Source organism: Haliotis rufescens, unplaced genomic scaffold (genome assembly GCF_023055435.1).
Source record: "Haliotis rufescens isolate VD_foot unplaced genomic scaffold, xgHalRufe1.0.p SCAF_29, whole genome shotgun sequence".
Lineage (NCBI taxonomy): Eukaryota > Metazoa > Mollusca > Gastropoda > Lepetellida > Haliotidae > Haliotis > Haliotis rufescens.
The window spans coordinates 418,378-490,466 of record NW_025963990.1 but is presented as its reverse complement, the minus strand read 5'-3'; the positions used below and the strand labels follow the sequence as shown (position 1 = coordinate 490,466).

At 42.5% G+C, this 72,089-nt stretch overlaps 1 protein-coding gene across 1 annotated transcript; it reads right to left on the bottom strand.

Annotated features, from left to right (window-relative positions):
* Positions 1-25,911: 25,911 nt before the first annotated feature.
* On the bottom strand, positions 25,912-58,839 carry LOC124137739 (calmodulin-binding transcription activator 2-like). Its single transcript, XM_048402711.1, has 22 exons — positions 58,343-58,839; positions 53,148-53,236; positions 52,755-52,768; positions 50,277-50,344; positions 49,127-49,262; positions 48,267-48,338; positions 47,535-47,673; positions 46,473-46,519; positions 43,985-45,145; positions 43,456-43,582; positions 42,671-42,805; positions 41,800-41,894; positions 39,867-40,051; positions 38,982-39,057; positions 37,448-38,168; positions 36,509-36,643; positions 35,785-36,022; positions 35,482-35,672; positions 34,772-34,920; positions 34,094-34,272; positions 33,807-33,869; positions 25,912-28,610 (listed from the first exon to the last, which is right to left on the bottom strand). The coding sequence occupies exons 1-22, from the start codon at positions 58,837-58,839 to the stop codon at positions 28,514-28,516; spliced, it is 4,614 nt and encodes a 1,537-aa protein (XP_048258668.1). The 3' UTR covers positions 25,912-28,513.
* Between the last annotated feature and the right edge of the window lie 13,250 nt (positions 58,840-72,089).

The following is a 72,089-nucleotide window of genomic DNA, read 5'->3' as shown; positions in this document are numbered from 1 at the left end:
CGATGTGTACGACTTGCCTTAAAATGGCGTAGAATTGTCTCGTTTGGTGATTTACGAAAGACGCGTAATAATAGACACACAATATTTGTACTTGGGATATCTCCTGAGAAGCCATCATACTATCATTTGGGTACGTATGTATAAGATACACTTATTTCCACTGGAGAAATAGCCTTTCACTTTATAGCGCTGTTGTGTATGCGCTGTGTACAACTTGCCTTGAAATGGCATAGAATTGTCTCGTTTGATGATTTACGAAAGACGCGTAATAATAGACACACAATATTCGTACTTGGAATACCACCTAAGAAGCCATTATACTTTCATTTGGGTAAGTATGTATACAATACACTTATTAACACAGGAGAAATAGCCTTTCACTTTATAGTGCTGTTGTGTATGCGCTGTGTACGACTTGCCTTGAAATGGCATATAATTGTCTCGTTTGGTGAGTTACGAAAGACGCGTAATAATAGACACACAATATTCGTACTTGGAATATCTCCTGAGAAACCACCATACTATCATTTGGATAAGTATGTATACGATACACTTATTTCCACGGGAGAAAAAGCCTTTCACGTTATAGTGCTGTTGCGTATGCGCTGTGTACGACTTGCCTTGAAAAGGCACAGAATTGTCTCGTTTGGTGATTTACAAAAGACGTGTAATAATAGACACACAATATTTGTACTTGGGATATCTCCTGAGAATCCATCATAATATCATTTGGGTAAGTATGTATACAATACACTTATTTCCACGGGAGAAAGCCTTTCGCGTTATAGTGCTGTTGCGTATGCGTTGTGTACGACTTGCCTTGAAAGGACACTGAATAATAGACACACAATATTCGTACTTGAAATATCTGGTTATGGGCTCTCAATTCCCTTTATTTACCTACCAGATTTTCTCCCCAGGGCCTAAAATGAAATCCACACATTTCATATTATTTCAAGTTTTGTATATACACAAAAGAATCCTAAACCACAAAGACAATTACGTTTGATAGATTCGAAAAAGTAAAGAGCATACCTATTCGTTGGATGGTATGTTATATTCATATAAACTCAACCAATTCTCAGCACACTATTTTAACTATCAATAAAAAATGGCTTTACATGGCGTACACTGTGTGCGAAATACGTTTTCGCTATATGTCGAAAAGCGCACGTTTATTCCCCAATTAACTAACATGAACTTAAATGAACGTAAATATGAACTTAAATGAACGTAAATATGAAACCGACATGAAAATGTCATTTCACATAATGTGAAAATTATGTAACACTAGTGGAGTATGATCTTTCTTACAGAGAAGTACAAGGTTGTTTCTCACTCACTGACGTTGAAAGTCCCCCATGGCCATAAACCTGTTTTAACAATTAATAGGTTACTTACAGATAATAAGAGACAAATTCAACACCTTCTGACAATGCAACAACATTGAAACAGGTTTTTCAAGTTTACAAGTTATATTTATGGTAGAGGTGAATAAAACTCATATCGTATGGGCTGGGAAGGACGAATTGACGTTTTGCTCTTGATAATGTTCGACAATGTTGAACATTACATACATGGTATCAAGATAACCATTGTTAGATATTACAGCTGGATGTTCTATATTGTAACACCCTTAGGGTGCTAGCTATATAGTGAAAGCACAAATAACACGAGCAAAGATGAAGTTTGGCAGTCCAAGTTTGTAATGGCGTTCACAAACTTTATGTTTAATTTTTGTTTTAAGTGTCAACAATGTGGACACAAATTATTAACAATGTGATAAAAAAATGATGCCAATAAATACCCCCAGTTTTGATCAGCTACTATTAAGTCTATTAGATTTTATTAACAGGGCTCAGTCTCCAAAGAAGTAATAATATTAAGTTATATTAGCTTTATTGTTTTGAGAAAATGTTATTTTAAGTAATAAAATGTCAAGAGATTTCTTCCAAATTTGGCCTAAAAATGTATCAAAATATGTATCTAGTGGTAGTGAATGATAAGTAGAAGTCCTACACCTTGACCCGTGATCGTATTTATAGGCATAATTAACATGTCATGTGACCTTTCTTAGCCAATCAGAACACAAGTTGGATGCCTTTCATATCACAAGCATGGCATAGGTAATGTTATTTCCAACACAAGTAAGTGATTACAAAATGTTCTTGTTTTGTCCTATTTGCCCAAATACAATTAGGACACAGTAGAAATAATCAGGACATGGAGACAATTTGTTATAATTAAATGGACAATATCTTTACGCCAACGTTGCGTCAGTGGCCGCCATCTTGGTTGGTGGTCATCTCCGTTACAAGTGACATTTACAAACAATCAGTTTCTTTTATCGATTGGTATTGTCCTTATACTGTACAAAGTGTTCGAATAGATCTAACATGTTGAACAAACAGAATTTGTGAAAATATCTGATACAATGATATTTAGGACAAGGATAGATTCAGACCAAGCGACTGGGAGGACAGTTTGACAGACGTCAAACGTACGCTAAGACCATTCACAAATATAGGCCTATAGGAGAAAATATGCCCTCTTTCCAAGTATTGATGTTGTCCTATAAGTCCTTTAATAATTCGAACAGTAACACGATTCATTTAAATACTTGGCAAATATTAACAGGGAAACAGACAAACAGATTGTCAATATTGCCTTGAACTGTCAGCAATGAAATGTCATAACACAGAACGACTGTCATATTGCAGGTACAAATGCAAGAAATATGGGAACGTATATGTTGTCCTCTATGTGTCTGAATATTGCAAATCTAGATTAGACTGCAGAAAAATACTTTATCAAGAATCTATGACTGTGAAAATTGTGAATGGACATTTGCAGATAGATCGTGATGTAACGAAAATAGGTGACACTTATGATGGACAAGGTTTACTTAATGTACTCTGATTACAATTACTGTTTATATTGGACTTCTATAACAATATTAAATCCCATAACAAAAGATGCCCATTGAGATCCTACTGATGGCTTTTATTCTATACACTCTCCAAAATAGTGTCATCTTTTCGGTTCTGTTAATTATGATGATATGATGAGTGGGACTGTTGTGAAAATGGATATGTGACCTGAATACAAGGATGGTCTGCAAGGATGGTCTGCTTATAATAAACATTCTTTCCAAACAAAGATTTACAAAATGTTGAAAGTGAGATCAAGGGATCATGTAGGGACTTTCCTCTTGTGAAAAACAAAGTGCATGATCTGGTAGATAATATGGCAAGTCTGCAGTTTACAGCTTCCATACAGTAAAGATACGAATATCATAAAATATACGAATAACCCCCATTAACTGGCTTTCCATAGACCAAGGAGCATAACATAGTTTTGTCGCAAATGTGTCAGTCAGTATGACAAATGACTGATTCGAGTTCGATTATTTTTTCTTTCATTGAAACTGTAATAATGGCACAATGACTGGTTTGCTGAAATTGTATTTTCCGTGAGTCTAATGTACAGGGTACATGCTGTGATTGTACAAGATAATAGATAACTATAATTATGTATGTCTATATAAATATTATCAAATACACATAATAAATCTCTTCAGAAATTGAAAGGATTATCATAACAGGATAGGTTTTGTATTTCCAACATTCTACAATAGATTTGAGATCTAATTAATTTTAGATTTATGTTTATTTATGTCTACGGTTGATAATGATAGTCAATCGCAAGTCTTTAACTTTTAATTGATATGTTATCTGTAATGTCAGCAATGAGTAAACACTTTGATTTTTCGTTCAACGATATTGCTCTCTGCAGTTATATTTGTGTAGGCTAACAGACGGTCGGTGATTCGGCTGGGCAGGTGCAAGTGGCTTGACCTCGAGTGTGGTGTTGTGGATGACGTCACGTGAAACAGCTGATGTAATGTTGTGGTCACATGATGGTCATACGCGGGTGTTTTCAGTTCCTTAATAATAATATTCTCTTTGACAGAACTGATCTGAACTAGAACGCAGATCTAGCACAGCACTGGGAAGATTTCCACAGCGACCATCGAGTAAATGTGACGCTTGACTAACACATCAGAATTTGGCGCAGTTTACTAATATTGGTATGTTGACATGTGCTTTTCACACCAAGGCGTGATATTCCAAAAACAATAATGAGCATATAATTGAAAACGGAACCGAGTCTTTTACAGAGAGAATGCTTTCAACATGGATCCAAGGTTAAACAGCCTTTTTAATATTTTATCCATACACAACACGAATGGTTGAATTAAGAAACAAACAGCTACAGTAATTACACAAAAGTTATAGATAATCTATTTCTGACTGACAAAATGTTGTAAATTGTAAATATGATTTCGTTTTGATGTTTGAAACAGTTTTCATTATATATTTTTTATCCTGCATTATCTAAATTATCAGATATACTTCCATCAATGCCATGTGATTTACATACGTTTTCTGTGATATTTAGTTACCCCCGCCACGAAGTCGGGTGGTGGATATTGGAACTGGGTTCGTTCTTTCACCCCTTCCCTCTAGGGACCAATTTTCTCTCAAACTATTTGAGTAAGAGAAATGACATTTTACACACTGGTTTTACTATTCACGATCTCAAATGAGTTCAAAACACGGTGTCCTAAATGAAGTTTCTACAGACATAGGGCCCTTGCATACAGCTAAGTGCATACTATGTCACATAGGAACACGTTTTCTCATAAAATACTGAGGTTACATGAATAGAAGCTTGCATGCTCCTGTAAGAGATACTTGTCAAGATTGAGTTCGAAAATTGGTACCATCAATTATTTTCCCAGAGAAGGGGTATTTGGTGTGTATTAATTTCACCTGTCATCATTTATTCTGACAACGTAAAGAGACCCCAGTTCCGATTTATAAGACTGGGTTTATTAGTTAACATTAACGTCCTTGTTGGTCACTACTATACCAACAAACCTCTGTGCCCCATGGTGTGGGATGGTGATAACGCTGTTTTCTTGTTTATTTTGTATCCTTAATACAAAAATGAATGTGTAAAAGAGACATCTTGCCTAGAAGCAAGATGCATTCTTGTGTTTTATTTAGATTGTTTTAGTTTAAATCATAATTCAAGTTTAAATCATATATGTTCCCTACTTGCTGTCGCTAGGGCAAAGGAAAAAGGGGAAAGATATAATTATCAAAAACGAGTTATATTAACGATGTTGCTAATTTTATTTTCGTAATTCAATTTCATATTCTGCTTTCCTTTTTATGACAAATAATTCAATTAGTTTCATTGATCAACGATCACTATTGATTTCAAACCTTTCCTTCTGTAGAATGGGATGAAATGGGAAACTTAAAATAAACTTAACATCTTTAAATGTACATGCATATAATTATCAATGTGTAAATTTACCAATATTAAACAAACAATAATATGAATTAATGAAAGAAAAAAATTAACAATAAATTAATCAAGGTAATTCATATTTCCATAATGTTCTCTTTTACTTAATCTAGATGTTACTTATAATTGTACTGTAAATACAATATTATTTCCTGCAAAGGTTAGTCTATCGTTTCCTTGTATTACTTCACAGTTCTTGAACTTTCAAATTTAAGTATTAAAACTTTCCAATTATATTAAGTTTCAAGTTTATTATAAATTAGGTTTAAACCAATAACAACACATCATAACAACCGAAGTATAAATAAGCGGTCTGCATGATTGCACAAGGAATTGATGCTTCTATGACATGGTGCCCGTGTTACGAGTGATCGAAAACAGGTTTATGAAAATATTTGCTGCCAGTGTAGTCTAATGAAAATGTTTCAACGATATTGATGAAATATACGTATACTTACTCGTGATAGTACATTAGTATAATCTTGTTAATTATTAAGAAATGATAATGATGTCTGATTTTGAGCAATGTCAATTTGAGGATTGTTTTAGCTGTTGAGCCACCTTTATGTTTTGTCCTTTGAAAATGTCTGATATTAACCCCGAAGTTGGTATTTTCACTGATTAAAGAACACTGACACTGAAACATATGTGGACGTAACTAGGATTTCTCCAAGATATATAATCCAACTGTTTGGATTGTAACATTGTCTTTGAAACAGCCTCATTTTTGTGCTTCAATATTACAGTATGTAATTTACACAGCAAACTTAGAATACCGGCACATTCATCGTTAGTTACACAGTGCATATGACTTTTGAATTTGGTGACTTCAGATAGTTTTGGAAGACAATCAACTCTAGTTGAATCTTATACAATTTGGTTACACTGTGTGCAGCAATAAGAACGTTGTAACACTTGTTATACTATGTATAACCGCGGTGTCATCGCACTGCGGCACTGAGCGGCATGCAAGGCCAGCTGACGGACAGGCGCCATGAGGGCATCGAGAGCCATATACGCTCGTGTAGAAGGTAAACGAGATCTGGGTATGCTTCCTGAGCAAATATCCAAAGATTATTGTGAAGATCAGCAATCTTCTGACCTGGATTATGAACACAGTGTAGCAGCTTTCCCCCACACACATCAGGACGTGCGGCACCATACCGTTTTTACAAAGTTTAATTGAGCCAAGCATAATTCACACGCTCCTATTGAGGCAGACTTGTATAACATTGCTGTGCAATGCCCTCCATGGCACAGCTTTTGGAGCTGATTGGTAATCACCCCAGTTTGACTGAGAAGCCATTATCTTAAACTGTGCTTCAAAAGAAGCAGAATCTCACTTGTCATTAAAATTACGCAACTGCAGAGAAATAAGCGCTCCAGAGGTTTTACTGTCTGACGGGTATAGAGTTAACTCTTTAGGACAGATTTGATACAGAATTAGACAGTTGTGTCAAAATATTTACTTCATATGGATCAGGAGAGTTGTCATTGGGTACATGATGGCTGGACCAGCGAGGCTGAGGTCCAGTAAGTGTACTTGGCTGCTTTTTAGGATCACCCAGTGTCCCTCGCTGAACGATAGGACAGGGTTCCTGTGATAGCCAACACTATCTACATTTCATTAATACTCTCAATAGGTCTGACATTCTCCATGGGGGTGCAGTGGGTACATGTGACCTGAGATTGTAAAGTGGACCTTCCTGGTAATACTTAGCCATTGAGTAGGATAAGAATTATAAACGCAATATTTCAGAAAAACAATACTCAACTATAATTAATAATATCCATGCACAGATATCCCACTTCTGACACCATCATTTTTCATTCTTGGCAAAGATATCCTGTTCTGTCTTTATTTCATGGAATTACAGACTGCGACACCATGTTGAGTCAATGGAACCCCGAGATCCGTCACACAATGCCATTAATGTTTGTTTCGTGCGTAGGTGTTGAGAACTAAACTCTAGGATTGGCGTGACCTTGTGACACGTCTGATAGATAGTGTTGTTCTTGTATTATGACCAGATGCTAGTACTGGGATTCACTAAATTGTGTCTTTAACGTATACCCCAAACTGCTGCTGATGTATGTGGTGTTCCTGTTGATGTATGTGGTGTTCCGGTTGATGTATGTGGTGTTCCAGCGGATGTATGTGGCGTTCCAGCTGATGTATGTGGTGTTCCTTCTGATGTATGTGGTGTTCCAGCTGATGTAGGTGGTGTTCCAGCTGATGTATGTGGTGTTCCAGCTGATGCAGGTGGTGTTCCCGCTGATGGATGTGGTGTTTCAGCTGATGTATGTGGTGTTCCTTCTGATGTATGTGGTGTTCCAGCTGATGCAGGTGGTGTTCCCGCTGATTATGTGGTGTTCCTGTTGATGTATGTGGTGTTTCAGCTGATGTATGTGGTGTTCCAGCTGATGCAGGTGGTGTTCCCGCTGATTATGTGGTGTTCCTGTTGATGTATGTGGTGTTCCGGTTGATGTATGTGGTGTTCCAGCTGATGTATGTGGTGTTCCTGCTGATGTATGTGGTGTTCCAGCTGATGTAGGTGGTGTTCCAGCTGATGTATGTGGTGTTCCAGCTGATGTATGTGGTGTTCCTTCTGATGTATGTAGTGTTCCTTCTGATGTATGTGGTGTTCCAGCTGATGCAGGTGGTGTTCCCGCTGATTATGTGGTGTTCCTGTTGATGTATGTGGTGTTCCGGTTGATGTATGTGGTGTTCCAGCTGATGTATGTGGTGTTCCTGCTGATGTATGTGGTGTTCCAGCTGATGTATGTGGTGTTCCAGCTGATGTATGTGGCGTTCCAGCTGATGTATGTGGTGTTCCAGCTGATGCAGGTGGTGTTCCTGCTGATGTATGTGGTGTTCCAGCTGATGTATGTGGTGCTCCTGCTGATGTATGTGGTGTTCCAGCTGATGTATGTGGTGTTCCTTCTGATGTATGTGGTGTTCCAGCTGATGCAGGTGGTGTTCCCGCTGATTATGTGGTGTTCCTGTTGATGTATGTGGTGTTCCAGCTGATGTATGTGGTGTTCCGGTTGATGTATGTGGTGTTCCTGCTGATGTATGTGGTGTTTCAGCTGATGTATGTGGTGTTCCAGCTGATGTAGGTGGTGTTCCAGCTGATGTAGGTGGTGTTCCAGCTCATGTATGTGGTGTTCCTGCTGATGTATGTGGTGTTCCAGCTGATGTATGTGGTGTGCCCGCGCTGATGTATGTGGTGTTCCAGCTGATGTATGAGGCTTTCCAGCTGATGTATGTGGTGTTCCAGCTGATGTATGTGGTGTTCCTTCTGATGTATGTGGTGTTCCAGCTGATGCAGGTGGTGTTCCCGCTGATTATGTGGTGTTCCTGCTGATGTATGTGGTGTTCTAGCTGATGTACGTGGTGTTCCTGCTGATGTATGTGGTGTTCCAGCTGATGTATGTGGTGTTCCAGCTGATGTAGGTGGTGTTCCAGCTGATGTAGGTGGTGTTCCAGCTGATGTATGTGGTGTTCCTGTTGATGTAGGTGGTGTTCCAGCTGATGTATGTGGTGTGCCCGTGCTGATGTATGTGGTGTTCCAGCTGATGTATGTGGTGTTCCTGCTGATGTATGTGGTGTTCCAGCTGATGTATGTGGCGTTCCAGCTGATGTATGTGGTGTTCCTGCTGATGTATGTGGTGTTCCAGCTGATGTATGAGGCTTTCCAGCTGATGTATGTGGTGTTCCAGCTGATGTATGTGGTGTTCCTTCTGATGTATGTGGTGTTCCAGCTGATGCAGGTGGTGTTCCCGCTGATTATGTGGTGTTCCTGCTGATGTATGTGGTGTTCTAGCTGATGTACGTGGTGTTCCTGCTGATGTATGTGGTGTTCCAGCTGATGTATGTGGTGTTCCAGCTGATGTAGGTGGTGTTCCAGCTGATGTAGGTGGTGTTCCAGCTGATGTATGTGGTGTCCCAGCTGATGTTTGTGGTGTTCCTGCTGATGTATGTCGTGTTCCAGCTGTTCACTTACATCACATGACACTTACATGACACTCACATCACATCACATCACATGACACTCGCATCATATGACAGTCATATGACACTCACATGAAACACACATGACATGATACTCACATGACACACATCATATGACACTCACATGACATCACATGACAGTCATATGACAGTCACATCACATGACACTCACATCACATTACAATCACATCAAATCACATGAGAATCACATCCCATGGCAATTACATGACATTCACATCACATCACATGACACTCATATGACATTCACATCACATGAGACTCACATCACATGACAAATACATGATATTCACATCATATGACACTCACATCACATGACAGTCATATGACACTCACATGAAACACACATGACATGATACTCACATGACACACATCACATGACACTCACATCACATGACACTCACATCACATGACAGTCATATCACATGACATTCACATCACATCACATGACATCCACATCACATGACACTCACATCACATGACACTCATATGACATTCACATCACATCACATCACATCCACACCACATGACACTCACATCAAATGACACTCACATCAAATGACACTCACATCACATAACATCACATCCACATGACATGACACTCACATCAAATGACACTCGCATCATATGACACTCACATCACATCACATCACATCACATCCACATGACATGACACTCACATCAAATGACACTCACATCACATCACATGACACTCACATGACATGACACTCACATGATATGACATTCACATCACATGACATCCACATCACATGACACTCGCATCATATGACAGTCATGTGACACTCACATGAAACAAACATGACATGATACTCACATGACACACATCACATGACACTCACATCACATCACATGACACTCACATCACATCACATCACATCCACATCACATGACACTCACATGACATATGACACTCACAACACATCACATCACATGACACTCACATGACATTCACATCACATCACATGACATCCACATCAAATGACACTTACATCACATGAAACTAACATCACATGACCCTCACACACTCACATGACACTCACATGACACATGCATGCTGTAAGTAGCGACTATGCTTGTCGTAAAAGGCGACTAACGGGATCGGGTGGTCAGGCTCGCTGACATGGTTGATGCATGTCATCGATCCCAATTGCGTGGATCGATGCTCATGATATTAATCACTGGATTGTCTGGTTCAGATTATTTTACAGACCGCCGTCATATAGCTGGAACATTGCTGAGTACGGCGTTAAACAACAAACAAACAAACAAACAAAACACTCACATCACATTACAATCACATGACACTCACATCACATCACATGACACTCGCATCACATGACACTCACATGACATGATACTCACATCACGTGACACTCAAATGTCGCAATGTTTTGCAGGGATAAGACTGTGCTGTGCAATGCTGTGCAATGCTGTGCTGTGCTGTGCTGTGTTGTGCATCCTGGTGGTATAGACTCATGCTATCGACCACCTGTTTGTCTTCCTTGACTGCACGCATTATGTACATGTAAATGATTGATTTGCTTGTTGGTTTGCTTGCTTTGCGTTGGGTTGGGCCGATGCTATTGCACATGGCGGGTGTATTAAATCATTGTCTCACTGACCCGTCGGTTAGAATAGGCCTTCGGCAACCATTGCTTGCTGTAAAAGGCGACTAACGGGATCGGGGGGTCAGGCTCGCTCACTTGGTTGATGCATATCATCATCGATGTTCATTATTTCAAACACTGGATTGTCTGGTCCAGGCTCGATTATTTACAGACCGCTGTCCCCCTTTACACAGGGCTGCGACCTTTGTGCCACCTAGCTGCGATCAAAAACTGGCCAGGACGCTCAATGGTCGCCTAAACCCAGAAAATCATGTTTCTGTGTAACTGCTTCAGCAGGTGTTCAGCAGCAACTGCTCGAGTTGTTCAGCGTTTTTAACCACAATGGAACACTGCAGGTACGTTAAGCCCTCCATTTAAGGCAGGCTGAGGAGGCACTACAGGTAGCTCAAAGGAGGCAGAAAAGAGGCAGAAGCATTGTCATGGTGTCTCAAGGGTCGCCATGGTCGCCGAATGGAGGCACGGCGGTCGCCACAGTCATCGTTCAATGCACGCTGTTGGTCGCCCAAAGGAGACACAAGGGAGGCAGAAGCATTGGGAACACGCGACCAACTGTGCCACAAACACACACGTGACGAAATATGTAATTTTCCTAGTCATGCCTAAACATTTTCAAGGACAGAGCCTGTGCTTGTCGTGAGAGGGGCTGTGTGGGGTGGCGAGGCGGGAAGTGAAGTGCAATGCAGTGCTCTAATGATGTCTTATACAATTTAACGCCACCTTAAAAGATTCATTCAGCTATGCATGTATATTATCAACAAAAGATAATGAAAAAAGAATCTTACACGCAAGGATTCCAACTCACAATCTCTGTTTAAAAAAAAAAATGACTCGCTATCGACTGCGCTACAAACACAAAATTGAAAGGAATTGAACATGCCAGATTTAACATGAATATGTACAGGAATTTATAAATTGTGACTCGATTGCTCATTCGTGATATTAGAGACGGGGCCCAGCTTACTCCACACTAGACTACCCACAGCCGACTTGAAACCTGTGACGTCAGAACTGGCGATGATGACGTCACACTCTGTACTTGAACCCTGTGACCTTGGTCCTGAGGCAGCTGACAATGACGCTTTATGTGGTCAAATTTCTGTTGAATTCGGCCAAATACCGGGTCAACTTCAGATGACGTTTGCTGCCCAGTGCGTCAGTGTATGAGGCCAGATTTTGATTTCAAGAAACGTCATAATTTCACTCCTAATTGATATGTATTTATAAAGCCACGGAATGCTTTTTAAAAAGAGTTAGAGTAAAAAAAGACATATTACGTTGATAAATTATCTATAACGTCACGTGACCACCGCCATACTGGTCGGAAGCTAGACCCAGAGGCGAGGCGAGGCGAGGCGAGGCCATAGTGACAAAAATATTATTAGGGGACCGTTTTAGGTTCTCTTCCAGTTTAGAAGATTGGCATGGGGTACAAAGTACGTTGTTATTGCCTTGTCTTTTATTTCAAGCATAAGCAATGAGCGGAAAAGTGCTCACACAAACACTATGTCAGGGGCGAATCCCGTGGGTGGGGATGGTGGGTGGCGGGCTGGCGTGGGGAGGTGGTTTGTTTGTTGTTTAACGCGGCAGTCAGCAGTATTCAGCTATATGGCGGCGATCTGAAAATATTCGAGTCTGGACTAGACAATCCAGTGACTGATATGATGAACATCGATCAACGCAATATTGAGATACAATGACAATACTTAGTGCTGGGACGAGTCCAAATTTACTACCCGGCCGGGTACCTACCCCCTATAACCCGAACCTACCCGGGTTCCCAATTTAAGTCTCAAGAGATAGGTACAAAATGTCCGATTGGGAATTTTTTTACCATAGCCCTGCCAAACGTATTTAGATACAAATATTAAACAATCTGGTCATACATTCACTGAAGTTGACTTAAGTTATATCTTTATTCAACCATGTGAAAAGACAGAAGGAATGGTTGCATAGTCAGAAAGAAATGCGAACATTAGTGACAACCATAGAGTTCTAAATAATTTTTGTCATTAAACAATAAATCACGTGACTAACCACGGGACCGGGTAGTCCTGTGGGTACCCGGGTCCTACTCAGTACCAACCCGACCCGGGTACCCGAGTTACCCGTCCCAGCCCTTAGTGACATGCATCAACCAAGTCAGCGAGCATTGCCACCGATACTCTCTCCTAGCGGAAAACGCACAGAGGATACGTCCAGCTGTGTGTAGGCTGTTTCTTAATTGCTTCACAGATCTCGTGCCTCTTCGATCGTTAGGGTTATTTATGTTGGGGCTATCTGGTTAGAGTATGTTACCCCAAACTCGATCCTTTGCCCTTGGATCCCTTTTCTAATCAACCACCTCCGTGGCCCAGTCGATAGAGGGTTAGCCTGGAGAGTGGAAGGTCGTGGGTTCGATCCCCGGTCGTGTCAAACCTAAAGATGTTAAAAGATGGTACTTGTTGTTACTCTGCCTCGTGCTCGGCACTAAGGGGCTAAAGCAAGGACTGGTTGGCTCGGAGTCAGTATACTGTGTCTGAGTGGGGTATTCCTCTTAAACTGCGGCATGGTAGCTCAGTGGGCTAGCACTATGTAAATCGGCATCAGTCCGGACTAGTACAAGCAGCCCCATACACGTCATGTGCCATGCACGTTGCTATATTAGTGCAATAATCTTGAACGCAATTTTAAACCCCATTTCACCTCACCTCACCGAACCCTTTCCGATCAAGCATCCTTTACGATCTTTGGGGTTTATACCCCTGTCCGATCAAACACCCACCTACGATCCTTAGGGTTCAGCACCATTCGGAATCAAACATCCACTTTTGTATCCTTGGGGTTCAGCATCACTTGCGAATCAAACACCCACTTACGATCCTTAGGGTTCAGCATCACTTGCGAATCAAACACCCACTTACGATCCTTAGGGTTCAGCATCACTTGCGAATCAAACACCCACTTACGATCCTTAGGGTTCAGCATCACTTGCGAATCAAACACCCACTTACGATCCTTAGGGTTCGGCACCATTCGGAATCAAACACCCACTTACGATCCTTAGGGTTCAGCATCATTCGGAATCAAACACCCCTTTGCGATCCTTAGGGTTAGTTGTTGGGTAGGGTATGGGATAGATATCACTTTTAACGAATTAATCCAGTGTAGTTTGAGGAAACACTGTACAATTTGTATGAAGTTTTGAGTTTTGCTGAGATAATTGGAGCTGAGCATGTGTGTAATGGTAAACACCCGGATGCTGATGACTTGGTCAACGAGCACTTCTCATTGGTCATAGCGCACATGGTCCCATGGTGCTGGCTGATGTGATGAACTCATTAGCCTAGCTTAGCTACAAGCTGGCTTTGTGAGTTTGATCCTCAGCCAGCTCTCATTGAAACCCCAAAAAGTGCCTGGTAAACTACACTTCTCCCAGTTAAACTGCTGCTACCTGTACAAGGGAACCTCTAGTATCAAGGAGCCCTCAATTAAGACTCTGACATTGGTCTGAGAATGATATGTTTTAGGTGGTCCAACAGTCGAGACATGCCCTACTTGGCCATCACCCCGCATATTGTCTTGGGATTTTGAAGTAATATGTCATGTGGGTTCGTGACTGAAAAGTGGATATCGCTGCACATAATACCTAATACATTTTCCCATTGATAGCCCTGTTTATCAAGGGTGGAAACTGGACTTTTACAGTCAGTTAACTCCCTTACCTCAAGAAGATGTTCTTTCATATTTTCCAGTATTTGTTGTGCAAGGGTTGTTGTATTGGGTTACGAGAATACAGTGCTTTTTCAGATCTACCTTTAAGATATTGACATGAACTAATGAAGCAAGCATAATGTGTGGGATGATATATATATTTATTTTAGGCCCATTATTTCATCAGGTGAAACTGTATCATCATCCCTGCCAATTCTCACATCGTTAAGTAACAAGTAAGAACAAACATTGACTCCAAGCTGTCCAGTTCTGGTTTGAACCCCTTAATGCTGAGCACCAGGCAGGGTAACAGCAAGTACCATATTTTAATGTCTTTTGATATGACGCAGCTGGGGATCAAATCCCTGACCTTCCGTTCTCCGGGTGGACGTTCTACCACTAGACCACGGAGGCGGTCTTTGCATTATTGACTGATGGTATCCTTCCGTCATGTAAATTGATATGACATTCACGACAAATATGACCCACGAAGATCCGGGTTACAATGGGTCTTCAGTAACCCATGCTTGTCATAAGAGGTGACTAACAGGATCGGGTGGTCAGGCTCGCTCACTTGGTAGATGCTTGTCATTGTATGCCAATTGTGTGGATCAATGCTCATGATATCAATCACTGGATTGTCTGGTCCAGACTCGATTATTTACAGACCACTGTCATACAGTTGGAATATTGTTGAGTGGTGGCTTCAAACAAACAAACAAAAGCAAATCTGTATTTTGCTTGTATCAGTTGCTTAGGAAACTGCAAACTCTAACAGTACACCCTAAGTTCCCATGAAAGACAATGTCAACTAGGACACACAACTGACAAAGTGATCGATGCTCATGTCAATCACTGGATTGTCTGGTCCAGACTAGACTATTCACAGACTGCAGTCACATGGCTGGAATATTGCTGAGTGTGGCGCTAAACAACAAACAAAAGTGACACACTCAAAGGCTCTGCCTGAGTCGCCTAACTTTGTTTTGCAATCTTGTTTCATGCACGAGAGAGTAAAATTAAAATCAAAATTAGAACTTAGTTCTCGCTCCTGCTAAACAAAGATCTGAGGACATCCCATTACGATCCATGAGTATCACCACCATCAACCACATCACCACCATGGACAACATTGCCACCATCGACCACATCCACACCATCCACCACATCACACCACCATCCACCATATCGCCATCATCAACCACATTGCCATCGAACACATCACCACCATCGACCACTTCGCCACCATCAACAACATCGCCACTATCGACCACATCGCCACCATCATCCACTTCGCCACCATCATACAAACATACCAAAAACAACATGTACAATTTTAACTGCAAACAGTTTATTACAAATAAAAAGATATCATAAATCGGAAATAATTTCAAAAGTAAACAACAGCTTATACATGATACATGATACTGTAACAAACGTACATTGAAAGAGAATGCAGATGTATCATTAACACAGGGAGTCTTACATGGTGTTGTGAATGAAAAGTGGTGGAAGTAAATTTAAATATGATTTCACTTGCCTCGAGTTAATTCAACAAATTGTCTTAATGTTAGAAAAAATGTATTGAAAAAATAATTAATAACTTATTAGACCATGATGAATGAAGCCGCTCAAATGACTGTGGCATGGAGCTTTGATAAAGATGAAAGGAGCTTAAAAATTGTTCGTAAAACTTCAATTTTGTAATATATCTAAAGGACATTTCACAACATGTAAAACTACTATCAAAAACTATGCAAAACACTCCTGAATAGCAATGGTGATTGAATTATACCAGGCAGAAGGATGTGCATAAATCAGGTTCAATATGGCTGGTGCTGTGTTGCCATGGCAACATTTGGGAAAAAATATGAAGGATGTATCACAAGGGTTACAAGAATAGGAAGTGACCACTGACGGCGTCAAAATGACCTCGAACAAATACCTGATAAAACATGACCTCGGAGATCATTGCAGTGACAATGACATCAAACCGACATTTGACAATGACCTTGACATTGCATTGACCCCTGACATGAAAGTGATCTTACAACTCACACGGACCTGACATCATTACGAATGATCCTTGTCTTCGGTTGACTTACCAGATGTGCATCAACCGTGAAACATGTTCAGTGTAACACGACATTAATGGTAGTTTCATCTTGAATGGATTGTGCAAGATTTGTTTCAAAGACAAACAATGTGGCTATATTGCACAATAAAAATAGAATTGAAGAACTGACAAATATATGTACAATGACAAGCACTAGCAAGGCAGTCATGCTTGCAATCCCAGGCAGTTCCACATCAGGGAGCATCTATTACAAGAATCTACCATGTCTGTGCAACACACAACCTCCCCCCGTCTCCATATACAAAACTTGAAAATGCAAACTTATTTTCAAAAATTAAAATGAAAGAAAGGTCAATATTTCATTTCATTGACTTGCTTGTAATTTGTAATGATTTCTTTTAAAACTGAACGTGAGACATTGAAATATCACTCATTTACCTACCAGTAGATAACTTAAACAAAAAATTTAAAAAACAAAATTGGGTAGCACCATGCATAATCAAATGCTAAAAATCATTAACCTGAAAAAACAAATGGACCGCAGACAATTATATTCTATCGGTTGTTATTTGAATATTTGAATAATGATTCAGATACAGAGAAGCTATATTAACCCAATGTATCTCTACCAATCACACGTCAACATCTTGACAGGCACAAGCTTACATTGCAGATCAATGCCATCAGAGCATGGCTACGAATGAGTCACGTAATCACATTTCATGGAATAGTGGGTAATCTTGTTTACCATCCTGACTGCGCCTCTGAAGCCCTATTTATAGGATAAGTGGATAAGTAAACAACAATTACAGGCAAACAATATAAAAAGTCAAATACAACCATATACAATTTCTTGCAGCTACCAGTCAACACTAAAGTATGCAGACATCACACAAGCACTAAGGGCAGTGGAGATGATGGATGGCTTGGACTTCTGGCAGATTGGACTGGATTTCCCGTCTTACTAGTAAACTGTCCTGAATTCAGTAGACAGACAAAGAATTCCTCCTTAAAAGTCATTAGGAAGGCAATTCTTTCATTCAAAAACAATACATATTACAATCCTCCCACACACTTAATCCAATGAAAATCAAGACAGGACCCTTTTTATTTGTCAATGACTACCTTTTTTCACAGCGAGTTGGATCTAATGCCGTTTGGACAGTATTCCAGTTATATCACAGCATGTCAGCTTGATGTGGGAAGAAAGGTCAAGGTAACGCAGGTCTTTGACCTTTATCACTCTGGTGCTGACGAACCCATCATCACAGGTTTCTGGCCACACAGCAGCACAATCGGTTCTATCAGAGCACTGGACAATTCAAATATAAGATGGATTGGTGAAGGGAACAGTGGCTTAACATAGAACTATTCATTCAGTTGAGGTGGCCTGTTTAGTCCGAGGGTTATTATTATTATTAACATATGCTGGCAATACCTGTATTATATCATCAATATGCACATGTTCGCCTATTTTCTAGGGTTATATTATCACAATATAATATTTTATGGTAACCTGTACATTTATTTATGTATTTCATGGATTCTACATTGCCAACTGAAGTTAGTGTCATATTGAAAGGGTTACATGAGAAGCCATTATTTATATTATGCGGCAACATGGCTTGCCTTCAAGTTTCCTCTATGGGTAAAATTCATAATTACTTAGTATATGTCTTCAGTTTGGTATAAAAACTATTCACTGTATTATAATACAGTTCAAGCCTATAGTCAAGCCCTGTTTAACACTAGATATGTGATATGGAACAGAATCTACTACATCATGCTCATTTTTCTATTTTTCTAAATTTTAAATTTCTGAAACGCCAACCAAAGATTTTTAGAACATTTTTTTCCAGTCATTCCCGATAAGGCCCCAAAATATATTATGTTTCTGTTTCCTGTCGTCATTTTCAACCCCTGCATCAGGCTTTTCTATTTTCAGGCTTATCAACAAAGGGCGAACTGATCGCTCTTGGGCCGTGTGTGGTGGTGTGGAGTGAGTGAGTGAGTGAATGAGTGAGTGAGTTGGGTTTTACGCCGCTTTTAGCAATATTCCAGCAATATCACGGCGTGGGACACCAGAAATGGGCTTCACACATTGTACCCATGTGGGGAATTGAACCAAGGTCTTTGCGTAACGAGCGAATGCTTCAACCACTCTTTCCAAAACATCATTATTACCCAATGTCCATTCTCTTCCGTAAATGTTTAGAAACATTTTGCTTAAATGTTGATCATTTTCTTCCATTCTGCCATATTAAGCACCCCTGAAAATTTTCAGAAACAAATCTGTGAGTAAGCTTCATAAGTGCAGATTTTTTACAATCTTAAAAATGTGTTGTGGTCAGCCCTAGTTGTTTCAGTGGACGTGCTAGCTGGGTTTTAAAAGTCGGGTTTTTCAAATTAGAATTCAAATACCATGTGCTAGCGGGGTTTTAAAAGTCGGGTTTTTCAAATTAGAATTCAAATACCATGTGCTAGTGGGGTTTTAAAAGTCGGGTTTTTCAAATTAGAATTCAAATACCATGTGCTAGCGGGGTTTTAAAAGTAGGGTTTTTAAAATTAGAATTTAAATACCATGTGCTAGCGGGGTTTTAAAAGTAGGGTTTTTAAAATTAGAATTTAAATACCATGTGCTAGCGGGGTTTTAAAAGTCGGGTTTTTAAAATTAGAATTCAAATACCATGTGCTAGCTGGGTTTTAAAAGTCGGGTTTTTAAAATTAGAATTTAAATACCATGTGCTAGCTGGGTTTTAAAAGTCGGGTTTTTTCAATTAGAATTCAAATACCATGTGCTAGCTGGGTTTTAAAAGTCAGGTTTTTAAAATTAGAATTCAAATACCATGTGCTAGCGGGGTTTTAAAAGTCAGGTTTTTAAAAATTACAATTCAAATACCCCTGGTACGTGCTTACCCAAACCATCCATATTAGTCTCAAATAATCATACAGAGTTATGCAGATAATAACTACAAATTATGAATTAAAGCATATTTGGTCAAAGATTCCAAGTTTATAGAAATCCTATGCGAGATATATTGTTGAATGTCGTGCTAATGCTGCTTAACATACTGATGTAACAGTTCTGACAATGCTACGGTGTTCAGGTTTTGGTCTGCACCATGAAACCAATAGATTCTAGTTCTGTTAACTGAAAACTAAAGCACAACTAGATAACATAAATACATATCACAGTAACAATAGTGGCATCAATAAATAAAACATTTCACAAAGGCATCAATAGGGGTGCACAATGTTGAAAACAAAAACAAAAAACCCAAATGATACGAATAAACAATGTCAACTGACATGCATGCTTCAATCTCAAGACCCTGGGAAGAACTAAGTACGTAGGATGAATCGTACCAACACCCTGCTAAGGCTCAGCGAGGAGGGCAGAGCATCACTTCCTGTTCTGTGGTTGTTGTCCAGAATGAGGCTACTACAGGAAGTAGATGGCGCCTGTGAAAGTGTGTTGAGATGATAGTGGAAGCAGAGGATGCACTCATACAGGAACATAGCTAAATGACAAACTAGTAAACACCGTTGGTGAGGGGCAGATTCTGTTCCTTCTCCTGACACTATGTACCTTCAACCATTATGACTTACGTTTTCAAATAATAACAGTTTAACAAGCAAACACTTCAATGGGAACCTTATCTGTGCAGCAAAGAGCTTCAGTGTTAGAAAGACACAATAACCTGCAAGACAAATGACTAAGTGTCCTAACCTTGCATTGAAAATCAACATTTGCTCTTTAAAGGGGTACTTTGCTGAAGCAAATGGCAGTCCCAGCAAGTTTGATTCTGTTTCAGTTATCTGTCAAGTCAAATTTTATTATGTATATCTCTTGCCATTCTAACTTAGGCCAATCATGTGACAAAGGACACTCCTAGTCCTAGTCCGGTCAACGAGATCTCTTGCCATTCTAACTTAGGCCAATCATGTGACACAGGACACTCCTAGTCCTAGTCCTAGTCCGGTCAACGAGATCTCTTGCCATTCTAACTTAGGCCAATCATGTGACACAGGACACTCCTAGTCCTAGTCCGGTCAACGAGATCTCTCGCCATTCTAACTTAGGCCAATCATGTGACAAAGGACACTCCTAGTCCTAGTCCGGTCAACGAGATCTCTTGCCATTCTAACTTAGGCCAATCATGTGACACAGGACACTCCTAGTCCTAGTCCTAGTCCAGTCAACGAGATCTCTCGCCATTCTAACTTAGGCCAATCATGTGACACAGGACACTCCTAGTCCTAGTCCAGTCAACGAGATCTCTCGCCATTCTAACTTAGGCCAATCATGTGACAAAGGACACTCCTAGTCCTAGTCCAGTCAACGAGATCTCTCTCCATTCTAACTTAGGCCAATCATGTGACAAAGGACACTCCTAGTCCTAGTCCGGTCAACGAGATCTCTCGCCATTCTAACTTAGGCCAATCATGTGACAAAGGACACTCCTAGTCCTAGTCCGGTCAACGAGATCTCTCGCAATTCTAACTTAGGCCAATCATGTGACAAAGGACACTCCTAGTCCTAGTCCAGTCAACGAGATCTCTCGCCATTCTAACTTAGGCCAATCATGTGACAAAGGACACTCCTAGTCCTAGTCCGGTCAACGAGATCTCTCGCCATTCTAACTTAGGCCAATCATGTGACACAGGACACTCCTAGTCCTAGTACGGTCAACGAGATCTCTCGCCATTCTAACTTAGGCCAATCATGTGACAAAGGACACTCCTAGTCCTAGTCCGGTCAACGAGATCTCTTGCCATTCTAACTTAGGCCAATCATGTGACACAGGACACTCCTAGTCCTAGTCCTAGTCCAGTCAACGAGATCTCTCGCCATTCTAACTTAGGCCAATCATGTGACACAGGACACTCCTAGTCCTAGTCCGGTCAACGAGATCTCTTGCCATTCTAACTTAGGCCAATCATGTGACACAGGACACTCCTAGTCCTAGTCCTAGTCCAGTCAACGAGATCTCTCGCCATTCTAACTTAGGCCAATCATGTGACACAGGACACTCCTAGTCCTAGTCCGGTCAACGAGATCTCTTGCCATTCTAACTTAGGCCAATCATGTGACAAAGGACACTCCTAGTCCTAGTCCAGTCAACGAGATCTCTTGCCATTCTAACTTAGGCCAATCATGTGACACAGGACACTCCTAGTCCTAGTCCTAGTCCAGTCAACGAGATCTCTTGCCATTCTAACTTAGGCCAATCATGTGACACAGGACACTCCTAGTCCTAGTCCTAGTCCAGTCAACGAGATCTCTCGCCATTCTAACTTAGGCCAATCATGTGACACAGGACACTCCTAGTCCTAGTCCAGTCAACGAGATCTCTCTCCATTCTAACTTAGGCCAATCATGTGACAAAGGACACTCCTAGTCCTAGTCCGGTCAACGAGATCTCTTGCCATTCTAACTTAGGCCAATCATGTGACACAGGACACACCTAGTCCTAGTCCGGTCAACGAGATCTCTCTCCATTCTAACTTAGGCCAATCATGTGACAAAGGACACTCCTAGTCCTAGTCCGGTCAACGAGATCTCTCGCCATTCTAACTTAGGCCAATCATGTGACAAAGGACACTCCTAGTCCTAGTCCGGTCAACGAGATCTCTCGCAATTCTAACTTAGGCCAATCATGTGACACAGGACACTCCTAGTCCTAGTCCAGTCAACGAGATCTCTCGCAATTCTAACTTAGGCCAATCATGTGACAAGGGACATGCTATACGTCTAAAGATTGATGTCAGCAACCAGCTGGTTATCGAGGGATGGACACTCTGTATACTCAGGAGAAGTCACCATGATGTAAGGACCTGTGGATACGTTACATATCTAGATCACTGGATCTGAAACTAGCAGAGTAAACTGAGAGCCTTAAGGGCCAGCACATTTCAAAAACTGTAGGCCCAGTGGAAAAACTGTAGGCCCTGTGGAAAAACTGTAGGCCCAGTTGAAAAACTGTAGGCCCATTTGAAAAACTGTAGGCCCTGTGGAAAAACTGTAGGCCCAAACATTTTAGCTGAAGCAGGGAGACATACACTTGCAATTTAAATTACAAAACACAATCAGTCAACCAGAAGCCTTGACAGCTATCACACCGAGTTCCCACAGACGCAGTTGTGATAGATGAAGCCTACATTTATCAGGAAATCATTAGCTTGTAAAACATCTTTGCGACTACATGTCAAACACCATTCGAAAGGTCTAATCCTACCACTTATAAACATGAAAGTTATGTTTATCACATTTCTTAAATAATGCTTAATAAATAATTACCTGAACAAACTGTAGGCCATAAGGGCTTGCTGAAATTTAAAACTATCAGCCTGAGAACAAATCTGTCGGTCTCGGACCTACGGGCCAGCCGATGTCTATTTCAAACTGTGACCCAGTGCATCCTATGGCGTATCCTTGTCACATGATCACCACTAAGAGCAGAAACTCCAGCATTACAACATCTACACTGGAATGGACACAAACCCTGGAGCGGAGTACCCCTTTAATAGCTCATTGAAGAAACAAGCATACCTGCACAACAGGAGAGACTAGACCCCCTACAACAAGTCTGACATAGCATTCTTCATCTCTTTAAAGTAATATCTCTATAAGAAATGATGGACACAAGACCCTAGAGCTGGAGGGAGAGAAATAGCTTGTGCTTGAGACAACAGGATCTTACTGACCAGCAAAGTGTAACACTCTCTGTCTTGTGTTACAGAGTCTCTGGGACAATATCTTCAGATGCAAAATGCTGTACAAGATGTCTACATGGTTTTCAAGAAGAATTTTCTAATATTTGATCAGGAGCAAGTCTTTGATCCAAGTGATTTTGATGTCTTAAACAGCAAAAAGGTGCTGACAAAAGGTCAAATGTATTATTGACCACAAAAAGGGCCTTAGCTTAAATGTTTAAACAAAAATCAGGTTAAAGGTTAAAGGTTAAAGGTTAAAGGAAGCTTCCGTTGTAGGGAACACAGCTTTTCACATTTGTTTTAATTCTAATTTTGTCATCCAAAAAACTATTTAGACAGACGAAAAATAGGACGAAAAATAGGACGAAAAACCTAATCTACATGATCAGTGCACACACAAGACTGTAAGAGAATTTTAACATATGCCTTGGATAAGAGCCTTCATACTAACAATCATGTAGATCCGCTTCATGTCAAAGATTTGTTCAAGTAAATCAAAGTAAACATTCAACATTCTCCATCCATCACTACACACAACAAGGGGACTTGATAAACATCCACATTCAACGTTCAATTGATGACGATGAGAAACAAAGTCTCCAAATATAAAAAACTAGATTTAGGAAAACATGAAATTCTCTCCTCCCTACAACAACACTGGCAATTTGTGAAGCTGAGCACTCAGTGTTAAAGCAGGTGATCCACCCGAGTGAACCCCTTCTTACTGTCATACGAAGCTCTGGTGTGGACACTCAGTGTTAAAGCAGGTGATCCACCCGAGTGAACCCCTTCTTACTGTCATACGAAGCTCTGGTGTGGACACTCAGTGTTAAAGCAGGTGATCCACCTGCGTGAACCCCTTCTTACTGTCATACGAAGCTCTGGTGTGGACACTGAGTAACAGGCACGCATAATCTCTACCAACACAATATGCTGCATAAACCATTGTTCATGTTGCTCAGGTCAGTGATAACAATATTATTTAGGAAACTATTTCTGTCATGAAATGATTCAAGGTCATGTGTGTCATGATTAGAGCCAATCAAAAATTACAAATTCATGAACATTGCATCTATGGTAGTTTTAGAATTGAAAGGGTCACTAGGCTCAAGCCTTCAGAATTGGCTGGCTTTTTCAAGGTGTTTCATGTTGAGCAGTGGGCAGGCTGACTGTCCTAAACATGACACAGCATGTCCACTCCTCCTACAGTGTCACGTCCTCTCAGTTGCCTCAGCCAGCCAATCAGCTCCAAGCAGCTGATGAGCTCATGGGGGCAGTGTCACGTCCTCTCAGTTGCTTCAGCCAGCCAATCAGCTCCAAGCAGCTGATGAGCCCATGGGGGCAGTGTCACGTCTTCTCAGTTGCTTCAGCCAGCCAATCAGCTCCAAGCAGCTGATGAGCTCATGGGGGCAGTGTCACGTCCTCTCAGTTGCTTCAGCCAGCCAATCAGCTCCAAGCAGCTGATGAGCCCATGGGGGCAGTGTCACGTCCTCTCAGTTGCTTCAGCCAGCCAATCAACTCAGCTGATGAGCCCATGGGGGCAGTGTCACATCCTCTCAGTTGCTTCAGCCAGCCAATCAGCTCCAAGCAGCTGATGAGCCCACGGGGGCAGTGTCACGTCCTCTCAGTTGCCTCAGCCAGCCAATCAGCTCCAAGCAGCTGATGAGCCCATGGGGGCAGTGTCACATCCTCTCAGTTGCCTCAGCCAGCCAAACAGCTCCAAGCAGCTGATGAGCCCATGGGGGCAGTGTCACGTCCTCTCAGTTACTTCAGCCAGCAAATCAACTCCAAGCAGCTGATGAGCCCATGGGGGCAGTGTCACGTCCTCTCAGTTGCTTCAGCCAGCCAATCAGCTCCAAGCAGCTGATGAGCCCATGGGGGCAGTGTCACGTCCTCTCAGATGCCTCAGCCAGCCAAACAGCTCCAAGCAGCTGATGAGCTCATGGGGGCAGTGTCACGTCCTCTCAGTTGCCTCAGCCAGCCAATCAGCTCCAAGCAGCTGATGAGCCCATGGGGGCAGTGTCAGCACAGAAGCCAGAGCCTAGTGCTCCTTTAATGAATTTATGCTACTTAAGCATTTAATCATTGTACAAACAAAAGCAAATATGAAAACATAAAACATAACTGAGTTTCTAATCCAAATATTATAGGTTTGTTTTAAAACAGTTTTAGAAGCTCAGTCGTAACAGTTGCTATTTTCTTTTCCTGACATGCTCATAACACACATTGTGGCCATATATGTTGCGTGGTGATTCTTATATTCATGTGCAAAGATGACCTTAAAATATAAATATTTCAACATGCATATTTCTTTGCATTAACTAGAAATTGGGATTAAATTGGAATAATTTCAAAGTTTGACAACAACTGGCTGTACAGTTTAATTACAAACATAACGAGTCAGTAGCAAGGCTATTAACAGTTAAGTAACATGCAAGAAACATCTTTAATACCTAGGAACTGATGTCATCAACAAGTGGAGAAATGAAAGACCAGTTTAACAGCGTAAGTAGGACATGGGGAATTATCACAGAAACAGGAAATAGACAATGCTGAATGCAACATCATGATATGTCTGTGAGCCATCAACAGCTGACTTAACATGAGCGTTTCATCGGCTGTACAACCCAAATGTCTTCGGTTACCAACAGAGAACTGTATCAAACCTTGGTTCTAACCAGAAAAGGTTCCGGTTGGAACAAAGGCAACTATCTCCAGGGTTTGTTCGGCCTATTTGTTTCAATATGGCGCCACTCTTCCCAATCTTCTCTCATCATGGTTTGGGTTAATTATATCACGTCGATACCCACCAATGTCAGGAGCCACAAACAATCAACCATGTTTGACCTTGAAAAATCAAAAGGGCCATCTTGTGGATGTTGGTTAAGAACACTGCTCTGGTTAATACCACAGCTAGCAACACTCCAGTCGTAACTAGTGGACAGGACAGTAGGGTCAATGAAACACAGAGATGCCCAAGACGGACACGTGTTGTGCAATAGATAGGAAGTCAGAGGAGGAGGTAAGATCATGGCAATTGTCACCAACAGGATGCCACCTAAAGCAGTTTTCTCTTGAAGTCAAATCCTAATTAAACTACTAGGCTATTCAAAGGCTAGTTGTCAGCTGTGTTGTCTCAGGATTTCAAACTTCCATAGAACCTTACAATTTGACTTTTTCAGTGAGCCATTAGTACCTGTATTCTACCTCGTCCAATGGATTCCAATACTCTACTACTACAACACTGTGACATGCATGTCCTGATATCTTGACATTTGGACTGCTAATACAATGTTCTTCAGAAACATTTCCCAACAATATTTCGTTCACTGAATAAAGTTCTTAGGGGAATAATTTAGATACATTCTGTCTTGACAAAGTAGAGTTAATTAATGCCTTTATTTACTGTAAAGGCAATGTTTCGGTATTGTTCTTATACCGTTGTCATTGCAAACATCGCCTTTACAGTTAATAAAGAAGTTATCCATATGTTATCTCTACTTTGTCATCCGTCAACTTCAAAGTTATACCTATCAAACAGTTCATATTCTGTCTTGATGGAATTTCCCAAACAATCATTTCATAGAATTCTGTTCACCGATAATTTCATAAAATAATTATCAAATTATTTGGAACTAAGAAATATCTGGACTGAAATAATACCATTTGCTGAAACACACAAGCAGGAAAATATACCTTTTATGAATATGATATAGTTAATGTTTCTACATAACAATATTATGTCAAATCATATCTCATTGTTGCAGGTTTACCTGTCAACTTGTCAAACTGCTGAAATGTCATTTACCCACCACGCCCACTGATTCTCTGTTGAGGTAAACCACTTGTTGTTGAATACGTTGATGAGTCATCTCAAGTTGCGGAAACAATTGAGAACAGAGAGTAGTCCAGTGTTGAGCAGTGTCTGCGAGGTGCAGCTTGAAGAAACAATCACAGCAGGGGTAGAGAAGAGGGCGGGGCACCCTTGAGGAGAAGGCGGGGCCACTAGGCGGAGAGTCCAGTGGAGGATGGGCGTGTCCAGAGTCAATCAGCTGCACGTTTTCACCATTGGAAAATTGAAGACCTGTTCATATCAATGTGGCTCATGCTTGTCACTGATACATTGGCTGACAAACATGAACTTAAATGGCAGGATCTGTCACCATAGCTGCCAATTTTCCCAGTTTAGTATTTTCCAACAATCTTCTTTAACTGACAACAAAGCCAGACGATATGAATCGACTACAATACAATACAGCCATGTGATTCCGAAACTCAGTTCATAATTTTAAAGTTTGTTTCTATCTCGACTTAAGCAACTTTCAATAATACCGTGGAGTGTCTCAATTGAACAAATGCAACCCTATAAATATGATGATATACCAGTCGATAAACATGAAGCATTTATAGCTGACGGTGTAAGGCTAAATAATGACCCTCTCTTTATCAGTGTCTATGAAAATTGAAACCTTGTGATATTTTTATGTAGATTGGCATATTCTTAACAGGAATTAAGGACAAAAGTTGCAAATTCGTAACAAAAACATTAAAAAAATGGGACAGTTGGCAGCTATTTGTCACGAATCAAACCTGAAAGTCCACGACGAGCCATGACAAACTTGAAACAGCAAAGGGTTGAAACTGTGGGTATTTCACAGCAAGCCTATTTCCACAGCTTGTTCACAACGCCGGTGTCACACATACATAGGCTACACACCCTTTTACATCACGTCCCAACCCATACTGACGAGGCATGTCAAAGAACGACACGGCTCAACCTGACAACAACGACAGCTTGTTCCTTCACAAGTCCTCCGGAGGCCATTGCTACCTAAGCAGTTGAACACAGCGTGACATGGGCATTGTGGTTCAGACAGAGGTTGTCCTCCCGAGGGTGTCACCAAGATGAACAGCCATGCCCAGTCACAGATCCAGCAGTGGGTGGGCGTGTCTGTCCCTGACGGTGGCTCACCCATCCTCTTCTTCTGGGTAGGGGATATCTGGCTCAGCATCGACTGGTGGGGTTCCGTCTCTGGATGTGCTGCTTTGCTCGGGGGGTGGGGAGCTGCAATAGAGGTCGGAGATCAGTGGTTAATAAATGAACTTGATACTGACCAGTTGAACCTAGAAGGGTCTTGAACTAAAATTTGTATTACAAAATAATCACAATAACTTTTAAACAATAAATAAAAAAATATTATGACAAAGAGATAAGTGAATTTTATTTATGAATTATGTTTTTCAAAACACAATAACTGAGGTCTCTTCCAACATTTTCTAATAAATTCATATCAGGAGACGCCACACTGTTTTACGCCACACTGCCTTGTACCACGACACAATCTTAGCACTAGGACTATCACAACTCCCATACTCTAACACAGACTAACGACCACCATGGTGTTATGACTGAAATCTTAGCACTAAGACTATCCCAACTCCCATACTCTAACACAGACTTACGACCACCATGGTGTTATGACTGCAATCTTAGCACTAAGACTATCACAACTCCCATACTCTAACACAGACTTACGACCACCATGGTGTTATGACTGCAATCTTAGCACTAAGACTATCACAACTCCCATACTCTAACACAGACTTACGACCACCATGGTGTTATGACTGCAATCTTAGCACTAAGACTATCACAACTCCCATACTCTAACACAGACTTACGACCACCATGGTGTTATGACTGCAATCTTAGCACTAAGACTACCACAACTCCCATACTCTAACACAGACTTACGACCACCATGGTGTTATGACTGCAATCTTAGCACTAAGACTATCACAACTCCCATACTCTAACACAGACTTACGACCACCATGGTGTTATGACTGAAATCTTAGCACTAAGACTATCCCAACTCCCATACTTACGACCACCATGGTGTTATGACTGCAATCTTAGCACTAAGACTATCACAACTCCCATACTCTAACACAGACTTACGACCACCATGGTGTTATGACTGCAATCTTAGCACTAAGACTATCACAACTCCCATACTCTAACACAGACTTACGACCACCATGGTGTTATGACTGCAATCTTAGCACTAAGACTATCACAACTCCCATACTCTAACACAGACTTACGACCACCATGGTGTTATGACTGCAATCTTAGCACTAGGACTATCACAACTCCCATACTCTAACACAGATTTACGACCACCATGGTGTTATGACTGCCTTGTGGAAGAGGTCCAAGGCTGGAGCAGATACCCCAGTGGTTGATGACATGAAGACTCAAAATGAATACCCAAATAACAATTGCATGTCAAGCCAATCAGAAGCCCATTCAACAAAGTGATTTCAGCACTAAGGTGATCATAACTCCCGTCATTTAACATAAACTTGCCATAGATGTATCTTAAGTGATCTTAACGCTAAGGTGATCACAACTCCCACAGACTTAGTGACATTACTAAGGTCGCTGTATGACGATTGTAAGAAACTGATTCCTATTGTCACTGCCTCTTATGGGAGGTGAAATGGGGTTTAATGTCACATCAAAGATTATTGCACTTATGTTAAAATGTGCATGCACGTGTGTGTGTGTGTGTGTGTGTGTGTGTGTGTGTGTGTGTGTGTGTGTGTCTGCTTGTAATAGTCTGGACTAATGCTGATTTCATAGTGCTAGCCCACTGAGATACCATGCTACAGTTTAACAATATTACCCCAATCAGACACACAATACTGACTCCAAGCTGACCAGTCCTTGTCCCTTAATGCCAAGCGCAAGGCAGGGTAACAACAAGTACTTTTAATCTTTTAATGTATTTTGGTATGACACAACCGGAGATCGAACCCACGACCTTCCGCTCTCCGGGCAGACGCTCTACCATGAGACCAGGGAGGCAGTCTCTGCCTCTTATGACAGAGATGGAAAGAGGCAACTTACACAAAGATGGGGAACAAAGCATATGGGCAAAGTTGATGTGACTAAGCAAAAGAATCCACTATAAGCAATATGACATTCAGCTGACGTATGTAGAGTAGATTGTATAAGCAAAGGTGGTGCAGACAACTAACGTCACACTTGTGAAAAAATACATGACACAGAGAACAGGAAACACAGCATCATGGGTTTAGCATACAGGCCCACATTCCACCAAGCGATCATAGTGCTACAACTGTCGTAAGCTGATGTTAAAGCATGGGAGTTACAATCATCTTAGTGCTAAGATTGGTTTGTGTAACCTATCCCAGGGCTACATTCAACATAGTCATCTCAGCACTACGACCGCACAGCAAACTGCGGCGCCTTTAACGACTGGGGCCTCAACACTAAGTAAGTATAGTGAGTGAGTGAACTGAGGCCCAAAGCTGACTTGAGCAGTTTTTTAGTCACATCATCATCATCATCATGATGGTGCATCAGCTTAACGTTGGAAGAAGGCCGAAAGTGACACAGGTCATGAACGGAAGCCCTTTAGTGAATGTAGGAATCAAGGATATGGTACTGACAACCCAAGGATCATAATCTGATTATCACGGGTAAATCTGGGATTACAACACACAAGCCAAATCATCGAGCTTGTCCTCCCATCCACTAAATCCACTCTGACGACCAGCATCGGTTGCTGGGGCCCTATTCTAACCCGGAATCTTTACAAGTTACTGGGGTACTGTTAGTAGAAGGAGAAGGAGATCACACAATTGGGATCCGATGACATGCATCAACCAAGTCAGCGAGTCTGACCACCCGATCCCGTTATTCGACTCTTACAACAAGCATAGATTGCTAAAGACCTATTCTCTACCCAGATCTTCACGAGGATGTAATATTAGTAGAAGGCTACAGAGATCTACACTAGGAGAAAGGCATGAAACAAGCCAGGCTACATGTTATATATGCAGGATGTACCTTCATCTCATTAGCATTGACACAATGGTTGGATCTCTGAAAGCACCAATCACAGCATGCCAGAATCACAAGACAACAAGCAGAAATCACATTCTAGAGTCAGTCACAGCATACAATTTAGTTCTAAACAAAATCAAATGCAGAGATGCCACCCAGAAATTGAAGAAATTCGGAGTACCTGGGACAACTGGGGTGTGAAATAAACTGTTACGCTTGGATGATTTCAACATCTTTTGTATTGCATTTATCACCCAAACCCAAGTTAAAACTGGTGATTATGTGTGATTATAACATGGTTGTATATGTGACAATGCAGTGAGGTCAATAACCAGGCTAAATCACTGGTTGTTTTGTCTTACAAAATTTGTAATAAAGGTCACTTGGGAGTATTGGCAGAATTTGGTCAAAAACATCCTAAAGAATCCATCGAAATCATAATGGATGGCATCTCTGGTAACGTGTCAAGGCTCACAAGTGCAGGTGAGACTGTTAATGTACAAGACTGTACCACTAACACAGGACACTCATTCAGTGGATCACAGCATCTCTGGTAACGTGTCAAGGCTCACAAGTGCAGGTGAGACTGTTAATGTACAAGACTGTTAATGTACAAGACTGTATCACTAACACAGGACACTCATTCAGTGGATCACAGCATCTCTGGTAACGTGTCTAGGCTCACAAGTGCAGGTGAGACTGTTAATGTACAAGACTGTATCACTAACACAGGACACTCATTCAGTGGATCACAGCATCTCTGGTAACGTGTCAAGGCTCACAAGTGCAGGTGAGACTGTTAATGTACAAGACTGTATCACTAACACAGGACACTCATTCAGTTGATCACAGCATCTCTGGTAACGTGTCAAGGCTCACAAGTGCAGGTGAGACTGTTAAGAATCTAGAAGGTGCACTCCCTTAACTGAACAGACCACTACAAAGAACAAACAATCATTACAATTATTGTTCAAGGGTTCAAATGCTGATTGATGGATTTTCTAAAAAGGCCAAAACATACTATTCTACATTTCCTGAGACAGGTTCTTAAGGACTTCAATGTTGAATGTTTGGAATAGACCCGGAAGACAGGCCAATCATGTGTGAATTCTACAAGGCCTTGATGTCACTTTCTCCAAACACTGATTACAAAACGTATGTCTGAAAGCATTTATTTGTATTTTCATACCCTTCGTCCCAACCAACAGCTTGAGCAAGTAGGATTAAGAACTGGAGCCAAAAGGTTTAAGAGTTACCTGATTCCTCCATCTAATTATGGCTTTAATTCGAACTTTCTTTTAATTTTATTTTGACCACTGACCCATGGTTTGAAGGAATAAAATCTGAAAGAAATGTCCGACTTGGTTATATTTCACACATCAAACAGAGAAAACTTACAACATACTGGTCCTAGCAAACATTCTGGGGTACATTATGTTGAAATGCTCAGGAAAGGTTTTAGCTGTGCAACAGACTACCATGTCTAAGACAATATTTATGACACAGTATGCACCGAAAATAAAGGCAGGAAATTACAGAGCACAATACAGTTCACAAAACCACATCAAACTGTGACGACGGTGAAATGCACACCCATCAATAGCAGGCATCAATGAATGACAGCTTGGCACACCAGTTACCTACCCTAATTGCATGCACAAGCTGCCATATATCTCTGTTAGCATGAAGTGAAGAAAACAGATACATTGTAGAACATGGTTAAATTCAAACAGGACTTTAGGTTCAGATTTCAATTGGTTATAATCCTTTTGACACCAGATTTCAAATTCAAAGATGTCCCTACACAAGATCATATTACAATGTACAACAGTGCAAATCAATGTAACACATAACGGCAAGCAGTTGTGTCCTGTAGAACTTCAATCAGTTCAACTTATTTATGTTTGGCTCTGATCACTTCGACATTCAGTTGCCATGAGAACCAATTGTGTTTATTTTGTTAGCCTGGGGTACTTCCTACTAAAGTAAGGTTCCAACTACCGTATTCACCATAGTAAGCCCCTGACCAACTTCTAGACCTATCTGTTAGTAAGCTTTACAAGCACCCCAAGAAGACCAAAAGTGACAGTGCCTATTTTCTGGTGTATATGACATGATACCCAACAGAGAACAGCAGCTCAGAAGGGCTTTATAATTACAATGGGATTATTATTGACAAAGATTTAGTTTCATCAACATTTGAACTACTGCTCGATCTCAGTAACCTTTTGTGTTGTCTTACTAAGCACCCATCACCTTTGTCCATTTTCTAAGCACCACGGAGCTCATTACGGGGAATACATTAGGTTCCAAGGGTATGTTATGTCAGTAAAGGGTGCACTCCATTCCCATGCCCGGCATGGGTTGACGTAAACAACCTACCTATCTGCTGCATCAGCGGACAACTGTCGACCCTCCTTCTCCGTCTTCCTCTGATAGTGAGACCTGAAACAAGGCACAGCAGCATGGTAGTAGTAGTAATAATAATAATAATAATAATAAGATCCTGGCATGCCAAGGGACACAACTTTTCACAGGACCTTAGACCACTGGGCTACCATAACAATCTGGGCTTCAAACCATGACCAGCAGATCCTGGCATGCCAAGGGACACAACTTTTCACAGGACCTTAGACCACTGGGCCACCATACTGGAGGTGAAGACACACCTGTATCTCTGCTGGATGATCACGGACTGGTTGCGGCCCTTCTTCAGTCTCTCCGGTCCTTGTCGCTGCAGGCCAGCCGCAGGGTCTCGGTTCTTCTTGAGACGTTTCTGTGCGTAGTAACTCCGGAACTGATTCTGGATCAACACTGCTGCCTGGGTCATCTTCTTGAAGTATGCATACTGAAATATACAGAGTGTGTGAGTGGGTGAGTTGGGTTTAACGCTGCTTTGTGCAGTATTTTAGTTGTATCACTGAAAGTATGCCTAACATGGCAGAAAAAATCAAACCACGTAGGCGGTCTCCGGGCAGAAGCTCTATCCACTAGACCACGTAGGCAGTCTCCGGGCAGATGCTCTATCCACTAGACCACATAGGCAGTCTCCGGGCAGATGCTCTATCCACTAGACCATGTAGGCAGTCTCCGGGCAGATGCTCTATCCTATAGACCACTCAGGCAGTCTTCGGGCAGATCCTCTATCCACTAGACCACATAGGCAGTCTCCGGGCAGATGCTCGATCCACTAGACCATGTCATCAGTCCTTACCAACATGAAAGAGTGTCAGATAACTTTCTAACAGTATTTGTATTGCCTCTGATGCAGGAGTGATAACTAGAACTGACAAATTCACCGAAGGTTCATGGCAGAGCAATACTTTGTGCCAGGAGTCCGCCAGTACCTGTTTGTATCGCCGATAGTAGCTCTGGATCAAGATGGCGGCTTCTATCTCCTTCTGTCGCTGCTGCTGCAGTTGTTGTTTATCCCGATACAGCCGATACGCATTCTGGATCACCTTGGCAGCCTCGTACAGCTTTCTCTGTTCCTGATCTGAATAGAGAGAAGGATACTTATGAAGTGGTAGAAGAAGATTATTGTTAAATAATTCCAGCCTTATCAGTGCGATCTCTTGACAACCAAGTCTGAATGACTAAGTCAGTGGTTGATAATAGGATCATTATATATTCAGGGTACATCGTAACCACCCAATCATAATATGGAACTACTCTATCCTGGAATCTCTACAGAAAGACAAACAGTTTCAGTTTCATGTTGTTTAACACTGCACTCAGCAATATTCCAGCCATAAGACTGCGGTCTGTAAATAATCATGTCTGGACCAGACAATCCAGTGATTGACATGAACATCGATCCAGGCAATTGGGATCGATGACATGCATCAACCAAGTCAGCGAGCCTGACCACCTGATCACGTTAGTCGCCTCTTACGACAAGCATAGTCGCCTTTCACAGCAAGCATGGGTTGCTGAAGACCTATTCTACCCCGGATCTTCACGGGTCAGAAAGACAAACATGGGAGGCTGTGGACCTTCTCTGTCCTGGAATCTCCACAGGGGTTGGCAACCGTGTATAGGGAAGTGTGGACCCTACCTGAGAGTGTGAGTTGGGAAAAGTCCTTCTCCATGTACGTGGCTGGCGCGTTGAAGTACTCGGTGAAGTCAGCAGTGGTGGGGGGCGGGGAGTCCAGAGTGAAACTGTAGGAACTGTAGGGGCTGTAGGGGCTGGGCAGACAGGTAGAGTCCGGGCTCAGGGACGAGGCAGGGGTGCCCAGGTCTGTGTACCTGCAATACAAAAGTCGGGAATACAGTGATGGGAGTTTTAGGTTGCTTTGTCATCATTCAAGTCATATCCAGTCCATGTATCATGATGTATCTGGCCTACAAAAGTGTATACCTGTACTCATCAAAGGCCAGACTATCTGTCATGGGTGTTGAGATTCCAGAATCATCCCCGAAGGATGAGGTGGGAGGTGAGCCTTGAGACGGGGCCGAGCTGTAGGACTCACTCCGAGCTCGACTGCTCACTCCACACTCTTCCTCCTTGGCAGGAGACAGCTTGATACGCTCCGGCATGGCTGCGATGATCTGGTTGGCGAGGGTTACCATTTGGTTCTTGCCTTCATGATCCCCACCTGGAACAATTTGGTACAGAATTTGTATAACGCCACACTCAGCAATACTCCAGGTATATGTATTTGTGTGTTTTTAGCCAGAAGTTTTTACATTTGGAAACAAAGGCTTTAGCCTATACTCAACAACACCTACAAATATGAAAACAAATGATGTTTATCTTCTAATTATCACATCTCAAACTAGTTCAGCTAATACTGAGTGAGTTTAACACTGCTTTGACAGCATTTCAGTCATATCACAGCGTGTCAGCTTGATGTGGGAGGGAGCCCCAGGTGACAAAGGTCATAGATGTTGACCACGTCGGTGAAACCCAGGAGCATTGTTAAGGTGCTGACAAACCCAGAAACATAATAGGGCAAACCGGGATTCAAACCCACAACAGAGTTAAGCTTAAACAATACAGTCTTCCTTTAATGCGTAACATTTTTAGATTCAAAAGCAACTCATTAAAGCATGGTGTTTATGTGTGTGTTATGGTGTCTAACCTTCACCAGATGCTACAGCAGCGGCGGCGGCAGCAGCAGCAGCAGCAACAGCTGCCTTGTGTTCCGCCTCCTCGTCAGATGAGATCTTTTCTACATCAATGAAAGGGCTGTCACTCCGCACCGATGATACCTCATCTACAGAGGTACGGAGCTTGCATTATAGACATTACTCCTACAGACACTCAACACTGATTACACGACTAAAGAGCAGATCAAATTGCAAATTCAAACATGGCAAATGAAACATTCATCCACAAGAAATGTTAAGAATCAATGAGGTTGGTTGGTTGGTTTGTTGTTTAACGCTGCACTCAGCAATATTCCAGCGTTATGACGAGAGTCTGTAAATAATCGAGTCTGGACCAGACAATCCAGTGATTGACAACATGAGGAATCAATGAAGGACATGCAGAGAAACAGGCTGATGGGTCTCTTCCATGTACAACATGTTTCATCAGCTCTTGCTGAAATAATAGTAGATATATTTATACTATAACCATGACATGTATCATTGAAAATCACCAATACAAACTTCCAAGACCTTTTTGAGGCCTTGTTTAAGGTATTGTTGAAATGACACACAAATTCGATCATTATCAAGCTTTTAAATCCTGTTACCTCCATAAGATCCGGGTTAGAAATGGTCTTCAGCAACCAATGTTTGTGGACAGAAGCGACCGACAGAATCAGACTTGCTGACTTGGTTGATGCACGTCCTCATATCCCAACTGCATTGATTGAAGTTCATTATGTCAATCACTGGTGTGTCTGGTCCAATGATTACTTACAGACCACCGCCATATGGCTGGTATATTGCTGAGTGAGGCATTAAACAACAAACAGAAAAACAAAAACTGGCAAAATCATGATCCCTGGTTAATTTTCAAGCTGATCAATATCTGCAACATTGCAACACTGTCATACTCCTATTCAACTGACCTGTGTCCATCTGCATGAGGAGACCATCCGTCTCCTTCCCAGACTCCGTCGCTATGGTGTTGAGCAAAGACTCGGTCTGCATGAGAATATCTGGCGATGCCAGATCACGTTGAGCAACTGGTAGCAAGGCAGAGTCCGTCACTGCACTGATTGGATGATCACCAACCAATGACAGGTGTGGCTCAGAATTGGCCTCCCGAATTGGCTTCTGAAAAGCGTCATGTTGGGGCGAGGTCTGGTCGTTTGTTGCCCCACTCGGCAATATATCCACCGAATAGCGTTTGCTAAGTTGGCGATGACAGGTGCCAATGACTTGTTCACTGAGTCGCCGGACGAGCTTGGAATCCCCTGGGTAGGGAGGGGGAGGAGGTATGTCGATGTGAAGGTTTTCCTGCTTCTCATCACAAATGTTTTTGTGAGAACTGGGGAATATATGGCAAGGAGTTGGTGACAGGTCACACGCAGTGATAGAGTCCGAGGTTGTGAAAGAAGAAGTTGCGCCAGCAAATGATGCTGTGGATGTGCATGGGGGGAAAGGGGGCGGGGCTTGCAGACGAGCTTGCTCCAACTGCTCGATTTGATTGGCAAGGTTGTGATGTCCCTTGCTTCGGGCAACGGTGAGCGGGAGACGTCCATCCTTGTTACAGATGCTGAGTGGCCCCGTGTTGATATGATACAGCGTCAGTGAAGCATCAATATTTCCTCTTGCACATGCCCACATCTGAAACAGACCAGTGTGAAGGTAAGCAAGAAATTAAAGTGGTTTAGGTCCCGTTCCACAAAGCGATCTTAGCACTCAGGTGATCGTACCTCCCATACAGGCTTACGACAGTTGCAGAGCTAAGATTGTTGGTGGCAAAGCCATCATCTTAAAGTTTAAAGACTGTAGGATTCCTACACTGATTACAGAAGACAACTGAAACATTCCACCCTCCCGTCATTCATTTCAACAAACTACCAGTGAGTACATCTATATGGTCAGCCATGTATCAATACCCTGATTACAACTTGCAAAGTACCATCAAACTTTAGCAGACAAGCTGAGGCCCAAAGCATTCAACACTGACATCAGGAACAAACTAAGCTATGTGAGATTGCCTTGCCAAACAACTCCCACATCTGGTAGCCTTTCACAATCGTAAGTAATCGTAGGTACACTTGTATCTTTAGAACTGTGAGTGAGTATGGTTTTATGCCGCTTTTAGCAATATTTCAGCAATATCACGGCGGGGGACACCAGAAATGGGCTTCTAACATTGTACCCATGTGAGGAATGGAATCAGGGCCTTCGGGTTGACGAGCGAACACTCTAACCACGACCTATAACTAAATCAACATGAACTGGGAAAGTTTGTATTCTCATTCGGGAATGTTTACAGTTGCCGCCAACTTGGTGCCAGATATCGACCTGTGAGCAGGTCTAGATCAATGATCAAGATAATGCTGCAGTAATCAGTTTCTTTGTTCATTGTGAGCAGGTCTAGATCAATTCCTGCCTATGATCAAGATAATGCTGCAGTAATTAGCTTCTCACCAATGGTGTACAGGCATGGTTGTCCACACTGTGAGCATCAACTTCATATTCTAAAACTAAATTAGAGATGTCAGATCTGTCAAAGAAAGAGAAAACAGTATTATCACTCTTCAATCTATCAATCAATCAATCAATCAATCAATCAACCCTTGTGGGGCCCTGGGTAAGAATAGGTCCCCAGCACATCATCATCATCAGCGGCAGCAGCAGCAGCAGCAGCAACAGCAGCAGAGGCTCCTAAGAGGCTCCCCAACTTTCTTTGGGTGTTCAGGCTCAGTGACCTGGTTGATTGCATGTCGTTGTTCACCAAAGACATGGGTGTTGCTCATAATATCAACCACCAGTTTGTCTGGCCCAGACTTAATCAGTCGCAGGCAACAACGACATAGCTGGACATTGTTCACAGCAGCATCAAACATCACAGAACCAAGGACACATAAAACAGCAATGTTCTCACTATATCATGGCAGTCTGAGAATATTCGTGTATTGGCCCAGCTTACCAGAGGCCAGTAGCACAACCAACAACCCACAGCATCGGGTTATGATAGAACACAATCAGTCAGCTCACACGCTGTAACTACCAGACCCTCATTTAAGTCGTCTCTTACAACAAGGAAGGGTACGAGGCACCCATTATTTTTCGGAATTATGTTCTGGGGACTTTCAAAGAACCAATTCTAAATACATGTTTGTTATTTTCATTCAACTATTCAATCTCCCTGTTGGAAATTAAGCATGGAAGAAAAGGGGTCCCAGTCATAACTACTGCCAAGTTAAAGCTTTAAGGAGAAGAGCCAGGATTCAAACACTATGGAAGCAAACCTCAAGGAAACCAGGGCTCCCATTAATTTCCAACCCTGATTCCTGTACTGGTGCTACCCACCTCCACCTAACAAGTGAGCTGATGAGTTTGGCGTAGCCAAGGGCCGCCGCAAGATGAAGTAAAGTCAGTCCACCATGGCCAGCCTTGGGGTAAGTCTCCAGTTTCTGCCAGGGTCGACCAGCCAGGTGCTCCACATACTGCACAAGACGACACTCGGTGTTCTCATGGTCAACATTCAGGGCATGCTGGAATAGTGCACAACAAACAAAGTCACAACACTCGTCTCACTCCGGGACAGATTCTCGTTTCAAACTTGTATCTACATTTATTCTGATACTGTTAAATAGCTGTGTGAAGAAAGGATTGAACTTGTTCCCATCTTAAAGGGAGCCAAGGCTCGAGACAATGGTCAGTCCCAGCAAACTCAATTAAGTTCAGGATAAACTGTTGTAGGGCTGGGATGATACACAACTGTGTGATCAAATACATACCACGATACTTTGCTCAGGATCCGATATATACCATGATACTTTGCTCACGATTCGATATATACCACAATACCTTGCTCACGATCCGATACATACCACAATACCTTGCTCACAATCTGATACATACTACGATACTTTGCTCTCGATCCGATACATACCACGATACTTTGCTCTCGATCCGATACATACCACGATACTTTGCTCACGATCCGATATATACCACAATACCTTGCTCACGATTCGATACATACAACGATACTTTGCTCACGATCCGATATATACCACAATACCTTGCTCACGATCCGATACATACCACGATACTTTGCTCTCAATCCGATACATACCACGATACTTTGCTCACGATCCGATATATACCACAATACCTTGCTCACAATCCGATACATACCACGATGCTTTGCTCACGATCCGATATATACCACAATACCTCGCTCACGATCCAATACATACCACGATACTTTGCTCACGATCCAATACATACCACGATACTTTGCTCACGATCCAATACATACCATGATACTTTGCTCTCGATCCGATACATACCATGATACTTTGCTCACGATCCGATACATACCACGATACTTTGTTCACGATCCGATACATACCACGATACTTTGCTCACGATCCAATACATACCATGATACTTTGCTCACGATCCGATACATACAACAATACTTTGCTCACGATCCAATACATACCATGATACTTTGCTCACGATCTGATACATACCACGATACTTTGCTCACGATCCGATACATACCATGATACTTTGCTCACGATCTGATACATACCATGATACTTTGCTCTCGATCCCATACATACCATGATACTTTGCTCACGATCTGATACATACCATGATACTTTGCTCACGATCCGATACATACCATGATACTTTGCTCACGATCCGATACATACCACGATACTTGCATGCACTCTCATCTATCATGCTTAAGCCATCTCTTTCAAAGAGTGGAAGGCCAAATACCTGGCACACTGATGATTTACAGTTGGCAGTGTCATAGACAGGGTTTGTCAGGGAAAGCTCACCTGCTTGTCAAGGAAAGCTCACCTGCTTGTCAAGAAAAGCTCACCTGTTTCTCAAGGAAAGCTCACCTGCTTGTCAAGAAAAGCTCACCTGTTTGTCAAGGAAAGCTCACCTGTTTGTCAAGGAAAGCTCAACTGCTTGTCAAGAAAAGCTCACCTGTTTCTCAAGGAAAGCTCACCTGTTTCTCAAGGAAAGCTCACCTGTTTGTCAAGGAAAGCTCACCTGCTTGTCAAGAAAAGCTCACCTGTTTCTCAAGAAAAGCTCACCTGTTTCTCAAGGAAAGCTCACCTGGTTGTCAAGGAAAGCTCACCTGTTTCTCAAGGAAAGCTCACCTGTTTCTCAAGAAAAGCTCAACTGCTTGTCAAGGAAAGCTCACCTGTTTCTCAAGGAAAGCTCACCTGCTTGTCAAGGAAAGCTCACCCGTTTGTCAAGGAAAGCTCACCTGCTTGTCAAGGAAAGTTGTGTTCTTGTCAGCTGGCATGAGCCTCTTCTCCAGTTGTTCCAACCTCTCCACCAGCAGCAGTTTCATCTCCGTCGCTGAAACAAAAACATAGCAAACATTTACACACTTCTACACATGTACCGAGATTGTGAGGCAATACGCGATGTTGCAGCAGTATCATAATGGCACACAAACAGCGAGTGGGTTGGGTTTAATGCCACTTTCTAGTTACTGGTATTCAGTTTCTTCAAAGATGCCAGGGGGCGCTGGGGTAGCCTAGTGGTTAAAGTGTTGCTCGTCACACTAAGACCCAGGTTTGATTCCCCACATGAAGCCCATTTCTGGTGTCCCCCGATGGAATATTGCTGGAAGCGGTGTCAAACCCAACTCACTCACTCACTCAAAGGCCAAAGTGAGGCAGGTCACAGACACAAGGCATTAGTGGAACACCGTGAGCACAGGCAGAATAATTTGGCTGAATCTAGGACTGGAACCTTGAATCAGCTGAGGGGACACAACTCTGCAAACTGAGTGAGTTAGTTGGAGTTTACACCACAACTGGCACTATTCCAGCAATATAAGGGCGATATCAGCAATGGGTTGGACACATTGTACCAAGCTGGGGAACAGACCTTGGGCTTCTGATTACTGAGCAAACGCTTTAAAGCAGCCCTTTATTGCCACATTGCAAACTGAACTGTGACACCTTCGACAAATGAACCACCCATGTTCCAAAATCAGTGTTCAAAACAAAAGGGGGGCCTCTGGTACTTGAATCTTTTGACTTCTAATATGAGGAAAATCAAAAGTCCCCTTGACTGTCAAGCTTAATTTCCAACACTGCAAAATATACCGAGGTACAACTACTCACAATCCATTGAGAACCATTCGTTGTGAGCTGACTGCGTGCTGTGCTTCTCCCGAGCCTTGTACTCGAACACCTCACTGTTGGAGATGACAAACCCATCATTGGCCACCTGCAGCGTTACCAGGCCGGCGTCATGTGCTGCAAGACATCAGCATCATATGACATCAACGTTCCATGCAATTAGGGTATATTAACACGCAAACAACCAATTCACTGAGTCTGTCCACCTGCAGCGTCACCAGGCCGGCGTCATGTGCTGCAAGACATCAGTATCATATGACATCAACGTTCCACGCAATCAGGGTATATTAACATTCAATCAACCAATTCACTGAGTCTGTCCACCTGCAGTGTCACCAGGCCGGCGTCATGTGCTGCAAGACATCAGCATCATATGACATCAACGTTCCATGCAATTAGGGTATATTAACACGCAAACAACCAATTCACTGAGTCTGTCCACCTGCAGCGTCACCAGGCCGGCGTCATGTGCTGCAAGACATCAGCATCATATGACATCAACGTTCCATGCAATTAGGGTATATTAACACGTAAACAACCAATTCACTGAGTCTGGCCACCTTTGATCCAAGATGCCTCTTACGACCAGCATAACAATCAAGTCTGGGCCCACAATCCACTGATTGATATCATCATCAACAATCCATGCCATTGTGGTACGATGACATGCATCTACCAAGTCAACAAGTCTGACCATCCAAGTCACCTCTGGCAACCAGCATAGGTTGCTGGAGACCCATCCTAACCCGGAAGTGTGAGATACTGACCTGGAGTGAAGCACCGGAGAACCCCTGCCTGTACAAGTGTAGCAGGCACCGTCTTACTGTTGAACACAACAGAGTAGGACGTGGACGTGGAGAACCATGGGCCTGTCACCAGGATCTTTGTGCCACCCTTCCAACATACAACAACACTCAATAACATCTCATCAGTCACTGCCAACACTATCACAGGCATGTCAACCCTAATCATGCTGATTATTGATGATAAATAATTTAACAACATTTTGGAGGTACAGTAAAATATGTTTATAACGAACACGGTTATAATCAACTAAAATCAGTGGCCCCTTTGAGTTTGTTATAACCGTCGTTTACTGTACACCTCACAGCTACCTCAATGTACTTGCTCTCAAATCATAAACTAGAACACATCCCGATAAGATTACTCAGAAGTGGATTTATCATATCTGTCAGCGAGTGAGTTTGGTTTTTACACCGCTTGGAACAGTATTTCAATATTATCACAGAGAGTCAGCTTGGTTTGGGTGGAAATGTGAAACTCTATGCCCCTCACATCTGTGTAGCACCAGTCAGGGGAGAAGTCTGTGATGACGCCCTGAGAGAAGCTGCTGTCTGTGTCAGTCTGTGAGTGAGTGTTGTCTGCTGTCTGCGTGTCTGACGTAGCAGACGTCGATGTTGAAGATTGATGCGACTCTGCCCGTTGCTGCTGTGATTGTTGAGCTTGTTGGTTGCTGAGGCAGTTAGCACAATTGATGAGCGGGACAGAAGTCGGCATTCCGCCACTTGACGTCCCGAGACTTGCATTTGTGTCGGGCAAATCAGGACAGTCATAAAGTTCGGGCAAGTCGAGAAGATAATCAAGATTGAGATCAGTACTGGGAAATGAGGAAAAGCTGCCATCAAGAGTATCACAATTATCAGTCCCCGAATTATCTTTCACTAGTGTTCCCACAGTGTGCGAGCAGTCCCCGCGAATGAGCGAGTCTAATGTATTGTGGAGATTTCGCTGAGTATCTGAGATTGTAGCTGACATTTGATCGAGAAAAAGATCCTTCGAATCCTGCTGGGTGCCTGCCAGCTCCAACAGAGCATCACTTGCAATATTCATCGGAACGGGAGACTTTCTGTTCGAGTCATGCGCATGGAGATTGTGAATATGTTGTGACAATTTATCATCCTGCTTGACACCAGCAAGCACTTGGGGAATGGTTTGGAGTATCTGAGGCTGAGGGAAACGGCCCTGCGTGTCCAGGGTTGCCGCGGTGATGGTGTGAATGGGCGTGGTGAGAGAGTTGTTGATGATGGAGATGGGTGATGTGTTATGTCCGCTGACAAAGATCAGACCATTACTGCCGTGGAGACTTGCTAGGTTTAGAATGAGAGGAGCAGGAGCTGCAGCTGTGTGGTTCAAGTCTTGAGTGGAGTTGGACGAGGGGGCCGTAGTGGGCGTGATCACCACCTGGCTGGTGTGAAGCTCGGGAGTGGGTGGGGCTACCGACTGGGTGGCGCTGCGTTGGGTGTGGCGCTGCAACATGGACACTAGGCGATTGTGTGCCAGGCTGGCTGTGTTAGGAGGTGATGAGTCCTTGGTGCATTTGGAATGAGGAAAGTTTTTGTCACAGGAAGGAGTGCATTTGTGGGGTTTGGCTTTGCCTGATTTGTCCTGCCGAAGGTTAATCAACTGTTGAACAAAGTCTTCAATTGTTTCTTCAACCTGCAAGAAAAGGAACAATATTGTAACCGTGCAACAAAACCTTTTCTAGGAATATCAACCCTTAGTGATACCCCGAGTCAGTTAACACAACGTCAACACAACAATAGTGATTAGACGTCAGTTTGTTACTGGCAAACTGAATATCTGACTAGTTCTTGTTTCATCCCCTTAATGCCGACTGCCAGGCAGGGTAACAACAAGTACCATCTCAAGTACACTCAGATACAGCATACTGACTCTAAGCCCACCAGTCCTTGTTTCATTTCTGTAATACCGAGTGCTAGGCAAGGAAACAACAAGTACCATCTCAAGTACACTCAGATACAGCATACTGACTCTGAGCCCACCAGTCCTTGTTTCATTTCTGTAATACCGAGTGCTAGGCAAGGAAACAACAAGTACCATCTCAAGTACACTCAGATACAGCATACTGACTCTAAGCCCACCAGTCCTTGTTTCATTTCTGTAATACCGAGTGCTAGGCAAGGAAACAACAAGTACCATCTCAAGTACACTCAGATACAGCATACTGACTCTGAGCCCACCAGTTCTTGTTTCATTTCTTTGATGCCGAGTGCCAGGCAGGGTAACAACAAGTACCATCTCAAGTACACTCAGATACAGCATACTGACTCTGAGCCCACCAGTCCTTGTTTCATTCCTTTGATACCGAGTGCCAGGCAGGGTAACACTCTGGTAACACTCTGGTAACACTTTTGGTAAAACGTGGCCAGAACCTTCTCCTCTCTTTGCAGGTGCTCCATCCACTACACCACAGAGGAAGTGCACAGTGAGTGGTAAAGTCGTAGACTGGAGCTTAGGGAGAATCACTCAGTTGGGTTCAACATCTCGTTCAACTGTATTTCAGTTATATTACGGCTTGTCACCTTAATGTGGGAGGAAAACCCAAAGTGATGCAGGTCTTAGTGAATATGGTATTACGCCGCGTTTAGCAATATTCCAGCACTATCACGACGATGGGCTTCACACATTGTACACATGTCGGGAATCGAACCTGGGTCTTCGGTGTGACGAGCGAATGCTTTAACCACTAGACTCCCCGGCCGCCCCGATGCAGCTCTTAGATGTTCACCACTTTAGTGAAAGCTATAAACGTGTGGACAAACCTAGAAACATAATCAGAGTGAATCCAGGATTCAAACCAACGATCATAGGTTCCTGGCAACCCTAAGGGACGCAACTCTGCATGGTATATTTAGTGCCTTGGACTACTGGACCACCCATGCCTGTGATGTTAATCAGTATTTCTGGGAATCAGTCAAGTCCTGACAGTAATTACTCTCGTCATCAAGATGAATGATCTCACCATGTGTTCTTGCTCAGGACCAAGATCCACTCTCCTGCCACACGCCACTACAAGAGACACAGTTACAGCTTCATTTCAAGGAGTATGACTGTTGTTACTACAATATCAACATCTATACAAGGAATACAACAATGTCTTAAGCTTTTAATTCTTTCTGTCAGTTTCTGACATCAACAATTGAACTCATGTAAGCTTTCAACATCAGACAATGTCTGACATTGTGTCACCAGTGGGTTGCATATTAACTGCCCAAATTATCTCCCTTAGTATCTCCCAGTTTCACAAAGATTGGAATGGTTCCTGGGATACAGGTATTTTGTCTTCTAATTCTTTTAGTATTATGACGTAGCATTCATAGAATATGTAACAGAATTTGTAACTATGTTTATTGGCATATACGCTAGGCGTCGTGCCTCAGTTTGGATCTTACCCTATATAAAACAAGTTGTTTTTCAGTGTCTTGCAATGAACACACAAATAAACAATACACTCTTTCACTGCTTCAAAACATAGTCCAGGGTAATTAACTAATCTTTGTTTCTACTAGTCTGTACAAATGATCTGCTTTACAATTGCCATAGTGAGTGAGTGAGTGAGTTTGGTTTTACGCCGCTTTTAGCAATATTCCAGCAATATCACGGCGGGGGACACCACAAATTGGCTTCACACATTGTACCCATGTCAGGATTCGAACCCGGGTCTTCGGTGTGACGAGAGAACGCTTTAAACAATAGGCTACCCGACCGCCCCACAATTGCCATGGTAACCACGGCAGTCAACGATAGGAAATGAGTCCTTCCTGAAGTTTATCAGTCTTGGACTAAGAGATAACATTTCAATTAGAATTGCTCTTCAGCAACCCAGATTAACAGGTGCTCCGACTCGCTGACTTGCTTGATTCATGTCACCATATCCCAAATGCTTAGATTGATGCTCATGATGTCAAACACTGGATTGTCTGGTCCAGATTCGATTATTTTCAGTTTGAAATCATACAGCTGGAACATTGATGAGTGTGGCGTTAAACAAGAAAGCTAATTCCGAAGCCCTCTGTCAACTCACACATCGGCCTGAGCTGATCAACAAGTTCCTCCTTGGTCCATTCTTTCTTCTCCATGTCGTAAGATAAAACAGGAATGCTCAGTTTGGTGTTGTCAGGGTAGGGGACATTCAGGTAGTGGACAAGAACGATGTCAGGATTCTGAAACAGGTCAGGCCATACAGGTACACAGGTACAATATATCGCAAATTTTCCATTTCAATATTATTTAAACTAATACAGGTGTGTGGGTTGCGAAACATAATGTAATGTAAGTGTCTTTCCAATAGTCAACTTTCCCTTATGTCTTTGAGCTACAATCGAGCAGCCCCTTTCTTCCAAGATTTCAAAGAGCGTCATACGACTCTTGGTCAGAAGTTGTTTGATCAAGGTTACAACATTCAAGGCCTCCGTAAAGCTTTCAAAATGTTTTAAAAATGTGACACATCAGTGACAAAAATGGTGTATGATGCAATTACCTAATTTGACTTACACCATATCTTCCTGTGTTTTTTCAGGTTAACACTTGACTTGTCTTTGCATGTATTGGTGACGGGTGCCACCTGTGAAACAAAATACACTCACCTTTTTGCGAAACATGGTATCATCACTATTGATAGTGATTCATATACACATGCTCGTGACATTGTCGGAATCGTACAATCGACTCTGCTTTTGGTGAATTTCAGGTGAACATGGAAAGGGACCTGTCACTATTATTTACTGAACAGTAAGAAACTACACATTACACCCACCTGGAGCAACCAATAACAGCGTCTATGGAAAGTAGGGAGGATTGCCGAGTGCACGTATGAGCCATAGATACACTGAAAACAAACACAATCAGGACTCAATCAATTGAATATCAACAAATTATTCAGGTGTCCACCAACATTTAATTGTTCGCTTGTTGATTAATGCATGACGGCAGTCTGTAAATAATCGAGTCTGGACCAGATAATCCAGTGATTGACATCATGAGCATCGATCTACGCAATGGAAATACAAAGACATGCATCAACCAAGCCAGCGAACCTGACCACCTGTTGCCGTTAGTTGCCTCTTCAGACAAGCATAGTTGCCTGTTATGACAAGCATGGGTTGCTGAAGACCTATTCTACCCCAGATCTTCATGGGTCCCAATTACCTGTCAAAAGGGTTGGTGGGTATCAGATACATAGGGTCAGGAACCCATATTGTTCATGAACGGGAGGTCACATGTTTTTTAGAGGGGAGATCAATGGCCAAATGATCCTGTCTGGGTCAGACAATCCGGTGATGATGTTGCGAGTACCGAACCATGCCAGCTGGGCACAATGACACGTCTGAGCCTGACCCCCTGATCAATTCTGGTCAACGCTTACAACCAGCAGAGTGGTGGGATCAATTCAATCCTGGCATCCCAGTAATGTTAAAACAATGGGGAAATTAGGAAATTTGTACAAGCACACAGGAATTTGTACTAGCCCAGAGGCATTTGTAGTAGCCCCGGGTTAGTGGGAAAGTGGGCTAGTATTATTTCCAACCCTGATGTATCGGACACCTACAGATAGACTATTGCAGAGTGGGGCGTGAAGCCAGAGTGACAGCACAACGCCCCCGTAGTTCCCCTCACCTCCACCCCCTGCACTTTGAGCTTCATGTGATCCTCCCTGATGGTCTTGCCATCGCGCCGCTTCTTCCAGCAGTAGCCGTCCTTGCGGTACCTCACCTTGTTCCGACTGTACAGCAGCATGGAGCCACTCGGAGGCCTGAAACCATGAACCAATGCTGAACAACCATCCACGTTCCATTTGCCCTTCCCACACTTCACTTGACTCATGCTAGCAGTCCAGCTTTAGTGTAACACTAATCAAAATTGGCCCTTCTAATGCTAATCAATAGCCCTTCCAAAATTTCACCTGTCTCAAGTTGGCATACCATTTTTAACACTAATACCTGGCTCTTCAAACATTTAACGTGTCTGAAGTTGGCACACAATCTCTAACACTAATCACTGGGCCTTCTAAATTTCACTAATCTAAAGTTGCCACACCATTTCTAACACTAATTATTGCCAGGCCCTTCCAAAATTTCACTGTTTCAACCTAGCATGCCAGTGTTGATTTTCTAATGACTGGCCCATCCAAACTTCTTTTTGGCTCAGGCTAGCAGAGCAGTGTAATTTCTAATGCCCTTCCAAAAAATGTTAATTTGCATCAGATTTGCAAACCAGTGTTAATTTCTAATGCTAATGACTCAAACCCTGGAAAGCATTTTAGCATTTAGTTCAAACCCAGCTAGCTGTAACAAACTTCATATACTTTCGACAAGACGATGAGGGTTAATGTCCAACATTATTTACTTGCCCTTTTAATTTGAACTTGCCTCAGACTAGCAGACTAGTGTCAACTTGTAACATTAATCATGTTAATCACTGGCCTCAGGTTAATGGTCAGTTTACTGGAATGCTGGAAAGTTGGAACAATATGAATTGGAATCCTTTCATCAATTCCATTAAATAAATGAATATTGAAAATATATAATGTCTATGTTTTAGTATCAAGGGACATGTCAATTCCAACCACAAACTCTCTACTTTCCATTCATACTGAAATTCCATCTCTTCACCGTGACATTTAATACGACATCAAATAAACATGAGCCTCTGGCAAGCCATATTGCATGCAGATTATACACTGTTATGAGGAAATCACATATAGACAATTATTATTAACATTTTTTCTAATAAATTGTGCATCATAGATAGCACACATTGAAAATACCTGATTTTGAGTTCTCTGATCTGCCATTCTTTGTGACGATCGAATGCTATCAGCACAGATGCTATCTCCTGAAAACAAATTGTCATTGTTAAAGTCCCAAAGTCCTCCCTTGATTATTATTTAGTGCCAAGTTAAGGGAGGTGGATGGTCCTCTCAATCTCCAACATTAAACAGAATTATCCTGATCAGGGTTAAGACAAGAACCACTAAGGTCTTGACATCAATGCTGAGTTTTGAACACTGATTCAGCTCAAAGAAACTTATTTCCATATGGACACAGTATGTATTGTACATTTTTGTGTTCCATCATGTCTATTCTTGACAATATCATAACACTGTTGATTCCAATAAAATAGAATGAATTTTCAGAGAAACTTTATTTCCATATGACACATGTATTGTAAATTATGATCCATATTGGAATTTTATTCTTGACAATATCATAACACTGTCCATTCCAATTAGAATCTTTTCTCGTAGAAAAACTATAATGCCTCCATTAGATTTAAAAAGCTGCTACAAACACATCAGATCAGATCCAGTGACTGATATTAATAATGACCCATGCCATCATTGTTTGTTGTTTAATGCCGCACTCAGCAGTATTCCACTGTATGACAGCATCCTTTGAAACAGTCGCATCTGGTCCAGACAATCCAGTGACTGATATGAATAATGACCCATGCCTTTGAAACAGTCGCATCTGGACCGGACAATCCTGTGACTGATATGAATAATCGATCTATGCAACTGGGATACAATGACCTGCATCCCCCAAGTCAGTGAGCCTGACCACCCAATCCATGCTTGGGTAATCGGGTCGAACCAGGATTCAAACCCATGAACAAACCCATGTTATAGTACTAGGCCAGTACTTGGTTTTGCTCCTCAATGCCCAGCGCCAGACAGGGTAACAACAAGCACCATCCTTTATTGTCCCACCCGGGGATCGAACCACCGACCTTCTACTCTCCCAGTCTTATAAGCATGTGAGTGAGTGAGTGAGTGAGTGAGTGAGTGAGTGAGTGAGTGAGTGAGTGAAAGTTGAACACTGAAGTCAGCAATATTCCAGCATTACCACGGCAGTACATAAACGAGTCTGGGACATGGTACATGGGCATGGTATATGGGCATGGTATATGGACATGGTATATGGACAGGTATATGGACATGGTATATGGACATGTAGTGATGAAACACTTCAGATGTTGCTGTCATACTTTGTCTGGCACAACAGCACTTGTCCCTCTGACAGACATTGACTGAAATATCAGAAAGCTCCCAAGCAAGTGTACAAAACTATGGCAAATCTAGATTTCTCCTGAAAAAGAAGAGATTTTCTGGAATCCTTTGTCTCATATGTTGCCATGGTTGCAAGACAATTGAAAAAACAAAAAACATCAATATAGACCTAAATGTCAGCGGTAGTAAGCACCCTGGGAGATTGGCAAATTGACAAAGATAGGGGGCGCTTATTGAAACCACAAGTTACATTTGTTGTCAGAGACATCGAGACAACCGAAACTTTAAAGAAATGGTATGGATTTTAGATAAATGACTTTGGATAAAAAAAAGAGATAGCTAACCCATGCCCTACCACATACCTAACCCTAAGGATCGTATAGGGGTGCTTGATCAGAAAGAGGTACCTAACCCTAAGGATCGTATAGGGGTGCTTGATCGTAAAGGGGTACCTAACCCTAATGATCGTAAAGGGGTGCTTAATCGGAAAGGGGCACCTAGCCCTAATGATTGTAAATGAGTGCTTGATCGGAAAGGGGCACCTAGCCCTAATGATTGTAAATGAGTGCTTGATCGTAAAGGGGCACCTAACCCTAATGATTGTAAAGGGGTGCTTGATCGGAAAGGGGCACCTAACCCTAATGATTGTAAAGGGGTACTTGATCGGAAAGGGGCACCTAACCCTAATGATTGTAAAGGGGTACTTGATCGTAAAGGGGCACCTAGCCCTAATGATTGTAAAGGGGTGCTTGATCGGAAAGGGGCACCTAACCCTAATGATTGTAAAGGGGTGCTTGATCGTAAAGGGGTACCTAACCCTAATGATCGTAAAGGGGTACTTGATCGTAAAGGGGTACCTAACCCTAATGATCGTAAAGGGGTGCTTAATCGGAAAGGGGTACCTAACCCTAATGATTGTAAAGGGGTACTTGATCGGAAAGAGGCACCTAGCCCTTATGATTGTAAAGGGGTGCTTGGTCGGAAAGGGGCACCTAGCCCTAATGATTGTAAAGGGGTACTTGATCGGAAAGAGGCACCTAGCCCTACAGATCATAAAGGGGTGCTTGATCGTAAAGGGGTGCCTAACCCAAATGATTGTAAAGGGGTGCTTGATCGTAAAGGGGTACCTAACCCTAATGATTGTAAAGGGATACAAGATCGTAAAGGGGTGCCTAACCAATGATCGTAAAGGGGTGCTTGATCGGAAAGGGTTGTAGGTAACCTAACCTAACCTACCCAAAACCTGTGAACTGAGTGCCACAATCAACAGCCTGAGCCAATAAGTGCTAATTAAGCTGGGCCCAGTAAACTGCATTGTTGACAATAACAGTTACTCCTTCACCATTGCTGTAATATACACAAACAAAAAAGGACCTGTCATGTAAATCTATTTCGGGATTATCTATATTCGACCCCAAGTCCGCAGCAAAAGACAGTACAAATTCCCAAATTGGAACAATCTTACAATTTCTTTCCCAATTGGATTGCCAAGGGAACAAACAGAACCTTGTTTGGAATTCCAGATAAATCCTTGCTTTTATTAGAGCAGGGTGCTTAATACCACAAATACAGTATACCTCATGAAAAATACTACTGAGTACAAGGAGACCAAAGTATAAAATTGCCTACCTTTCACAATCTTCCATAAAGAAGAAAATATCAGGGCTGTGGTAAGTTGTGTCAGGAGATTGTGTCGGCGCCGCACAGCCATCTTGGGTCTGCAACAATGTCCAACACAATGAGCACAAGTGATTCACGGCCAAAACAAGTTGAAACATAATTACTCCACCACTCTTCATGCTCTGATACCTTGGTAACCAACCAAAACATCAATTTCTTGGAAATTTAGATATAAAGGTCTTAATAAAGACGTCACTTTTCCTGGTTCATGAAACTGGAATAATTACAGAACTGTTACCATGGTTACAATCAAGTGGTAACACAAAGAGACTAATGTCAACAATATTATTGACTTTTACATAAGGTTTTTAGAAAAAAACAGATGTTAAAGTAATAATCCATGATACAACAAACAGGACAGGATTGGGAGAGGGAGGGCGGGAGGGGAACCAGGGGGGAGAGGGACGAGGTTGTGTGACGTCGGTTCGGCAGGCCTGTACAGCAGCAATGGAATAAAGACAAAGAACTTGATCAATGAATGGAGCATAATGGTTTGGTTTGGTTTGGTTTGGTTTGGTTTGTTGTTTAACGCTGCTCTCAGCAATAATCCAGCTATATGACGGCGGTCTGTAAATAATCGAGTCCCAGACAATCCAGTGATTGGTATCATGAATGGAGCATAATGAATGCATATGTTACCCAGTTCACAATTGCTCACACTGACTGAAAACAATGAAGGAATCTGGGTCAGTATCTTTGTATTCGTAAGAACATGGCTGACAAAACTTGTATTGTCATCAAGTTTACAACTTGGCATGGTGCAACGATATAGCATACAACTCATCGACTATTAAAGGAATAGTTTCAGTAAAGTGTCTATGTACCTACTTAGTTCTCTCTGTTATGTATAGCAACACTGGTCTAGATGACATGAGCCCCTTTTACAATAGTTATTAATCAACAGAATGGTGAACAGGATCAAAATTAACTTTTAATAAACATCAGAACCATAAATCCTATCATTATTATATATTATCCATTATTTACAGTACAAGAAAAGTAGCTATACTTCAAGCAGCATGCACTTGGAAATGAGTTTGACAGAAACTCTTCTTTAAATATCAAGTGTTTTACATGGAAATATACTACAGAATAATACCCCAAAATGTACTATGATTAATTATGGATATCAAGACATTACACATGAATTATAATAAATGGATTTTGAGTGAAGAGCATAACATTATAACATTACAGTACAATTGAAGCGCCCTGCAAATCATTACTTAAACAAGACAACCAGAGTTGTCTCCCATACCCCTGGGACAGATAGATATACCAAATGACATAGAGGGGAAAACTAACAACATGTACACTAGCCAGGGACATAGTTTATACTTTGATTCTTCAAGCTTCAATATCTACTAGATGTGTACGTGACATGGCGGAAAGTCACGTGACCTGAGTAACCCACAAACACCTGTCTTTGGACAAAATACTGCTTGCATCCTACACTAACTTAGAACATATTGCCAAACAGACAGTTTATACAGGTTAGGCAACATAATCATCCTATATGCATAACTGGAGCCCTAAAACTAGGGTCTTTACCATGAAGAACCTTCTCTACCATGTCGTCTGCCAACGCCTACATACCGTGCGGGTAGTGCGAACATGAAATAATGAAATTATTCGAACTAACCATTTTCCAGTGTTTACAAATATAGTATTTTCAAATCTAGGTTACCTTATTATATTATTAGGTACTTTATTACTTATAGTGCAGCCTTATTTCGACCATAAATTGTAATACAAGCCAGAAAACAATGAAGAAATCTGGGTCAGTATCTTTGTATTGTTAAGAACATGGCTGACAAAGCTGCATCAGCCAATGAGGTAAACACATTTGGTCGTGATGTGACGCTAATTAAGTTGCATGAACCTGGAAGACTGACAGAGTTGTTCCCCTTAGCCCATTGCCAAGACAAATGATACATGCTTAAAGAATTACTCTGGGCAAGATTTCCAGCAATGGGACACCAGTATGAGACACCAGTATTAGTTTGAATGTGAGGGGTAGGGGCCTTGAACAAATACATTTCCAACAGAAGAAAAGTACTTTATACAACACATACTCATTATAAAGGGTCGTGTTTTTGTCAGAAATACGGTAGTTGAACACTTAGGTTTGTTTACACTGAAGGGCGTGATGAATGGTGCATGTTGATTAATGATAGCAGAGTGCCGTTCTTATGTCGGATGAAATACGGTAATAATATTGTTTAAACTGTTATAGGGCGCGGTCAGTGTGTGAAGGTAGGCATTGATCATCCATCCATACAAGAATACAGGAAGCACACTGCCTGCTTCTTCGCAACGAAAACACTTGCAACATGCACCAGAGAGCGGCAGAAACAGGTGACACTTTCTGTGATGAAAGTTAAGAAGTTGCAAACGGCCAAAGGAAGGACAAGGTTTGGAACATGCAATGATGCATGCTTCGTCCCTGTTTTGACAGAATGGCCGCTCTGTGCGGGAAATAAAGACGTTGAGTGAAATATATGAATGAACTTACCTTCAGATGCATGTGCATAATCGTTCCCTCCGTCGATGGAGACGCGACAAGACCGAGGGAGCACGCGTGTGTTTGACGATGCCAGCCAGAGAGAAATTCCGTGTGTCGCCATTGCCAGCTGACGGAGGAAATGACGGCCTTGACATTAGTGATCTCGACTGTGATTGGTGCTTTGCCGCTTCCTTCCGGGTGGCTTGGTGCCGGCTGTCTAAACTGCGTTTTTTGGCGGTCGGCGCAGTGCCCAGATGCTCTCGGCGTAGCCGGTGGCCTTTGAGTGGCTTGGTACCGGCTGGCTAAACTGCGTTTTTTGGCGGTCGGTGCAGTGCCGAGATGCTCTTAGTGTAGCCGGTGTGGCCACGTGGTGGATTTGCGCGAAAAGTGGAAAGAAGTGGTCAAAAATGGAAAGAAGTCGACAAAAGTGGATCTACATGTACGATGAATAAAAGATATTTCCTATGTTGGGAAAAATAAAGTATGATTATGCAATAATTTGTTTTACAGACAACCGAATTGAAGATGTGAAGGTAAAATAATGCAGAGTATAAAACCTGAAGACGAGGTGTAAAATAAATGGTGACAATTGGAAAGAGAGTTAAAGCTGCATTGAATAGCAAAAAGCCGAAATAGCCCGAAAAACAGGAAAGGCAAGAAAGACAAGAAATAAGTATGCCACGAACGTCCAAGAAGTAAAATGAAAGTAGACTCAATATACTGACTTCGTTCTGAAACACTGTAAAATAGTTGCTAAAAAAAAATATATTTTGGTTGTGGAGATTTTTTTTTTAAAAATGTGATGAAACTCAAGTGAAGTGAAGTGAAGTGAAGTGAAGTGAAGTGAAGTGAAGTGAAGTGAGAATATTTGTAACTATATCGTGTTCTGTTCGAAAGCGAAGCGGTAACCATGGGCGTAAAAGCGGGGCCGGAGCGGGGTAAAAGCGGGGCCCGGGTAATGGAGCCAAAACAAGGGAAAGGGAGAAAAGCGATTAGTCGGCCAATGAAAAGAGAGCGATTCGATTGGCTCGGGTTGAGGGTTGAGAGTTGAGTACGGGGTTCATGTAGTATGTAAGAAGTCCCTTGAAAAAAGAGTTCCTATTAAAAAGGGGGTTTGCACCCAGTCAGGGTGTCCCCGAGCCAAAGCAAGCGGTGCCAAGAGACCGACGACTAAACCTGGAGGCACAAGCACTTCCGAAAGGACCGAAAAGGAGCCCGAAGTTGATTTCCAGACGGGTGTGAAATGTCTGGAAAACACCCTTTCTATTAATAAACGTTCGGATATAACGCGAGATTAATAAGATGACTGGTGGCGACATTAGGGCTGTGAAACAACACGTTCTGGCTTATGTGCCACAGGATCGTTTGTCTGGCCATGGAATAATTTCCTTGGAGGTTATAACCTCGCAGCATGCTCTCTTAACCACCGGTGCAGGTTTGCGTCCTGGGGCCTCCAATTGAATAGCATAGGTACGATGCACGTTGCATGATATTTCAAGTTTTTTAAATACGCCAAAGATGCCTAAACCACAAAGACAGATGCTATCGATTGATTTGAAAGCAGAAAGAGCAACACTGTTTGCTGGATATGAGTAATTTTTATGGAATGGTATATGTTATATTTACATAGGCCTTACCACATCTCAGGGCACTTTATGAAGTATAAATAAAAAAATACGTTTCGTTGATGTCATGACAACTGTTGTTTGATATAATGCGAAAGCCATGAAACATGTGGACAGTGCTTGACTATGTGCTGCATTTGCTACAGGAAAGCTGTTGGATGTTACGGATGGCCCTACCATGATGTTGAAATAGCGTGTTACTGATTAAAGACAGTTTCCTCTGAGAACGTAACATTGAAACACCTTGCTGTGTAGCGGTTCCGCGTTGTGGCTTCAGGCCACAGTTGCCTTGTGAACTTGTGTTAAAGAAGAGGCTTCAGGCCACGGTTGCCTTGTGAACTTGTGTTAAAGAAGAGGCTTCAGGCCACGGTTGCCTTGTGAACTTGTGTTAAAGAAGAGGCTTCAGGCCACGGTTGCCTTGTGAACTTGTGTTAAAGAAGAGGCTTCAGGCCACAGTTGCCTTGTGAACTTGTATTAAAGAAGAGGCTTCAGGCCACGGTTGCCTTGTGAACTTGTATTAAAGAAGAGGCTTCAGGCCACGGTTGCCTTGTGAACTTGTATTAAAGAAGAGGTGACTAAAACTCATACAGTATCAGTTAGGGAGACTGAACGGCTTTTGCTGGATAATGTTGCACAATGTTGAACAATGTTGCACAATGTTGCACATGATATTCATCATAGCTACTAAAGTTTCATCTGTTATCAGATGATTGTCAGCTGGGAAAGGCATAAGTGTACTGGCCCGGAACATCCATACACACGTCCACACGAGACAGGTGATTGTGCGGCGTCTCTCCTGTGTCTGAGAGACCTTTTGTAGACAGACAATACTAAAAATGGCCCGGGCCTGTCCTTGTCGTAACAGGGGTTGTGGATAGGACTGAACTGAGTGAAGCGGCAGAAAAGTATCTGAAAAATAGCCGTTCACCGAAACCAACTTGAATACTGCGGCTTCAAGCCTAATCCTAGATTTGAAGTCTAGCAAGCAAGCAAGCAAGCAAGCAAATAATTACTTCGGTTTGGCTGATGTCGACTTCCGGTTTGCCTTATTTATGGTTCCGGTGTGGCTTATTTCCGGATACGGTTTGCCTGATTTCCGCATACGGTTTGCCTGATTTTTCCGGTTCCGGTGTGCATTATTTCCGGTTCCGGTGTGGCTTATTTCCGGTTCAGGTTTGCCTGATTTCCGGTTCCGGTGTGCATTATTTCCGGTTCCGGTGTGGCTTATTTCCGGTTCCGGTTTGCCTGATTTCCGGTTCCGGTGTGCATTATTTCCGGTTCCGGTGTGCATTATTTCCGGTTCCGGTTTGCCTGATTTCTTGTTCTCGTGTGCCTTATTTCCTGTTCCGGTGTGCATGATTTTCGGTTCCGGTGTGGCTATTTCCGGTTCAGGTTTGCCTGATTTCCGGTTCCGGTGTGCATTATTTCCGGTTCCGGTGTGCATTATTTCCGGTTCCGGTTTGCCTGATTTCTTGTTCTCGTGTGCCTTATTTCCTGTTCCGGTGTGCATGATTTTCGGTTCCGGTGTGGCTATTTCCGGTTCAGGTTTGCCTGATTTCCGGTTCCGGTGTGCATTATTTCCGGTTCCGGTCTGTCGGACTTCCGGATCCGGTTTCCCTGATTTCTGGTTCCCGTGGTTCCCATGGTTCCCGTGGTTCAAGGGTGCATTATTTTCGGATCCGGTTTGCCTGATTTCTGGTTCCGGTTTGCCCTATTTCCAGTTCCGGTGTGGCCTATTTCCGGTTCCGGTCTGTCTGACTGACTTCCGGGTCCGGTTTGCCTGATTTCGAGTAACCGTGTGCATTATTTTCGGATCCGGTTTGCCTGATTTTCGGATCCGGTTTGCCTGATTTCTGGTTCCGGTTTGCCCTATTTCCGGTGTGGCTTATTTCCGGTTCCGGTTCCGGTTTGCTTGATTTCCGGTTCCGTCGTGCCTGATCCTGATTTCGGCCAGGCAACTGGTTAGTTTGTGGGGACGTTTGGTGCCCAATGCGTCATTATGTGTAAGTTGTTTCGGAATTGAAGAAGGGCCATATGTTTACTCCTCTTTTACACGTATTAATAATTGAATAACTATTGTTAACATCGACGGCCTGGATTCAAGTAGAATCTTTATTACAAAGGTTCGTGTGTATATAAGTTTAAACTGTGAGAGTGATGCCAATAGTGGCCTTGTAGACACCCTAACAACAAATAATTTAAATTCATGATTTTGATTTGATTTCTGAATCAAATTTAAATGTGTTTTGAAGTGCCAACTTTGTTCATGTTCAATGTATCAAGGCATTTAAAGTTTCTATCAACATTCTATCCTGTTTGCAGGTTTTCATAAAGAGGATAAAATAACACATTCTGTGTTGGCCCAATGGTTCACAGGTCTGAAGTGTCCAGCTGTGCAGGATACGAAGCCTTGCCAGGGCAGCTGGTCTGTGGTGCTGAGTGTGTCTATAGTTCATAAATATATAGTTCAAAACAGGACTAAATCCTAATAATCCATCGAGAATGACTCAGTACCTGTGTCACACTTTGCAAGCATGCGCATGTGATGTTTGTTCTGATTCTAAGGATCACATCACCCAAACAACAGCTAACCTAAGAAGATTTTTTGGAACATTTGGTCAAAGGATGCCAAAAGGGGTAGCCAAATTAGCCATAGTTCCCAAGCACACTCAAAATGGAGCCCAACCCTTGCCCTGGTTCCCTAACCCTAAGACACAAAATGGAGCCCAACCCATGCCCTGGTTCCCTAACCCTAAGACACAAAATGGAGCCCAACCCTTGCCCTGGTTCCCTAACCCTAAGACACAAAATGGAGCCCAACCCTTGCCCTGGTTCCCTAACCCTAAGACACAAAATGGAGCCCAACCCTTGCCCTGGTTCCCTAACCCTAAGACACAAAATGGAGCCCAACCCATGCCCTGGTTCCCTAACCCTAAGACACAAAATGGAGCCCAACCCTTGCCCTGGTTCCCTAACCCTAAGACACAAAATGGAACCCAACCCATGCCCTGGTTCCCTAACCCTAAGACACAAAATGGAGCCCAACAAATGCCCTGGTTCCCTAACCCTAAGACACAAAATGGAGCCCAACAAATGCCCTGGTTCCCTAACCCTAAGACACAAAATGGAGCCCAACCCTTGCCCTGGTTCCCTAACCCTAAGACACAAAATGGAGCCCAACCCATGCCCTGGTTCCCTAACCCTAAGACACAAAATGGAGCCCAACCCTTGCCCTGGTTCCCTAACCCTAAGACACAAAATGGAGCCCAACCCATGCCCTGACACCGGAACCAGAAATAAGCCAAACCGGAACTGGAAATCAGGCACACTGGAACCGGACATCAGGCACAATGGAAGTGGAATGCAGGCAGGCAGGCAGGCAGGCAGGCAGGCAGGCAGGCACACCCAGCTCACCTCGCACAGTGTATAGTGAAAACAATAGCAATAGGCATTACATGTATCCAGTATGTACCCTATGAAGATACCAGGACTCACAAGTTCCACAAAGGAGCAGGAAGGGGAGGGGGTTTGGTAGAGGAGGGAGAGGGGGAGCGGTCGTTTCTGTCACCTGGGGTGGGTTGGGGGTGTCATCCCATCCCATGGATCTGGTCTCCAGGGTGAGACACAATGTCATGTCACAGACAGTTACAGTAACAGGCGATCGACAGATACTGGAAGAAAGTCACACTGACCTACTATTGTTATCATTAAATTGCCATACACAACTTTCCTAATTGATGCCCCAAGGATAGCATGACCTTGGGTAAAGAGCGTGGCTTCAAAAGCAAAATGATCGATTTCTGACTAAATCTGAATGCATCCTTCCCATTTACTTGGCTGCTAATTTATTTTATTTTTTTTATTTTTTTTATTTGGGGTGGGGTGGGGTGGGGTGGGGTGGGGGTGGCGGTGGGGGTGGCGGTGGGGGGTGTTTGTTGTTTAACGCCAAACTCAGCAATATCCTAGCGATAGGATGGCGTTCTGTAAATAATCGAGTCTGGACCAGACAATCCAGTGATTGACATAATGAACATCGGTCTAGGTAACTGGGATACAATGAGATGAATCAATAAATTCACGTCATTTGTCGTGTTTAGAGTAAACGTTAGTCAACTTACAGTGTTACTTTTACTTCAATTATTTGAGTTGATTCTTTTGTTTGACTTTGACAGTGACTCAGTAGTTACAACAAAGTTTAGCTTAATATTGTAGATACATTATTACTTTGTCAGGCTTTCAGCTGTGTGCAATCTACAGCCTACATCTTACATACCAACTTGGTGAGGCCTTGTACAGTTGATCATATACCTTATAGTCAGGTTTTACCTTGACTTACAAAAGTGGGGGCCAAGGGGACCCCTAATAATGAATTTTAAGGGTCCTTGCAGACAATATGAGGGTCCTGTAAGTGACGAAATGGTGTAGAGTACTGTAACAGATAATTACTTTACACTGTAAAAACTGTGTTTAGAATGTAAACACACAAGACATCTATAGATCTATAAACAACAACAACGACGACAACAACAACAACGACAACAGTCTGTCTCCGTAGCACAGGTAGTAAGAAGGACTACCAACCAAGAGCTTGCGGGTCCGTATGTAAAACTATTATTAAACATATTCCATCAGTGTCTTGTTGGCTATAACTAACGACACTTCTCTCTGGTGGCAATGAAGTTATACCTGCTTACCGTAATAGGCACTAAACATTGTTAAGTTAGGCCTATACATGTCAAAATTATGGGACAAGGAACATTTGTTCCAAACACATTTTACACAGTGTAGAGCCTGGAATGAATCAATGACCACGTGGACAGTGGTCATTATTGGTGGATAAAATGACTGACGCCCATAACTGTTCCCATTGGCTGAAGGCACAATGAATATTGTGAACCTGCATGGTCACCTGGATTAAACTTCCAAGGGCAAATCCACAATCCACAATCCACTACCCCATACACCCAAAACACCCGGTAGTCAAATTCGTATATTGCTTGTCAAACCTTTCAATCCACATGGGTATTACATCCATACAGGCTCACGCACCTGTCTACAGTCTGTCCAAGTGTTATAACGTGGCTAGGGCAGATTCACCATAGACTTCTCGTCCACCGTGAGTTGGAGCGACTGTATTGCACGTGGTTGAAACGTGCTTGACATGACACAGTTGGGGGTACACTGAACAGCAGAAACTTGGCAATATAAACTCCTGTTGTCTGTATATAATGCAAACAGCCAGGGGAATTGGGGATAAAATACTCTTGCACGTCCCCATACTCTCCATATAAGATCCTGGAACTTCATTTTGTAAAAGCTTTTAAACTTTATAATCCACATTTTCTACCATACTCCAGCAACACACTTTCAAATCACAAAATCTAACATAGATTTTGTAAATTCTTTTGAACGTAAAATATAAGTATGGTAAAATGAAATATTGAAACTATGGTGAAATATATGTCATGCCAAACAATTCACATATTTTAATTATTAGGCTTGTGTCGAGGTGATCAAATCACAATTTATTATTACAAGTATGAGGGGAATTACACGCCAAGGTGAGCGGAATTTGTAGAAACTGAAGCATTGCCAGTAACACGACCAGCTGGATTACCTGTCCTTTTATAGCTATTATTGTTGACGTTTTATGACGAAGGACTGGTGACGTTGAATAATTTCCCGTCTGTAATTGGCTAATGTCAAATGGCTATTCTGTTCCCTTCTGGTCTATTGTTAATGTCAAATTTTGTTTCGTCACTATATGGCAGAAATACTGCCGATGTGACGTTAAACTTTAACTCACTCACTCACTCACTCACTCCCTTCTGCTCGTTCCGACTGCCTGTCACGTGGCGTCCGGAAGTAAGCGGAATTACCTACTGGTGTCGACTCTATAGTTTAAGAAAATCTGCATTGTGTGTAAACAGTCATATTTGGACCAGACAATCCAGTGATTGGTGTAACGAGTAACAGGCAGTGTCAGCCTACTCACTGAGCCTGCAGACCAACCCATCCATTGACTTGCCTCCTTCCATTGCCACTGGCACAGGTTGATGGGGATCAATTCTACCCCTGAGTACCGAGTACAACCACCACCCCCACCCCAAACACCCCCCCACCCCACCCCAACACCACCCCACCCAACCTCACCCACCCCACCCCACCCCACCCCACCCCCACCCCCAAACACCCCCCCACCCCACCCCCACCCCAAAACACCCCCAAACACCCCACCCCCACCCCACCCCAACACCACCCCACCCAACCTCACCCACCCCACCCCACCCCACCCCCACCCCCAAACACCCCCAAACACCCCCCCACCCCACCCCAACACCACCCCACCCAACCTCACCCAACCTCACCCCCCCCACCCCACCCCACCCCCACCCCCAAACACCCCACCCCACCCCCAAACATCCCCCCCCCCCCCCCCCCCCCCACACACACACACACACACACCTCCCTCCCACAAGGAAAGCACAATCTATTTTAATAAAGTAAGACTCAAAAATAATGAACACTTTTATCTATAATAAAAAGTAAATCATTTATACATTCGATGATATGTGTTTTGTAGACATATACCGAATGTTATCTTTTTATAGCTATTTCAGGTTGGTGTTGTTGTTGAACGCCACACTTAGTAATATTCCAGCTACACGACGGCCATCTGTAAATAATCGATTTTGGATCAGACAATCTTGTGATCAACACTATGATCATCGATCCACTTAAATGAGATTCCAGGACAGACAATCAACCAAGTCACTGAGCCTGACCTATATTCCTATCCGGAACCCAGACGGGTAGGGCTACCGGTAGTTGATATATATCAAAATGTAACTCTTTATATACATGTAGCTTACACATACAATATCAAAAGACAACCCCATCGTAATTTGGACAGTTTCAAGATTTTGTTCAAATGCATACAGTGTTACACAGGTTATCAATGCGTGGGTTTATCTGATATTGACAGGGTCAGCCACTGTGAACCATGCCTCGTGTTTTTACGTTCCGAGCAGCCATGATAAGAGACAGGCTCTGTTGAAACTAAAGTGACACTGGTACATGACATTCACGTGTCCCATTCCACTGGCCATATCCTGGCCTCATCACTGGCAGCCAAGGATGCAGATAGATTTAGACAAAGTCAGATACAAAGAGGTGGATATAGATGCTGCTTGCTACTTCTTGCTTCCTCCCTCCCTCACTCCCTCCCTCACTCACTCACTCACTCACTCACTCACTCACTCACTCACAAAGATTTTATTCTACATTTGGGAAAAAGAACTGGAAACTGTAGGCAACTATATACATGTCTGTTTGTTTGTTTGTTTGTTTGTTTGTTTGTTTGTTTGTTGTGCAACGCCGCACTCAGCAATATCCCAGCTATATGACGGCGGTCTGTAAATAATCGAGTCTGAACCAGACAATCCAGTGATTGACATCATGAGCATCGATCTATGCAACTGTTTTACGATCACATGTATCAACCAAGTCAGCGAGCCTGACCACCTGATCCCGTTAGTTGCCTCTAACAACAAGCATAGTCGCCTTTTACAGCAAGTATGGGTTGCTGAAGACCTATTCTACCCCGGCTATGTACGTCTTGCTTATAGTGTTGGATATAGTTGTGAGCTTGACACGTGACACGCTTTAGGAAGCGCATGATGCACATTAGAAGTCACATAAAAGCCTTTTCAGCAGTATTCTTTTTAAAGGTCTGCCCATTGGCTTACAAAAGCATGATATAGACTTAGCCCAAGAATAAAATAACATATTTGATACCCAAACAAAACAATCAACACCTAATGTGATAACACTGATTAAATACCCCATGGCCCCAAAACATGCCTGGAGAACCGATTGTAAATATTCATGATTTAAAATGTCCCAATTATTGTCTAAAATACACTCAGTTAAATTAAGATACAATTATAATTAGAAAATTGCTGAATGTGGCGTTAAACATCAAACAAACAAGATACAATTAACTTGCAAGTTTGTAAAATATTTAGTGATTTGGGTGTCATTAATTACATCACACGTTGCTTTATAATGTGCTGCAATGGTTTGTTAAATACACCCGTGGCCACAGGTATAATTATACATTTACCAAACAAAATATATCCGACCAACAAATAAATCATTTGTTGTGGCCTCATGAGCAAACTGTTGGATACGGGAGCCTCTCACCAGAGGCTACCAAGTGTATGTCTGTTTCAAAGTTTCCGTGCTATAATCTGTCAATCAATCAGATGGCTCGGTGACAAATCTAAACGTCGCCATGGAGACGCTATACCAGCTCCTAACTGGACCTGCACCAGATCTCCCACATACATTGACTCATGCAGGAAACTGATTTACAGAATGCTTGGAGTCCAATGTTAAACTTGGATGTGAAGAACTGTCCTTTAACTTGTTTGACAATGAACTGAGTGTATCAAGACAATTGCCATCCCCGTCAGGATAATTGAGAACTATTGTCCGTACGAAACGGTGTTCTCATGAGTAAGGATAAGATATATGGAATAAGGATTGACGTTTCAGTACAGGTTCTAACGCCCTTATAGTCCAGTAATTAAAAGGTCAAGGTTCAACAAAATTGTCGGAAAGGTTTATTGCTGGATTTTGGTGCCTTGACACCTATACATTAAAACAAAAGTAGTTTACCAAAATCGGACGTGGGGAACTATCTGAAAATAGGTCAAATCCAAGATGGCCGCCAACAAAAGTAATTATAGTCATAAAAATGGAACCAATAGCAATAAAAACATTTATGATGATTCTTTCTATATCAGCTTGACAGGATAAATGCAAAGGAATGTATATTTATCAATGTTGAACTGAAAATTCACATAGAAAGTTAAAATAATGCCTCAAAATGACGAAAAAGTACACAAATGTGTTAATATCAGTAATTCTTGCAGAAGATGAACCGATTTATTATAATGTTGACGTTTTACATATATAAGCATACAGTGTCTTGTCTTCACATAAATAATCAAGTTAGAAAATAAAAATCCCAAAGTATCCCCTTCTTCAAAATGGCGGCCGAGCAGACAGTGTTTTGAAGCATGTGGACAATGCAAAGGGGTGACATGTTTAAATGGACCCATTCATGACTGTTCTGACATTACTGAATAATCGTCTCTTCATGTCCAGTATATGAGTGTGAATATAAAGACTATCTTGAACTTTAGACATTTAAATTGATACTAAGTTTGACTTGTAAACTTTAGTATTGCAGGGTTATTCACTCTTTATAGGCCTGTGTTAAGTATTTTATAGTCCGATATGGAACAGTTGCATTTGTTTCACTTTTCAGGCAGCCATAATTTATTTCTGTGAAAGATTTCACTTCAAACAATTTGTTAAATATACATTCCTCTGTGTTGATCCTAGCAAGTTGATTATAAATAGACTCATCATCCATGTTAAGATTTTGATTGATTCAATGTTTTCACTTTTTCGATTTTCGTTTGTTTTGATGGTGGCCATCTTGGATTGGACCTATTTTGGGTGTTTCCCAAAGTCAAATTTTGGTAAACTGTTGTTGTTTTTTTAATAAACCTATCAAGTCACTGAAATGCGTTAAAAAAACGTTTCCGTCAATTTTGTTGATGGAAAATATTTACAGATACATGCTGGGGAGGGGTGGGTGGGTAGGTACAGATACATGGTGGTGAGGGGTGGTTGGATACAGATTCATGGCGGTGTGGGTTGGCCGGGTACAGATTCATTGTGGTGAGGGATGGGTGGGTACAGATTCATGGTGGTGAGGGCCGGGTGGGTACAGATTCATGGTGGTGAGGGCCGGGTGGGTACAGATTCATGGTGGTGTAGGGTGGGTGGGCGGGTACAGATGCATGGTGGTGAGGGGTGGGTCGGTACAGATTCATGGTGTTGAGGGCCGGGTGGGTACAGATTCATGGTGGTGAGGGCCGGGTGGGTACAGATTCATGGTGGTGAGGGCCGGGTGGGTACAGATTCATGGTGGTGTAGGGTGGGTGGGCGGGTGGGTGGGTACAGATTCATGGTGGTGAGGGTTGGGTCGGTACAGATTCATGGTGGTGTAGGGTGGGTGGGCGGGTACAGATGCATGGTGGTGTAGGGTGGGTGGGCGGGTACAGATGCATGGTGGTGAGGGCCGGGTGGGTACAGATTCATGGGGGTGAGGGCCGGGTGGGTACAGATTAATGGCGGTGTGGGGTGGGTGGATGGGTGGGTGGGTACAGATTCATGGCGGTGTGGGGTGGGTGGGTACAGATTCATGGTGGTGAGGGCCGGGTGGGTACAGATTCATGGTGGTGAGGGCCGGGTGGGTACAGATTCATGGTGGTGTAGGGTGGGTGGGCGGGCGGGTACAGATGCATGGTGGTGAGGGGTGGGTCGGTACAGATTCATGGTGGTGAGGGCCGGGTGGGTACAGATTCATGGTGGTGAGGGCCGGGTGGGTACAGATTAATGGCGGTGTGGGGTGGGTGGATGGGTGGGTGGGTACAGATTCATGGCGGTGTGGGGTGGGTGGGTACAGATTCATGGTGGTGAGGGGTGGGTGGGTACAGATACACGGTGGTGTGGGGTGGGTGGGTACAGATTCATGGTGGGTGGGTGGGTGGGTGGGTGGGTGGGTGGGTGGGTACAGATACACGGCAGTGTGGGGTGGGCGGGTACAGATTCATGGTGGTGAGCGGTGGGTGGGTACAGATACATGGTGGTCTGGGGTGGGTGGGTCCAGATACATGGTGGTGAGGGGTGGTCGGGTACAGATACACGGTGGTGTGGGGTGGGCGGGTACAGATTCATGGTGGTGTGGGGTGGGCGGGTGCAGATTCATGGTGGTGAGGGGTGGGCCCGTACAGATACATGGTGGTGTGGGGTGGTCGGGTACAGATACACGGCAGTGTGGGGTGGGCGGGTACAGATTCATGGTGGTGAGCGGTGGTCGGGTACAGATACACGGTGGTCTGGGGTGGGTGGGTCCAGATACATGGTGGTGAGGGGTGGTCGGGTACAGATACACGGTGGTGTGGGGTGGGTGGGTACAGATACATGGTGGTGAGGGGTGGGTGGGTACAGATACATGGTGGTGAGGGGTGGGCGGGTACAGATTCATGGTGTTGAGGGATGGATGGGTACAGATACATGGTGGTGAGGGGTGGGCGGGTACAGATTCATGGTGTTGAGGGATGGATGGGTACAGATTCATGGTGGTGTAGGGTGGGCGGGTACAGATACATGGTGGTGAGGGGTGGGCGGGTACAGATACATGGTGGTGAGGGGTGGGCGGGTACAGATTCATGGTGTTGAGGGATGGATGGGTACAGATACATGGTGGTGAGGGGTGGGCGGGTACAGATTCATGGTGTTGAGGGATGGATGGGTACAGATTCATGGTGGTGTAGGGTGGGCGGGTACAGATACATGGTGGTGAGGGGTGGGCGGGTACAGATACATGGTGGTGAGGGGTGGGCGGGTACAGATACATGGTGGTGAGGGGTGGGCGGGTACAGATTCATGGTGTTGAGGGATGGATGGGTACAGATTCATGGTGGTGTAGGGTGGGCGGGTACAGATACATGGTGGTGTAGGGTGGGTGGGTACAGATACATGGTGGTGAGGGGTGGGCGGGTACAGATTCATGGTGTTGAGGGATGGATGGGTACAGATTCATGGTGGTGTAGGGTGGGCGGGTACAGATACATGGTGTTGAGGGCTAGGCGAGTGAAAATATCACTTTCCCAACTTCAGAAACTCATTCTTTCACGCTGTTTAAAGTCTATAATAAATAGCCTTTCCAGCTATACTACTGTTGCATTTGTAAGACTTGCCTTGAAATGGCGTAGAATTGTCATGTTTGGTGATTTACGAAGGACGCGTAATAAAAGACACACAATATTCATACTTGGAATATCTCCTAAGAAGCCATCATACTATCATTTGGGTAAGTATGTTAACGATACACTTATTTCCACGGGAGAAATAGCCTTTCACTTTATAGTGCTGTTGTGTATGCGCTGTGTATGCGCTGTGTACGACTTGCCTTGAAATGGCGTAGAATTGTCTCGTTTGGAGATTTACGAAGGACGCGTAATAATAGACACACAATATTTGTACTTGGATTATCTCCTGAGAAGCCATCATACTATCATTTGGGTAAGTATGTATACGATACACTTATTTCCACGGGAGAAATAGCCTTTCACTTTATAGTGCTGTTGCGTTTGCGCTGTGTACGACTTGCCTTAAAATGTCGTAGAATTGTCTCGTTTGGTGATTTACGAAAGACGTGTAATAATAGACACACAATATTTGTACTTGAGATATCTCCTGAGAAGCCATCATACTATCATTTGGGTACGTATGTATAAGATACACTTATTTCCACGGGAGAAATAGCCTTTCACTTTATAGCGCTGTTGTGTATGCGCTGTGTACAACTTGCCTTGAAATGGAGTAGAATTGTCTCGTTTGATGATTTACGAAAGACGCGTAATAATAGACACACAATATTCGTACTTGGAATATCACCTAAGAAGCCATCATACTTTCATTTGGGTAAGTATGTATACGATACACTTATTAACACAGGAAAAATAGCCTTTCACTTTATAGTGCTGTTGTGTATGCGCTGTGTACGACTTGCCTTGAAATGGCATATAATTGTCTCGTTTGGTGAGTTACGAAAGACGCGTAATAATAGACACACAATATTCGTACTTGGAATATCTCCTGAGAAACCACCATACTATCATTTGGGTAAGTATGTATACGATACACTTATTTCCACGGGAGAAAAAGCCTTTCACGTTATAGTTCTGTTGCGTATGCGCTGTGTACGACTTGCCTTGAAAAGGCACAGAATTGTCTCGTTTGGTGATTTACAAAAGACGTGTAATAATAGACACACAATATTTGTACTTGGGATATCTCCTGAGAAGCCATCATAATATCATTTGGGTAAGTATGTATACAATACACTTATTTCCACGGGAGAAAAAGCCTTTCGCGTTATAGTGCTGTTGCGTTTGCGTTGTGTACGACTTGCCTTGAAATGGCAGAATTATCTAGTTTGGTGATTCAAGAAGGACGCTGAATAATAGACACACAATATTCGTACTTGAAATATCTGGTTATGGGCTCACAATTCCCTTTATTTACCTACCAGATTTTCTCCCCAGGGCCTAAAATGAAATCCACACATTTCATATTATTTCAAGTTTTGTATATACACAAAAGAATCCTAAACCACAAAGACAATTACGTTTGATAGATTCGAAAAAGTAAAGAGCATACCTATTCGTTGGATGGTATTTTATATTCATATATACTCAACCATTTCTCAGTGCGCTATTTTAACTATCAATAAAAAATGGCTTTACATGGCTACACTGTGTGTGAAATACGTTTTCGCTATATGTCGAAAAGTGCACGTTTATTTCCCAATTAACTAACATGAACTTAAATGAACGTAAATATGAACTTAAATGAACGTAAATATGAAACCGACATGAAAATGTCATTTCATATAATGTGAAAATTATGTAACACTAGTGGAGTATGATCTTTCTTACAGAGAAGTATAAGGTTGTTTCTCACTCACTGACGTTGAAAGTTCCCCCATGGCCATAAACCTGTTTTAACAAATAATAGGTTACTTACAGATAATAAGAGACAAATTCAACACTTTCTGACAATACACTAACATTGAAACAGGTTATTCAAGTTTACAAGTTATATTTATGGTAGAGGTGAATAAAACTCATATCGTATGGGCTGGGAAGGACGAATTGACGTTTTGCTCTTGATAATGTTCGACAATGTTGAACATTACATACATGGTATCAAGATAACCATTGTTAGATATTACAGCTGGATGTTCTATATTAAATACCATTACAAAAGATGCCCATTGAGACCCTACTGATGGCTTTTATTTTATACACTCTTCAAAAGTGTCATCTTTTCTACGAGCGCGGTTCTGTTAATTATGATGATATGACGAGTGGGACTGTTGTGAAAATGGATATGTGACCTGAATACAAGGATGGTCTGCAAGAATGGTCTGCTTATAATAAACATTCTTTCAAAATAAAGATTTACAAAATTTTCAAAGTGACATCTAGGGATCATGTAGGGACTTTCCTCTTGTGAAACACAAAATGCATGATCTGGTACAAACTGCAAGACTGCAGTTTACTGGGCATAGCTCCACAAATATACGAATAACCTCTTTCCAAGGACCCAAGAGCATTACACAATCTTGTCGCAAATGTGTTCGTCAATATGTCTAATAACTGATATTTGCATTTGGGTTAACACATGCTGTATAGTTCGATTTAGATTATTTTTTCTTTCATTGAAACTTTAATAATGGTGCTATGATTGGTTTGCTGAAATTGTATTTTCCGTGAGTCTAATGTACACGGTTCATGCTGTGATTGTATAAGATTATGGATAACTATAATTATGTATGTCTATAGATTATCTAATACACATAATTAATCTCCTCATAAATGGAAAGTATTATCTAATTAAGTTTAGATTTACGTTTATTTATGTCAAGTCTTCTCTCGATGATGATAGTCTATCGCAAGTCTTTAACTTTTATTTGATATGTTATCTATAGTGTCAGCTATGAGTAAACGCTTTGATTTTGCGTTCAATGATATTGCTCTCTGCAATTATACTTGTGTAGGCTAACAGACGGTCGGTCATTTCCCGCCGCTGTGTCGTCTGGACAGGTGC

Bases quoted from the DNA above. Each gene is read 5' to 3' on its own strand.
- LOC124137739 (XM_048402711.1), bottom strand. From the start codon at position 58,839: ATGCACACCGGAACAGGAAATAAGGCACACGAGAACAAGAAATCAGGC. The intron at 41,895-42,670 runs GTGAGTAGTTGT...TTTTTGTTTCAG, and splicing joins CGAATGGTTCTCAATGGATT to CGACGGAGATGAAACTGCTG. The intron at 36,644-37,447 runs GTCAGTTGAATA...GTACCTCTGTAG, and splicing joins CCTCATGCAGATGGACACAG to ATGAGGTATCATCGGTGCGG.